Source organism: Scardinius erythrophthalmus (assembly GCF_964197995.2).
Source record: "Scardinius erythrophthalmus genome assembly, chromosome: 10".
In the NCBI taxonomy this organism is placed as follows: domain Eukaryota; kingdom Metazoa; phylum Chordata; class Actinopteri; order Cypriniformes; family Leuciscidae; genus Scardinius; species Scardinius erythrophthalmus.
The window spans coordinates 18,686,631-18,758,719 of record NC_138230.1 but is presented as its reverse complement, the minus strand read 5'-3'; the positions used below and the strand labels follow the sequence as shown (position 1 = coordinate 18,758,719).

At 38.5% G+C, this 72,089-nt stretch overlaps 1 protein-coding gene across 1 annotated transcript; it reads left to right on the top strand.

Annotated features, from left to right (window-relative positions):
• The first annotated feature begins 29,995 nt into the window (after positions 1–29,995).
• ctnnb2 (catenin, beta 2) lies at positions 29,996–65,709 on the top strand. Its single transcript, XM_081377370.1, has 16 exons — positions 29,996–30,167; positions 54,528–54,575; positions 58,787–59,011; positions 59,158–59,411; positions 59,900–60,138; positions 60,265–60,466; positions 62,439–62,583; positions 62,671–62,774; positions 62,872–63,210; positions 63,295–63,453; positions 63,551–63,670; positions 63,807–63,957; positions 64,162–64,283; positions 64,383–64,443; positions 64,568–64,792; positions 64,871–65,709. Exons 2-15 carry the CDS (start codon positions 54,563–54,565, stop codon positions 64,771–64,773), a joined length of 2,340 nt encoding a protein of 779 aa, XP_081233496.1. The 5' UTR covers positions 29,996–30,167; positions 54,528–54,562; the 3' UTR covers positions 64,774–64,792; positions 64,871–65,709.
• Positions 65,710–72,089: the final 6,380 nt, after the last annotated feature.

Genomic DNA, 72,089 nt, shown 5'->3' with positions numbered 1-72,089 from the left:
ACTTATTGGCTGCTTGATAATATAAATCCTCTGAGGGAGAGAGAGAGGGAGAGACGCAGGGCTGTCAGGCCCTTTGGAGTGGTGTGTGTGTGAAAACGTCGGTTGGGATTCAAATATTTTTAGAATGCCCAATGTAAAGTCAATGGGGACTTTTTTGGCCGCTTTTTCGTCCGCTGTGCGAACATCGTACACCCGATCGCTTAGAAAAGTCATAGCACACCTCTCCTCAATGAGCCGGTCGATTTGACACTTTACTCAGGGGTCTGTGACAAACGGTGCGGGGCGCATTACGCGCCAAACTTTGTCCAGAATAATAATAATAATAATAATAATAATAAGAATAATAAGTATGAGCAATAACAATAGTGATGCCTTGCTTTCAGCAAGCACCACTAACTAGAATGTACATTTCCTGAAGAAAATGTGAAGTGGTGCTTGCAGTGGCAAAACTCTCCACTTGGTTGCTAGGGTGTTGTACATGATTGCATTCGAGCCAACAACCATGTCTGTACAATGTTGTGGAGCTGAAATATGGCTTCTATATGTTGCAATATGGTTGCTAGGTGGCTCTAAACGGTTGCTAGGGTGTGAAATCAGTTACCATGGTGATAGTTACAGACAGTTTCCCAACCAAAACAAAAGAGCCAACCCCCATCTCTATGTGATGTTCTGATGCAGAGACATGGGTCATGATAAACGGTTGCTAGGGTCCTCTGTTTGGTTGCCAGGGAGTGACTTGGCAGGTGCCAATGATGAAACTCCAAAGGCTGATTGTCAGTATAAATGATTTAAACCAACTCCCATGCCTCTGTGACATTCAGAATGGAAGATATCCCTCTTTGGAATTTGGTTGCTAGGGTCCTCTGTTTGGTTGCAAGGGAGTGACTTGGCAGGTGCCAATCATAAAACTCCAAAGGCTGCTTGTCATTATGAATGATATAAACCAACTCCCATGCCTGTGTGACTTTCAGAATGGAAGATATCCCTCTTTGGATTTTGGTTACTAGGGTACTCTGTTTGGTTGCTATGGAGTTACTTGGCAGCTGCCAATGATGAAATTCCAAAGGTTTCTTGTCAGTATGAATGATATAAACCAACTCCCATGCCTCTGTGACATTCAGAATGGAAGAGATCCCTGTTTGGATTTTGGTTGCTAGGGTACTCTGTTTGGTTGTTATGGAGTTGCTTGGCAGCTGCCAATCATGAAACACCAAAGGCTTCTTGTCAGTATGAATGACATAAACCAACTCCCATGCCTCTGTGACATTCAGAATGGAAGATATCCCTCTTTGAATTTTGGTTGCTAGGGTAATCTGTTTGGTTGCTATGGAGTTGCTTGACAGCTGCCATTGATGAAACTGCAACGGCTTTTTGTTACTATGAATGATATAAACCAACTCCCATGCCTCTGTGACATTCAGACTGGAAGATATCCCTCTTTGGATTTTGGTTGCTAGGGTACTATGATTGGTTGCTAGGGAGTGGCTTGGCAGCTGCCAATCATGAAACTCCAAAGGCTTCTTGTCAATATTGAATTATATAAACCTTCCCCCATCTCTATACGATGCTCTGATACAGAGATATAGGTCTTGCTAAATAGTTGCTAGGGTACTCTGTTTGGTTGCTATGGAGTGGCTTGGCAGCTGCTAATGATGAACTCCAAAGGCTGCTTTTCAGTATGAATGACATAAACAAACTCCCATGCCTCTGTGACATTCAGAATGGAAGATATCCCTCTTTGAATTTTGGTTGCTAGGGTAATCTGTTTGGTTGCTATGGAGTTGCTTGACAGCTGCCATTGATGAAACTGCAAAGGCGTTTTGTTACTATGAATGATATAAACCAACTTCCATGCCTCTGTGACATTCAGAATAGAAGATATCCCTCTAGGATTTTGGTTGCTAAGGTGCTCGACAATGGTTGCTAGGGAGGGGCTAGGAAGTGTTGAGGTGATTCATGATTGGCCATTTGATGCCCTGAGTGAAACGAGACCACCTTGGTGTTTCTATGATCTACTAGAGCGTTTCTAGACGTTGCTAGGGTGTTCAGGATGGTTGCTAAGGTATTTTTGGTAGTTGCTATTTTGTTACTAGGTGGTTGGTAGTTGTCAAAGATGGTTACTATGGAGTTTTTATAGAGTTATTAAAATCTTTAATAACGAGTGCCTTCAGTACGGCACTCGGCCTGCGGCCTCGTGCCTATGGCTGAATAGGCACAAGCATGGAGCAATATCGCAAGGCCACGAGTGTAATATTGCGTTAAAAAATACAAAAAAATGTAAAAAAAAAATTTTTTTTTGGTTTAGGGTGGTTGCTAGGGAGCTCTTAGTGGTTGCTAGGGTGCTAAAACTGGTTGCTAGGGTGTGGCTATGAAGATTTAAGGAAATTACTTATTGGCTGCTTGATAATATAAATCCTCTGAGGGAGAGAGAGAGGGAGAGACGCAGGGCTGTCAGGCCCTTTGGAGTGGTGTGTGTGTGAAAACGTCGGTTGGGATTCAAATATTTTTAGAATGCCCAATGTAAAGTCAATGGGGACTTTTTTGGCCGCTTTTTCGTCCGCTGTGCGAACATCGTACACCCGATCGCTTAGAAAAGTCATAGCACACCTCTCCTCAATGAGCCGGTCGATTTGACACTTCACTCAGGGGTCTGTGACAAACGGTGCGGGGCGAGTTTCGCGCCAAACTTTGTCCAGAATAATAATAATAAGAACTAGAATGTACATTTCCTGAAGAAAATGTGAAATGGTGCTTGCAGTGGCAAAACTCTCCACTCGGTTGCTAGGGTGTTGTACATGATTGCATACGAGCCAACAACCATGTCTGTACGATGTTGTGGAGCTGAAATATAGCTTCTATATGTTGCAATATGGTTTATATGTGGCTCTAAATGGTTGCTAGGGCGTTGCTTGGCGGTTGCTAGGGTGTTCTGGGTGGTTGCTAGGCAGTTGCTAGGGTATTCTTGGTGGTTGCTATGGTGTTGCTAGGCGGTTGCTAGGGTATTCTGGGTGGTTGCTAGGCGGTTGCTAGGGTATTCTTGGTGGTTGCTAGGGCGTTGCTAGGTGGTTGCTAGGCTGTTCTGGGTGGTTGCTATGGTGTTGCTAGGCAGTTGCTAGGGTATTCTTGGTGGTTGCTATGGTGTTACTAGGCGGTTGCTAGGGTATTCTGGGTGGTTGCTAGGCGGTTGCTAGGGTATTCTGGGTGGTTGCTAGGGCGTTGCTAGGTGTTTGCTAGGCTGTTCTGGGTGGTTGCTATGGTGTTGCTAGGTGGTTGCTAGGGTGTTCTGGGTGGTTGCTATGGTGTTGCTAGGCGGTTGCTAGGGTATTCTGGGTGGTTGCTAGGCAGTTGCTAGGGTATTCTGGGTGGTTGCTATGGTGTTGCTAGGCGGTTGCTAGGGTATTCTGGGTGGTTGCTAGGGCGTTGCTAGGCAGTTGCAATGGTATTTTGGGTGGATGCTAGGGCGTTGCTAGGCAGTTGCTAGGGTGTTCTGGGTGGTTGCTAGGCAGTTGCTAGGTGTTCTGGGGGGTTGCAACGGTATTTTTGATGGTTACTAGAGCGTTTCTAGACGTTGCTAGGGTGTTCAGGATGGTTGCTAAGGTATTTGTTTTGTTGCTATGGTGTTACTAGGTGGTTGGTAGTTGTCAAAGATGGTTACTATGCAGTTTTTATAGAGTTATTAAAATCTTTAATAACGAGTGCCTTCAGTACGGCACTCGGCCTACGGCCTCGTGCCTATGGCCGAATAAGCACAAGCATGGAGCAATATCGCAAGGCCACAAGTGTAATATTGCGTTAAAAAATACAAAAAAATTAAAAAACTATTTTTTTTTGGTTTAGGGTGGTTGCTAGGGAGCTCTTAGTGGTTGCTAGGGTGCTGAAACTGGTTGCTAGGGTGTAGCTATGAAGATTTTAGGCCATTACTTATTGGCTGCTTGATAATATAAATCCTCTGAGGGAGAGAGAGAGGGAGAGATGCAGGGGTGTCAGGCCCTTTGGAGTCTGTGTGTGTGAAAACGGCAGTTGGGATTCAAATATTTTTAGAACTCCCAATGTAAAGTCAATGGGGACTTTTTTGGCCGCTTTTTCGTCCGCTGTGCGAACATCGTACACCCGATCGCTTAGAAAAGTCATAGCACACCTCTCCTCAATGAGCCGGTCGATTTGACACCTCACTCAAGAGCCTGTGACAAACGGTGCGGGGCGCATTACGCGCCAAACTTTTGTCCAGAATAATAATAATAAGAAGAATAATAAGTATGCAAGAGAACACTAATGATGCCTTGCTTTCAGCAAGCACCATTAATAAGAAGAATAATAAGTATGCAAGAGAACACTAATGATGCCTTGCTTTCAGCAAGCACCATTAATAATAAGAAGAATAATAAGTATGCAAGAGAACACTAATGATGCCTTGCTTTCAGCAAGCACCATTAATAATAAGAAGAATAATAAGTATGCAAGAGAACACTAATGATGCCTTGCTTTCAGCAAGCACCATTAATAAGTATGAGCAATAACAATAGTGATGCCTTGCTTTCAGCAAGCACCACTAATAATAATAAGAATAATAAGTATGAGCAATAACAATAGTGATGCCTTGCTTTCAGCAAGCACCACTAATAATAATAAGTTTAAATACAATATCAGTAAGTTGGCTCTCTCAAGCCAACTTAACTAGATGCAAAAGTTCGTCGAGACAAACTTTAAGTTGGCTTGAGAAAGTTTGGACCAGAAAGTTTGAAGAAGTTTAAAATAGTTTGGAGTTTAAATTAGTTTAAAGTTTAAAGTAGTTTAAAGTTTAAATTAGTTTGAAGTTTAAATTAGCTTAAAGTTTAAATTAGTTTAAAGTTTAAATTAGCTTAAAGTTTAATGTAGTTTAAAGTTTAAATTAGTTTAAAGTTTAATGTAGTTTAAAGTTTAAATTAGTTTGAAGTTTAAAGTAGTTTAAAGTTTAAATTAGTTTGAAGTTTAATTTAGCTTAAAGTTTAAATTAGTTTGAAGTTTAAAGTAGTTTAAAGTTAAAAAGTTGTTGGGGGTTTTCTAGTGGGTTGCTAAGGTATGTTAGGTGGTTGCTAGGCAGTTGCTAGGGTGTTCTGGGTGGTTGCTAGGGTGTTGCTAAGCGGTTGCTAGGGTATTTTTGGTGGTTGCTAGGGTGTTGCTAGGCAGTTGCTAAGGTATGTTGGTGGTTGCTAGGCGGTTGCTAAGGTATTTTGGGTGGTTGCTAGGGTGTTCTGGGTGTTGCTAGGCAGTTGCTAGGGTATTCTGGGTGGTTGCTAGGGTGTTCTGGGTGGTTGTTAGGCGGTTGCTAGGGTGTTTTGGGTGGTTGCTAGGCGGTTGCTAGGGTGTTCTGGGTGGTTGCTAGGCGGTTGCTAGGGTGTTCTGGGTGGTTGCTAGGGTGTTGCTAGGGTGTTCTGGGTGGTTGCTATGCTGTTGCTAGGTGGTTGCTAGGGTATTCTGGTTGGTTGCTAGGGTGTTCTGGGTGGTTGCTAGGCGGTTGCTAGGGTGTTCTGGGTGGTTGCTATGGTGTTGCTAGGGTATTCTGGGTGGTTGCTATGGTGTTGCTAGGCGGTTGCTAGGGTATTCTGGGTGGTTGCTAGGCGGTTGCTAGGGTGTTCTGGGTGGTTGCTAGGCGGTTGCTAGGGTGTTTTGGTGGTTGCTATGGTGATGCTAGGCGGTTACTAAGGTATTCTGGGTGGTTGCTAGGCGGTTTCTAGGGTTTTCTGGGTGGTTGCTATGGTGTTGCTAGGCGGTTACTAAGGTATTCTGGGTGGTTGCTAGGCGGTTGCTAGGGTGTTCTGGGCTGTTGCTATGGTGTTACTAGGTGGTTGGTATTTGTCACAGATGGTTACTATGGAGTCTTTACAGAGTTCTTAGCATGATCTTGGCATGATTTAGCACTTAACTAATCGCTATTAGCATGTAGCTATTCACTGCTAGCATGTGTAGCATGTTGGAAGTGCTGTTTGCTAGCATGAGTCAAAAGAGCCAAACCTCATCTCTATATGATGTTCTGATACAGAGATATAGGTCTTGCAAAATGGTTGCTAGGGTACTCAAGTTTGGTTGCTATGGAGTTGCTTGGGAGCTGGAAGCTTTAAACTTAAGAAGTTTAAAGTGGTTTGAAGTTTAAAGTAGTTTACGAGTTTGAGTTTTGAGTTTATAAGTTTAAATGAGTTTAGAGTTTGTGTGTGTGTGTGTGTGTGTGTGTGTGTGTGTGTGTGTGTGTGTGTGTGTCACACACACACACACACACTCAGAGTTTATGAGTTTAGAGTTTATAAGTGTATAAATGCATGAGTTTATAAGTGTACAAGTTTTTGAGTTTAGTTTATAAGTTTAATTGAGTTTTGAGTTAGAGGTCTGCACTCCCGCGGGAGTCCCGCGGGACCCGCGGGTTGCGACGCAAAACAGTGCGGCGCGGGACAAATTTTGAAAGGTCATTGCGGGCGCGGGCGGGATGATGGAGGTGCACTTGCGGGTGCGGGCGGGAGGGATGATACGCTGCACTCCCGCAAATTAAATATGAGTGTAAAGTAAAATATATAAATGATTAAAGTAGCGTACATAATTTGTAGTTTTGAGGGAGATTCTGTTTGGCAGCAATAAAAACGTTTTAAGCAGCCTAAACTTGTGGATGTTGTCCTTTGGAGTACGGGCGGGGCCTAATCTCACGCACACTTGTTTAGAGACAATTCCTTCCCGCTGCTCCGTGTTCGAACTCGAAAGCTCAAAATAGACAGCAATAACATTCTAACATTATCTAATATATAATTATATATATTAGATAGATAATAATATTAGCCTACCTAATCGAATAATTTTTTTTTTTTTTTTTTTTGGTTACTGTTAGCCTACTAGTGAATATTATGCTGTTCGTAGGCCTAATATGGGACTGTTTCGTGTTTTGGTGATCACATTTTAAATGTTTAAATGGCCTGTAGTCTAGGATAAAAATGATCCGTTTAACAAATGTTCCTATGTGTGTAGGCCATGCCTAAGGCTGTTTTTATGTTACATGATAATTAAGCCTATTGAAATTTGGGCCGATTAATGTTTATCTTTGTTGGCGTTAGTTACTGTAAGGAATTATGTGAGCACGCATTTTTTTTCCAAGACCTTTCGTGAGACAGAATGTGAACATCCATCCTGCTGCCTGCCGTCTTGCGGGCATTTGCGGGCGGGAGCGGGACATAATATCACAGATGCGGGCGGGAGCGGGACTAAAAATGACAAATCTTTGCGGGAGCGGGCGGGAGCGGGACTGAACACTGCGGGAGCGGGCGGGAGCGGGACTGAACATTGTGTCCCGCGCAGGTCTCTATTTTGAGTTTATAAGTTTAAATGAGTTTAGAGTTTATGTGTAAATGAGTTTAAAGAGTTCAGAGTTTATTAATTTATGAGTTTAAGAGTTCATAAGTCTATGAATTCATGAGTTTATAAGTTAATTAGTTTATAAGTGTACGAGTTTAGAGTTCCTTAGTTTAAATGAGTCTCAATGGCTCTTATAGTATATAGAATGGCAGTTTGGTTTAGTCTTTAAGGTGTTTAGATTTAAATTTTTGTCGGTTGGTGAGTTTGAATCTAAATTTGAATTTTTTAGAACTCCCCAATGCAAGTCAATGGGAGTTTTTCCGAGTTTTGATCGTCATTTTTAGGAAAACCGTCCGATCAGTCTGAAAAGATATAGCACACTAAGTCAGAACAGTTTGAGTGTCTGAGCCGAGTTTGGAGTATGTAGAGTTAAAGCTCTAGGAGGAGTTTGATATAGAAATTTTTAGTCTCAGAAGAAGAATAATAATAATAATAATAATAAGTTTAAATACAATATCAGTAAGTTGGCTCTCTCAAGCCAACTTAATAATAATAAGTTTAAATACAATATCAGTAAGTTGGCTCTCTCAAGCCAACTTAATAATAAGTTTAAATAGGATTTCAATATGTTGGCTCTCTCAAGCCAACTTAACTAGATGCAAAAGTTCGTCGAGACAAACTTTAAGTTGGCTTGAGAAAGTTTGGACCAGAACTTTTTTTGCTAGGCGGTTGCTAGGGTGTTCTGGGTGGTTGCTATGGTGTTGCTAGGCGGTTGCTAAGGTATTTTGGGTGGTTGCTAGGCGGTTGCTAGGGTGTTCTGGGTGGTTGCTATGGCGTTGCTAGGTGGTTGCTAGGGTGTTCTGGGTGGTTGCTATGGTGTTTTGAGTGGTTGCTAGGCGGTTGCTAGGGTATTCTGGTTGGTTGCTAGGGTGTTTTGGTTGGTTGCTAGGGTGTTTTGGGTGGTTGCTAGGGTGTTCTGGGTGGTTGCTAGGGTGTTCTGGGTGGTTGCTATGGTGTTACTAGGTGGTTGCTAGGGTATTCTGGTTGGTTGCTAGGGTGCTCTGGGTGGTTGCTAGGCGGTTGCTAGGGTGTTCTGGGTGGTTGCTATGGTGTTGCTAGGCGGTTGCTAGGGTGTTCTGGGTGGTTGCTATGGTGTTGTTATGTGGTTGCTAAGGTATTCTGGGTGGTTGCTAGGCAGTTGCTAGGGTGTTCTGAGTGGTTGCTATGCCGTTGCTAGGGTGTTCTGGGTGGTTGCTAGGCGGTTGCTAGGGTGTTCTGGGTGGTTGCTATGGTGTTGCTAGGCAGTTGCTAGGGTGTTCTGGGTGGTTGCTATGGTGTTGCTAGGCGGTTGCTAGGGTATTCTTGGTGGTTGCTAGGAGGTTGCTAGGGTGTTCTGGGTGGTTGCTATGGTGTTGTTAGGTGGTTGCTAAGGTATTCTGGGTGGTTGCTAGGCGGTTGCTAGGGTGTTCTGAGTGGTTGCTATGCTGTTGCTAGGGTGTTCTGGGTGGTTGCTAGGCGGTTGCTAGGGTGTTCTGGGTGGTTGCTATGGTGTTGCTAGGCGGTTGCTAGGGTATTCTGGGTGGTTGCTAGGCGGTTGCTAGGGTGTTCTGGGTGGTTGCTATGGTGTTGCTAGGCGGTTGCTAGGGTATTCTTAGTGGTTGCTAGGCGGTTGCTAGGGTGTTCTGGGTGGTTGCTAGGGTGTTGTTAGGCGGTTGCTAGGGTGTTCTGGGTGGTTGCTATGGTGTTGCTAAGGTCTTCTGGGTGGTTGCTAGGCGGTTGCTAGGGTATTCTGGGTGGTTGCTAGGCAGTTGCTAGGGTGTTCTGGGTCGTTGCTATGGTGTTGCTAGGCGGTTGCTAGGGTGTTCTGGGTGGTTGCTATGGTGTTGCTAGGTGGTTGCTAGGGTATTCTAGGTGGTTGCTAGGCAGTTGCTAGGGTGTTCTGGGTGGTTGCTATGGTGTTGCTAGGTGGTTGCTAGGGTGTTCTGGGTGGTTGCTATGGTGTTGCTAGGTGGTTGCTAGGGTGTTCTGGGTGGTTGCTAGGCGGTTGCTAGGGTGTTATGGGTGGTTGCTATGGTGTTGCTAAGGTATTCTGGGTGGTTGCTAGGCGGTTGCTAGGGTGTTCTGGGTGGTTACTATGGTGTTGCTAGGTGGTTGCTAGGGTGTTGCTAGGTGGTTGGTAGTTGTCACAGATGGTTACTATGTAGTTTTGATATAGTTGTTTGCATGATCTTGGTATGATTTAGCACTTAACTGATCGCTATTAGCATGTAGCTATTCACTGCTAGCATGTGTAGCATGTTGGAAGTGCTGTTTGCTAGCATGAGTCAAAAGAGCCAAACCTCATCTCTATACGATGTTCTGATACAGAGATATAGGTCTTGCAAAACGGTTGCTAGGGTACTCAAGTTTGGTTGCTATGGAGTTGCTTGGGAGCTGGGAGCTTTAAACGTAAGAAGTTTAAAGTGGTTTGAAGTTTAAAGTAGTTTGAAGTTCATGACAGATGGATAGATAAATAAGTTAGATACACACACACACACACACACACACACACTAACTCGCTCACACACTCAGTCAGACACACACACGCACACTCAAGAGTTTATGAGTTTAGAGTTTATAAGTGTATAAATTGATGAGTTTATAAGTGTATGAGTTTTTGAGTTTTGAGTTTATAAGTTTAAATGAGTTTAGAGTTTATAAGTTAAAAAGTTTAAGAGTTCAGAGTTTATTAATTTATGAGTTTAAGAGTTCATAAGTCTATGAATTCATGAGTTTATAAGTTAATTAGTTTATAAGTGTATGAGTTTTATAGTTTATTAGTTTAAATGAGTCTCAATGGCTCATATAGTATATAGAACGGCAGTTTGAATTAGTCTTCAAGGTGTTTAGATTTAAATTAAAATAATAAGTTTAAATAGGATTTCAGTAAGTTGGCTCTCTCAAGCCAACTTAATAATAATAAGTTTAAATAGGATTTCAATATGTTGGCTCTCTCAAGCCAACTTAATAATAAGTTTAAATAGGATTTCAATATGTTGGCTCTCTCTAGCCAACTTATTATTATTATTATTATTATTATTATTATTATTAAGTTTAAATAGGATTTCAATATGTTGGCTCTCTCAAGCCAACTTAATAATAATAATAATAAGTTTAAATAGGATTTCAATATGTTGGCTCTCTCAAGCCAACTTAATAATAATAATAATAAGTTTAAATAGGATTTCAATATGTTGGCTCTCTCAAGCCAACTTAATAAGTTTAAATAGGATTTCAATATGTTGGCTCTCTCAAGCCAACTTAATAATAAGTTTAAATAGGATTTCAATATGTTGGCTCTCTCAAGCCAACTTAATAATAATAAGTTTAAATAGGATTTCAATATGTTGGCTCTCTCAAGCCAACTTAATAATAAGTTTAAATAGGATTTCAGTAAGTTGGCTCTCTCAAGCCAACTTAATAAGTTTAAATAGGATTTCAGTAAGTTGGCTTTCTCAAGCCAACTTAATAATAAGTTTAAATAGGATTTCAGTAAGTTGGCTCTCTCAAGCCAACTTAATAAGTTTAAGTACAATATCAGTAAGTTGGCTCTCTCAAGCCAACTTAATAATGGTGAAGAATTTTAAATGATATTTCTTTTACTTTGTTTGTAATTAAAAATGTATGTGGGTTACTCCATGCTCTATTCCAATTAATATTTTCATACAAGGGGGACCATTTATATCTGGAGGCAGGGAAAGATTTTGCACATAAAAGATTTTTTATTACTTTGTTGTTAACTTTTCTGTCTAGAAAAGATAGACCATTTATTGAAACACTGCTGTAGAAAGACCAACAAGTTAGAGCCTGTTTATGGAATATTCGCTTCTTTTTTATTAAATCCATGTAATTGGTTGATGACAAATTGCTTAAAATTAAGATACAATTAAACAAAATTCACTTAAAGAAAGGCTTCCTGCAAAACAAAACTAACTTATTAAGTCAAAATCATGTCTCCCGATATAGCCTATTGCAAATCCAATCTTACTCATGCTATTCACTTTTCATTATCAACATGGGAAAAATAACGTTATAATATTGGGACGACGTGTCGTGTGTATCTGGCGTCTTATTAGGCGACGTACTGAGGGACGACGTGTGTATCAGGCGTCTTTTTAGGCGACGTACTGAGGGACGACGTGTGTATCAGGCGTCTTATTAGGCGACGTGCCTGGTTCAGACGTTATGATTTTTTATACATTTCTCATGTACGCCGTCGCCATAAGGTATACGTTACTACTGTGACGTCGCCGCCAATCTGACGTCTGACGTCTCTTTCAATCCCATTCAAAAATAGACACGGACTGACGGCGACGGAAGGGTAGACTGCTCCTTCGCCTTCTTCAGTGTAGTCTTAGAAAAGGCACTATCAACTCGTCATAACATAAAGAGACATGTCAGTTTTATTGACACAGGCCAACTGGCATGTACCAGTGGATATTGGCATGTGTCACCAAAACGTGAGATGTGCCAATGGATTGCGTCATATGCCACTTGCATAACAATTTGCTTTATGCTGTCAAAAAATGATTTATAACATCGCAAAGTTAATGTGTAGCCTACAACATACATAATTCGATACAATTATTTTTGAAATATTAAAGCCACAGATGAGAATCTTGCGCTGGCCAGTGTTACACTCACTTATACTGACACCTACTGGCGTGCGTCTGTGCAGCATCACGCAAAAATAAAGGTTTATGGACGCGACTGTTAATACGTTATTTGTAGTGACCCATGATGATAGATTTATTTCGCGTCTTTCCTAGAATGGGCATATTGTGACTCTGCGAGATAAACAACATAAAGTAGCACTGGTATTACAAAACATTTAGTGGCACATACCAATCAAATACAGACGTGACACAAATAACACGTTTGAAAAAATATTAATGCACTTTAATTTCGTTTAATTGATATTTTAAATATCACAAAATGAGGCTATTTATTTAGGATTTTGTGCCACAATTACGTCAGTACTAGGTGTTCGATTAATCTGTCAGTCACTACTGGAGGTGTCGCAACACGGTGACATGTTCCGCGACTCGGTGTCAGTCAGGTGTCATGTCAGTGTGTCGCGATGTCAGCAGTGACACATGCCACTATCCACTGGCACATGCCAATGAAGACCGGATGTGCCACCGGATGTGCCAATACGCATATAGTGACATGTGCCATTGGCTTCTGTGCGTCATATGCCATGTTACTTAATGTTAATAGTAATCCTATAGGAATACTATAGGAATACTAGTATTTTGGGACATAGGCTACTATAGAAGTACTATAGAGGTATTACAGAACATCACAGAAGTATTATACACTACTATAGAAATCTTATAGGATTACTATAGTTCTTTTTCGAAAGGGATGTAGACAAATCTGGCCCACTGCCTAATACGAGTTTAACTACTGTACCACTACTATATCACACTTATTGCTTCTTATTGCTTCTAGCCATTTTGTACTCCTTTCCGGTTCTGTGTGTTTAGGAAGGATGTAGAACTTCAATTCATAATTTGTTTGTTTATTGGCGGTACAGAAAACGACACAGCAACTCTTTGGCATGATTGTCCCGTGTATTTCAATTAGCTCCAAGGCAATGTTTTCCCCACGGGCTAAATTCACATCACGTGACGGGGCGTTCCCGGGGGCGTTCTAGATTATATATATAAAATAAAATAAAATAATTACAAATATTGTTCTAACTCAATGAAGAACAAAGAATGCAATTTGCTATTTGAATTTTTTATTTACCATATTATTATTATTATTATTATTATTATTATTATTATTTTACCATAAACTACGTTGCATCCGTTGTTTCCACCATGTTTGACACGCCCCAATTTAGAATCTCGGGGCTCGATGGAAATCAGACGATCCAATGTTTTTTTTTGCGACGAGATTTTTCTTTCGGTTCTACTATAGGCCTACCGATCAGGGTCAGGGTGGAGCAACAGTTTGAAGAAAATATTGTTGAGCAAGTTAAGTAAAGTATATATATATATATATATATATATATATATATATATATATATATATATATATATATATATATATTGATTGGTAGTGCAAGCGCTCACGTCTGTGCTCATGTATTTGCATTTGGACCAAATAATGAATTTTCTTATTTTGGGTGAACTAGCTCTTTTTACCCGATACGTGGGAATGTATGCGTGGGTGTTAGTGACAGCACTTGTGGGTTTACTCATACATTCTTTTATCCAAAGTCAAGAGGACATTCTCTCCCCTCCCTCACCTCCCGCATGACCTCACTCACTGTTATCTGCAGGTGAGTCACCTGCCAGCCTTTTTTGTGTAGCCTGTATCTAACAGTATACATATGGAAACACATTTCCGCCATATTAGAAAAAAAAAAAATCATGCTTTTGTAGGCCTAGATCATAATCATGACATAAAAAGTCGAAATTATGTCATACTAAATTATATTAATATGATGAAAAGTCGAAGTTATGACATGGCTTCTAAGTCAAAATATGACGTAATAATTATGACATAAAAAGTTAAAACTTAAAATTTTCAACTTTTATCTCAAAATGTAAACTTTCTAATCTCAATTATGATTTAGTCATAATCATATATTAGTCATAATTTATGATTGAGTATATCATATTTGTAACTGTTTATCTCATAATTATGAATTAGTATATCAAAATTATGACTTGAAATAATTGAAATAAAGTCAGTTAGGACATAAAATGTCAAAATGGTCATAGTATGTTATAATATAAACTTTTTAAAAACTTTTTTTAAATTTTGCCTTAATATTCTCATAATTATCATTTAGTATGTCATACACAAAAAATCAATTATGACAAAATGCAATCTTGTAATAATGATTTTTATCTCATAATTTAAACTTAAATGTCATCATTTCGACATGTGTCTTAATTGTGACTTTTTGTCATAAATCGGATTCACCAAAGCATGATTTTTTTTTTCTTGTATGTCTTACTTGAGATGTCTAATTTGCTGGGATTAAACAGCATTCATGAGGTTCCCAAAGAAAAATGAATTTCAATAAGAAAAGCAGTCTGAAGACATCTATACTCAAGTGAAAATCCAAGTTACACACTGAGTGATTTAAAATACTAGTTTTATAGCAAAGTTTGAGATATCTTTCAGGAAATGAAAATGTTTTGAAAGGAAATGTTTTGCAGACAGAACTAAGCTCTCGCTTAACAGTCCAGTCCAAATCACCTATAGCACATCTCTGTGAATAAATATGCAAATTATGTTATTGTGCGGCGAGTTTAATTTCCTCTTTGTCAAAAGTAATGGTTCTTACAGCTCCGCCCCCTGCTGTGAAACTTAATTAGTATTTGTACTGCTTGTGCCCACACTGTCACTCAAATTGCACACACAATTATTTATGAAAAAGACTTAAAAGTAGAATGTGAATGTATATGTGTGTGTGTGTGTGTGTGTGTGTGTGTGTGTGTGTGTGTGTGTGTGTGTGTGTGTGTGTGTGTGTGTGTGTGTGTGTGTGTGTGTGTGTGTGTGTGCTGGGAAAGAGGCTAGCCTGTGAAAAATTCATTCCCTTGTCTGCTTGCTCTAACTATGCACAGCAGGAATCGTGCTTTGATATGTCTCTTATTTGAAAAAAAAAAAGAACTAACAATTGTACGTGCAAAACATGCAATTGTCACAATGCGACAATCCATTGACAGTTCGCACTTGGACTATTTTAAGCCTTAATTCAGCACTCCCTATACAGTGCTGTCTGTCTGTCAGTGTACAAACGTCATGAAGCATCTGTGTATGTGCTCATATGAAGGTTTGGGCATAGATGAGGGCAAAGCAAGAGTCTAAGTATATATGTGCGTGTTTTGTGAGTTAGTCTGGGTAGCGCAGGGCATTGATGATGTGCTCTGCGGGGGGTAAGCCGTCTCATAAATCTCTGGATTTTTGCTCTTTCATGGAGGGTCTGCAACAGGAATGATAATGAAACATAAGAGATGGTGTCCCTGTCTATCATACGAACACATGCGCACACACATACTCAAATATCTAGTTTAGACATCTCTCGAACAGCCGAGTAGAAATTGTGTTGTGGATGTGCAGGCCAAGGTTGCTATGTGCAAATTTTGCAGTATGCAATAAGCATTTCAATTCAGATATCATGTTGTCTTTATGGCTTATCATATTCTGTTTGGGGTCTCGGACAGTTTATTTTAATAGCACAAAATATACATATTGAAATATCAGGTTGCTGATGCTTGAAGGGATGGTTCATTTTTTGTTGTCATTTTACTGACTTGTTTTTGTAGAGCACAAAATAATATATTTTAAAGACTATTTCAATTGTTTTTGTCCATATAATGACTAGAACATTAGACCCTATTTATATTAATTTTATGGACAAAATATCTTCATTTGTGTTCCACAAAATAAAGAAATGCTTATAGGTTTGGAACTTCATGAGGGTGATTAATGATAACATCATTGGCAAACATCCCTAATTAGTTTTGAAAACTGATTATAAGCAAAATTTCAACATTTATTTGCTTTTGTAATTCAGCGCTCTCCATGTTACATGTGTTTGGGATCTCAGACCCCATATTTTTGCACGGGTCATTGGTGACCGCTCACGTGGTGTTTGCATACTTTACCACAGCTGAAGTGAAATAAATGCAATATTTGCCAAATAATGTTTGAGATATTTTCATTCAATACTTTATGTACTGCTTCACACAGCGTCTGTTTGAACAAGAATAAAGTTCAACATAAGCTTGGCTACTATGAATGAAGTGGAGTCTACGTTTTTTAATCAGTTTTATTTTGATAAACATGACACAATATAACATCGCAACTACATGAAAAGAGTGTTTACTGTTATAAAAACTGATTTGTGAGCTTTAGAGGAACTAAAGGTGTTTGAATAAACACGCAACACATGTGATAATGTCATGCAATGGATCTGGCCAATCGTAGAACAGCTGTGTCGTCATCAGCCCTTGTGCAGCCACTCTTGAGAAGCTGCGCTGGCTGAGTTCTCCGGCTACTCTCGAATCGCTCTCGCGGTACTTTGATGGCATACGTCACAGTCACGTGGCGTCGGTGCTGGATCAAGTCGGACAAAGTTTCGAACCGGCATGCACTGCTTCAAGTCAGCCGCCGATCGGTCTGCGCAGAGCTACATGAAGTCGAACAAGCCTAAAGTCTATGGGTGACGTCACAGACGCTTTGTCCATATTTTTTACAGTCTATGGTGTAACGTCTCTTGCTTATTGCACTTGCTGAAGCGCAGACAGTGACACACGCAGGCATGTCACATCAAAAGTTAGGGCATCAAAAAAGGAAAGGAAAGAGAAGACAGAGAACGCCGAAGTCGACAGTATGTCACACAGTTTTTCAAAAAGAAAGGTAGCTTGCCCTATTCCTGTATTCCAAAACTTTCAGAGTTACTTATTTTTGTTGCTACATGCTACCTGCTTTTATCTAGCTAGCTTAGTAAAATAATTACTGAATTATGATTTACATCCAACAATAATAACATCTCTGGGTTATCATGTCTCTCTACACCATAGACTGTAAAAAATAGCTCTACACAGATTCAACGGCTGCTGCACACCCACATCCTCCTTCTCCCCCCGTGCGAAATTCGCTCGATATTTTAGCACGTTAAAAAATAAATACAACCTCACGTTTTGTCAATCACACTTGCACAAGGCCCTTTCACACCGGATGCGTAACGAAAAAGCGAATAGTTCGTGTGCGAATAGTTCGCGTCAAAACCCATCACATGAGCCGAGTAAACACGGTCTCTATCTCTATCTTTGACGATTAGCTTTCTATCCCAAATGTAGTTTAGCCTGCTAGCCTACACAGCACAGGACTATAACAACTAAAACTATCACACAACATACTCACAATCGTGATAACCGAGTTGGTTGGCAATGCTACGCCACACAATCATTGTCCTTGTAGTATATGATTGGCTGAAGTATTTTCTGTTGCTGCAAAAGGAAAAAAAAAATCGACATCGAAACGAAAAAAAAAAAAAGTCGTTTTTTCGCCGCAGCACATTCGCGTTCGGTGTGAAAGCACTCATTACACAAACAGCTGATCAAAAAATAAAACCATCGCGCGAATTATTCGTGTGTAAAATTCGCGTCCAGTGTGAAAAGGGCCTGTACCTCCGAAACTTTCGTCCGTCAAAAAAAAAAAAAAAAACGGATCGGGTTCGATTTTCTGCGTTTTTCGCATCCGTAACAAGGGTTTGAATGGTGTTTTGACAGTTTAGAGCCACAGAATGACGGATACGAAAAAACGCATGCAAAAATTTCGGATTCAGTGTGCAAGGACCTTAAACAAGCATTTGAATGGTGTTTTGACAGTTGAAAGAGCCACAGAATGACGGATACGAAAAAACGCATGCGAAAATTTCGGATTCAGTGTGCAAGGACCTTCAGCTGAACAAGGTGAGCCTAAGCGCGAAACTTCACGAAGATTGAAGCCTCTCAACACGTCTTATCTACTGTGTTCGCCACATGATGATAACTTTACAAAACAAAAAGTAATCTATACGCTTCAAAAAAAACAAAATCAGTTTGCCGTGTGTGTCGTGTGTTCTGTGAAGTGACAGTGCTGCTGCTACGATCGATGCTGTCAAACTTGACGTTCTTAATATGAATAAAATGCCCCAGAAAAAAATAATATAAAAAACTGAATAAAACATGTGTCTGTAGTAACCATTGGCTATAAGGAGTTTACAAAATAGATATTTAATATTTTATATTATGAAAACTAAATAGGCCAATATAAATAATATGGTTATTATTACGTGTGTGTTTGACTTATACAAATATTTTTTTTTTCTTGTTTTTGTAGGCTTTGTACTCATCTTTAGACATTTTAACTACGCAATGTGCTAAGTATCTTTTTTAAAGTATACAGGGCATGTTTATTGGGTTAAATTTTATCTGTAAAAAATGTAGGGGGCCCAGAAATTTTGGTTTCCATAGGGCCCAGAATTTCTGGCGGCACCCCTGCACACACGCAAGGTCCGCTCCCTCTCTCTGCCGTGCGCGCGCTACGCTTGCGCGCTCTTGGTTCCGGGAGATTTTAACTGATTTGCGGGCATCAGGGAGCCGCTATCAATATGCGGGAGACTCCCGGAACTTCCGGGAGACTTGGGATGTCTGGGTCAAACCAGAAACAACGCAACTGATTACCGTTCTCAAAAGTGTATACTTGCTTTTGCTTCAAACAGATGGTTAAAGCTTCAATAACATCTGTCTGATGGCTTTAGATTTAGGTTAGAAGAAAAATAAGTTTTAAAAAAATTCAATTGCGATTGGATTATTACCATAAAATTATACATTTTAATTTAAACTTGAACTGCCTTACAAGTAAACATCTGTCTGTTGAGCTGTTAAGTAATACAATGTGTTTGGTTTATTTTTGAATGAATATTTACTTGGCAGCATGTGTTCGATTATATTCTTTGTAAGTTAGTTTGTTGTCACATTAACATTAAACATAAGTATCCATACTTATGTGGAGAGTGATTACTTGTAGTTCAATATCCTGAGTGATCACTACACGGTTATCTGATCTCCATATAGATATCTTAAAACACAATCCAAATGTAAAACAGTAGGTCTTGAACCAGTAGAATAAGCTTTGAAGCTGTTTGAAATCATATGGAAGAGGTCACCAATGAGCCTGCTGCAGTATGTGCATTTAAAGGCCTTAGTAGGCCATACCTATATTACTTTGTACCTCATTTCAAGCTGTATTGCTCATTTAGGCCTTCTGTATAGTTTTGCAAATGACCAACAAATGAGATGTTTCTGGCCATGCTATTTTTGGAAAACAGCCTGTTATGTCAAAACATATGGCAAAACAGCAAGCCACGGAACTGTGTGCTGCAGTCCCTGTACCTCCTATTGCATCCCATTAGTAAATATGTATGTATATGTATTCTAGGCCAATAAATCCCTAAATAAGAATCTTTTTCCATTTATATATAAAATGAATGACATGAAACTAGCCAGTCAGCTTTATGGGTTGCAAAAAATAAATAAAAACAGAAATAACATGAATCCATGAGGGGTTAAGACTGGTGTATTTGTTCTGCACTCACATTTTAAAATGTAAACTCTCTCAAATATTATATAGTTCATTCAATATTTTCTTCAAACTGTTGCTCCACCCTGACCCTGATCGGTATAGTAGAACCGAAAGAAAAATCTCGTTGCAAAAAAAAAACATTGGATCGTCTTATATAGTTACTGTTGTATTTTGTAAGTTTAATTATATATTGTATGTTTTATTGTTTTATTTTTATTTTAATTTATGAATATATCCTTTGATTCTAATATGAATTACAAAATGTAATAATCTTTAAACAATCTTGCTTTAAGAATTTTAACAAAGTTTTTGGTAACATTGCAATGAATATCGTTACAGGCTACGATAAAGGACAAAACATCGATAAATGCAAAGCAAACAAGAAAGACTAAAAACAGAGATTCGATGACAAAAAAAAAAAGGAAGCTGGAGTGGACAAAGGCAGGAGCGTCCGGCTGCAGAGAGAAAGAAAACAAGAAAGACTCTTTTGTGAGGAGAGGGTGCGGAGCTTCGCAGAGGTGAGTCAAAGTGACAGCCGAATGAGAGAGTGTCAGTCTGGGCCTGTGTGTGCGGGGTAAACCCTTTAGTCCTGCGACCCCGCTCTGCACAGGGACCACAGCATTTCCCTAATCCACCCGCACTAAAGTGACCGACCAGCTACTCGCAAGCCCCATTATGCAAGGCAGCCTTTAGGCACAGGGTCATTAACATGATATTAGGTGCTAGACATAGACTAGAGAGTGTGTATTTGTGTGTTTGTGTTCATGTTGGTTTAGCCAGTGTGTAAGCTGCACTGGTCCTTTCATTGCCCTCTCAGTCTGAATAGACCGAATGTGACAGTCTGACTGCATGGGGATATACTTTGCTAATATATTGTGTGTTAGAGCAGTAAAGCAATACTGAGCATACATACATAAAAAAAAATTGTTTCTAGCCCTAACAACACATCTTAACTGTTACAATGATTTGTAAATATCAATTAAACAACAGAAAAAGCATAAAATACATCTAATGTTTAGGCTGATAAAAGTCAAATAGATTTTTTTAAACATTACAAACAAAATTAGGTGTTTGTGTTCTCATGCCTTTCGGTCATTTAATTCAATTATAAAGTAAAGTTATGTAAAATATAGTGTGTGAAATAGTATGCGTCTTTATCTTTTAGAATTGCTCAAGTGGATTCTCCAATAAGTCTAATAAATATTTCTATGATATTCTGATATAAATTTTCTCTTTACACAATATATCGTTCTCTGTGTTAAGTGGGTCTGTTTCTGGCTTTCCCAGCTCCAGGCCCATGCTGTGCACAGTTGGGGGGCCTGAAGCTCCAGCAGCCACTTCTTTAGGGAAAGAAAAGCGAAATCTTCAGTGTTCCAGCCTCACTTTCTTCTTACAAAGCCACAGAGGACTGAACACGGACTTGGTCTCCATATTAATTTACCTTAATTTTCTTTTTACACCATTTTATGTCTTTCTGGACCCAGACTTCAACCCTGGATCAGGAGATTCCAGTTTATCGAGTTAATCGACCTGCAAAAATTCCAGCCATTTGACAACTAGCTGGGAATAACACATAGTTCTAAGCAGAAGGTTCTCACAAAAGATCTGAGGTATGTAAAATTTGGGGTTATATTTGGTCATATGTTCTGTGTAATGGAACGCTATTCTAGCAAGACACTGAGTTGCTAATGCTTGAATAATATGTTATAATGATGGCAGGTTATGATTTAATGGGAGGTTTGAGGAGATGTGTCATAATTCGATCAATACTGTACCTGAGGTAGAATCCTACAACTTTTAGGAGCTGATCAATATTTGGCTCACCTCTCCAGGTGTGCAGTATAAGAGGAGATTTGTGGTCAAATATCATTTAAAGTCAGCATGTGTTCATATTTTCAGATTCTGCTCTGTGATAGTATTGGCTTGACTTCAAATTCTTGCCATAGCGGAGAGTCTAGGATGTTTGGTTTGGTGGGAAGCCAATGCTGAAAACGTCATAATAGTTACTGCGGGCCTAGCAGCAACTAAACTTATGACCTATTCGAAATTTTACATTTTTCTAGTCTAAATCTGTGATTAAAAAACAGCTCTGAAAAACAGCACACTTTCCTCAGGTGGATGAACTGTATAAAATGGAAACATGAAAAAGAACTGATTGTTACTGCATGTCACCCTCCTGTTTGCAATATACTCAAATATACATGTAAGTCATTTCAGTATCTTTGTGCTGTTAGATTTAACTCAAGCGAGGGCTTAAAATGGGCTGTTTTGCATAGGATGATTTCAAGGCTTTAGTAGATGAGGTGAGAAGTGCAAACTGTTATTAGATGAAAGACAATTTATAATCCCTTGTATCCATCCAGAAGGAACGTAAGAACACTGGTATTAGATAGATTTACATGAAACGCATGCCTAAAATGGAGCTCTACGGGTATTAAACTGTAAATTGTCGCATATCCCTTTCAGAACAATATGTCTTTATTTTGTATAATGTAAACAATTTTAACATAACTGATTACCATCTTGATGTAATCTGCTTGTTAACTAATCAAATCAGAATGCATTGTTCTATGGAAGAAAATGCCTTAAAACATGTTTAAAACCTCTTTACCCTTTAGGGTTTTATAATAATATTTTGTATTAATTTTACACTGTTTACATTCTAAATAGAAAATTTACAGCAATATATCTTGATTTTTTTTTTTTTTTTTAATTCCTATTACATCCATCACCTGTAATCCCTTATGAGATTACCGTGGTCTGTTATTATAAATGTAAAAAGCAGTTTGAGAGATAACTCTGCATTATACTGTGTATTTGGTGTTTGAAATATACAACAATTTGTCATATATATTTTTCTGGTTCATTTTATTTGCCTGTTTAAAACTGTGCATTGTTCTATATCTAAGACCTAGTTGCTATAAAACTATTTATGAGACAAAACCTGAACATTGTTTAGGCATGTACAGAAGTGTGTAATACTACTTAAATAATTTTAGATTTTTAATGGAATAAATTGCTATTTCTGTGTGACAAAGAGCACATTTCTGGAATAATTTGAATGTTCATGCACACTGAAATTGTCTTCATAATTTATTTAGGTTTTTTTTTTCCCCCTAATGCAAAACTCAAACACAGCCAGAGCATTGACTGAATTACTACTAATAAAAATAAATTCAATTACATTGCTGCATATGAAAATAGACATCATTATACTGGGAGTCTACATACTGTGATTTTAAATTTAAAAAGATCACAACTTTGATCTCTGCAATTTTCTCATTTTAAAGCACACGGTGTACTTTGCCTTCAGCTCTGAATCATGTATTCGTTTCTCAAACCAATGTTGTAGCGAATCAGAAATGGTTATTTTGTGTTCATGTGATGTACCACCCAATCACAGATGAGGAAGGGTGACTGAAACTGTGCTGGCTTGTAAGAGGTGCAATTTGAAATATAATCACCAGCAGAGTAATTAAAACAAATTAGCTTGTTTTGTACCACAGGTTATGCAACCCATTTGAAACATACAATTTAAGATGAAGAAAAACATAGCTCTAATTGAATAATACCAGTCTAAACAGCATATTTATTCTAAAAGTAGAGTCCTGCTGTACAGGGGAAACTATCCATCCAAACTGATCCTCACTGTACCTTGCTATTGTCCTGTACATTTTCTCACAGAATAAAATGTTTATCGATATATAAAGTCTGGCAGCAAAATGGAATTTATGTCTCCTTTGACATAAAATGAGGCCTCCATCTCAAAGGCAGTTGTGTCCAAGGGCATCTTGAAGTGATGGGCTATTTGTGATATTCTTGTAGGGTATAATACAATCTGAAAAGGTATAGACATAAATTTTCACATATTTTCCACCTCTTTTTTTCTGAGCATGTTGACGCTAGATGAAGGTCATCATTCCAGCAGCGGCTGAGAATGCTCATGTATGTTGAAGATGTGTATCGGGTTTTATAGGCATGTCTTGATGTCAAGGTTCTGCTGACAGCATATATAAGTGTGTGAGTGAGGAGTGTATGTGTTCGTGTTTTTAGCTTCACCTTGTACGTCTTTAATCAATACTCACATTAGAGAAGGTTAATTTCCAATATAATCTGTTTAGCATTCCATGGAAGCTTATGATGCCTTCAGATACTCACATTTATAGTGTGTGTGTGTGTGTGTGTGTGTGTGTGTGTGTGTGTGTGTGTGTGTGTGTGTGTGTGTGTGTGTGTGTGTGTGTGTGTGTGTGTGTGTGTGTGTGTGTGTGTGTGTGTGTGTGTGTGTGTGTGTGTTAAAATTGCAAATTATGCAGCTTAGCTCAAGAATATACCGTATTTTCACATTTTATTTGCCTTAACTATAAAAATGCATCTGTCCTTTATTAGAGTCTATAAATAATGCAAAGTGCAGCATCTGTCACAGGATGATGCCCTATTTCTTGACGCACAGTCACACATATACAAGTATTGAGAAAACCGACAGTGATGGTGTGAATGATGCTGATCGGAGGGAGAAAATCTATGCTGTAGTGAAGCAAAATGGACATTACAAACATTATCTTCACTTGTATTGTATCACTCTCTCAGACACATACATATGCACATTTTAGATCTAATTGTGGATATGATTATAGTTGGGGATGAGGAGGAAGATGTGAAATGAAGAGAAATTAGACTCCCAAAAATGTATTGCTATGGTTTCAGCAATGTGTTGTTGGAAACGCGTAGCTTTCACAATGCACATTCACCCTCTCTCACTCTCAAACACATAAAGTCTATTCCAGGAAATGAATTAGTGCCACTGTATGCTTTTAATTACCTGTTTATGGCTTATTGCAGGGAAATTAAAATAAGCAAATGTGTCAAATTCATAACTATACTGACACTGCTAAAAATATATTTCATAAAACCGCAGTACATGACGATACAGTTTACTGTAAGTTGCATAAAGCCAACACACCTAATTATGCGTCATTTCTAAGATATTTACACACAGTGTGTCAGAAATATTGGCCCATATCTGGTTTCTCTGAAAATCTGTGCTTTCTGTTGTTCATACCTGTTTTTATTTCTATTCTTCTTAACTCTTTACTATGAAGTCTACCATAATTGGGTTTTAGTGATCTATTAAAAAAGAAAAAGGGTACCGAATTTAATACTTTTTTGTTTTGTTTTTGTTTTGATTAAGGGTTAGTTCACCCAAAAATAAAAATTCTGCCAGTAATTACTCACCCTCATTTTGTTCCAACGCCATAAGACTTTCGTTCATCTTCTGAACACAAATTAAGATATTTTTGATGAAATCTGAGAGCTGTCTCACTCCTTCATAGGCTACTAGGTAATTGTATCTGCCAGCCCAGAAAAGTTAGTAAAGACATCGTTAAAATAGTCCAAGTGACTACAGTGGCTCAACCTTAAGGTTATCAAGCGACGAGAATACTTTTTGTGCGCAAAAAAAAACTAAAATTACGACTTCATTCAACTATTCATTTTCTTCTGTGTGGGCCTCTGACATGAGTTCACGAGATTGCATGTGCAAGAACTGATAAGATATTCATAGAAGAAATTCATAAAAGAAAGAAGGGCAGATGGCATTAGAACAACACCAGGGTGAGTAAATGATGGATTAACTTTCATTTTAGGGTGAATTATCCCTTTAAATGAAGTTCAAATTTTAAAAACATGCCATTTATCAATGCTGCGGTTCTGTAGTTGAATACTATTGTGTGGCATGGTGCATTTTTAAAACAACAAAAAATGGCTCCAAACAGGCGTTTTTGCGTTTTTTTATGTAAACATCCACTGGATGACATTTTAACCATTGCTCCGCTTTCTCAGCGTCAGACGCATGAGCACCAATGTGAACACGTTTCAGAATTGTTACCTCTTTTACGTTTTTAAGTGCAAGAACACTCTCTGTGTGAACAAACCCCTAAGAGGCCTATAATATGAATCCAGTCTAGGAAAGAGTGCACATTTGTTTGTAGGCAAAATATGGATAGAGGATAATAGATAAACATAATGGAAAGAGACTGCTGAATGGAAGTATTGTAGCACCAGGCTCCTTATCCAAGCAAAATCCTGCATCCTTTTCTGGCCAAATATCCCGCTGTTCATTTGAAGAGCTGAGATGCCAACTCACTTCTCATCTCACACATTACCAAAACTCCAGGGTTGTGTCATTTGCTGAAAAGCACAAGTAAAAAAAAAAAGAATTATATATATATATATATATATATATATATATATATATATATATATATATATATATATCCCCGAAGCCCTCTTTTTTAATAATAATAATAAAAATAAAAAAAACGTTTTTTTCTTTTGTGCCAAGTCCTCGTACTCTTTTCATGCTGGCCACCAAACCATGCCTAATGGCTCCTGGGGAGAGGAGGCCCAGATTGCAGCGTCTTTTCCCTACAAAAAGAGCTTAGAAAACTAGGCTTAAAATTTCAGGGTGCCACCCCCGCGAACCCACCCCTCCTGGAGCGCGCATATGCCCCTTCTATTCCAGGAGAAACGAGAGATGTACTCAGAAATGGAGATTGCAGAAAAGCAATCTCAGTCACTCTCAGATTCTCTCTTTTTTTGGCCATATACTGGAAAGTAAATTGAAATAGAAACTTGCTTTTTTATACCGCAGGTGAATATCTGGGTTAATATGCAAATCTGCCCCTTCAGGAGTGGAGGAAGTTGCATTTTATATAAGGTATAAGGTAAGATTTAGCTTGAATTCATTTGACTATGCTAATGTTTTCCTATTGTGGGTTTGGAGTAGAAATTAATGATGAAGACATTATTCAGGCTCATTACAGTGTTCAAGAGATGACAGTGAAAGGAGTGCAGGATACACTGTCGAAACCAACAAGGCGAAATAGTTGTACTATGATGATAATGGATACGGTATGTATGTGTATATAATGTAATGAAATGGATTATAGAGAGAGCAATTTGGTTGATTATTTTGAGTGTTTATGCAGTTTTACTATTACTGTTTTTGAATGAATATTTTCAGATGGGTCAGATGCTCAAATGGAACCGGTGGCAGTAAAACCTGAAATTACTTACATTGTGTTAATTTTGTACTTGTGTTTCCCACGAGAAAAACAGCTTAATAAACAAACGAATGCATGTTTTAATTAAAATATACAAAATGTAATAAGGTTAATGCAAGGATTTGATTTTGTTAAAGAGGTAACAATGGTAAATGTGTTGATATAGTGCACTTCCATCAGGAATCCTTAGTGGGAGAATACATGACAAAAAAGGAGAGATAATACGAGAGATTTTTAATCCAAGCTGCATTTTTTTGTTCATTTAAATACCCTATGTTATGTTAACAAGTGTGACACAATATTACATGAATAATATTTGAAGCAACCGTACATGAGAGTTTATTTGCAGAGTATTGTCAAAGCTGTATTACGAGGCAGCCGATTCCTTATCTGTTCGGCTATTTAAACACACACACACACACACACACACACACACACATACACACATGCACACTTTTAAGGCAAGGAGATGAGAGTTGATTGATTTTCTGCTTGGTTTAAGGTGTGCTCTGGTTTTTAAGAAGATCCCTCAAAAAAGGTGAAAGACAAACACAGTTCTGTGAAAGCAGAATAAGATATGGAGTCTGCATTAAGATGACTCAAGAACCCTTCCCCAGGTTTTTGTGGCATTTACAATGTAAATGAAAATGAAAAATGGGATATAAGGAGAAACTAACATGGGCATCAATATGAATCATTTCTCTCCCTTTATTCTATACCATCTGCAATCGATCTGTACTTGCTAATCTTCAGTACAAAGGCCTCAGTCTCACTGATTTCCTCAGGATACACATGTCAATGTGGGACTGTGTCATTTGTATTAAATAGAAAAAAGAATGTGATGAGTATAAAGATAAGAAAACATTTTGTGCAATATTTCTTTAACGAACCAAATCGAGAACATTTTAAATGTATTTTTTAATTCTTTAATTAAAGACAAACAAAGTGTTTTTTATTGTTTTATTGTCACCTTATTAGTTATAGAAAATAAATATGTTTCTAGCAATCATAATTTTTTACTTAAAAATGAAAAGGGTTATTATTTGTCATATCATTTTATGATGGTTATTTGGTTTAGATTTACATTTCACATTTAAATGTATATGTTTGATTAGGTTTTTAAAATCTTTTTCAGAGTCCAAGATTAATTTTCTAATTGTCCTTTAATGCTGAAATTTTTAATGCTAAAGAAGGCAACAGATCCACTCCAATATAAAACCAAAAACAATATAATTCCCCCTAAAACGCTCAAAGCAGAATTGTAAGATGTAACAAAATCAATATTTTTAAGGTATTGTTTTAAATCTGCCTGTGAAAGTAGGATGAAGACAGATATGACAGACAGATTCTGCAGGCCGTGGTAAATGTGGCGAGGAATAAAATAAGGAACAGGAGGAGGTTATTAAAATATGACTGTTTGAGTTTTGGTTGACTACCTCACACCTGGTAGCTCTCAGCATGAACTCAAAGGGAGGTGTACCTCTTGCCAAAAGACAAAACGGGTTAGATAAAAGACAAATTGGTAGATTTCTGTTTATTCTTTTTTATTATTATAAAACTGCATGGATTTTTAAAATATAATTTACATTCTATTATATAACAGAATCATAACAAATATTAATAAATAAAAATGGGTGGTAATGATTTCATTTTCAAAGTGAAAATCTTTTTCTTTTTTTTTCTTTTTTTTTCAATAACATCTTATTTTTATTTAAGATGAACAGGCCCATAATATAAGAGATCCTATCTCTTATGATGTGGGTCATGGGGGTTGGCCTGATGAAAGGCATAAAGCACTTAAATTTGTTAAGGACACTCCCACCATTCAGAAACTTTGTGGCCACTGCCCAAAATGTGCATGCACAATTACCATTGGAGTGTGATACGGAAACACACACACAAGCACTTATAAACACCAATTTGGGATGTCAAATGGCTTTAATAATAAACTGATGATGTTTTGTTACAACATTTCAACATGTTTTGTTACACCTAATCCAAGAATAATATTGTGCTAACACAAATTAAGTGCATGCATCTAAAACTGTGTGATCTGGTAAATTGCATCATTCCTGAATCATGTTTGTAAACAGTGGTTAATGCTTTTTTAAAAGTTTGTATCGTCAAATTAAAATGATGAATAACGTGTTTACATTTTTTTTTTTGTTCTTGATTTCACCTGTAGATAATGTTTAACATTTATATTGAGAGAAATTGATGCTCACTTGTCCGAAGTGCTTATGAAATTATTGCTTATTTTTCCCTTTTTTAAAAAAACCTCTGCATACTGACTGTTGAATTTATAGTGACATGAATGAGGATCATACACACACACACACACACACACACGACCCTAATATCTGCAGAATACTTACTGACGAAAACCTGCTCCCCTCATCACTGTTCTCATTGACAACTGCTGTATATGTGTCAATTATTATCTGAATTAATGTGTATGTCTCATCTGGAATCTACTGCTGTATGTCTTCCTTATTGTACACCAATCATATTCAAATCATAAGACATATTTTAATTTATCAATTTTTAAACATGATACATGCATTTTAGACAGACTTGAATTTTATTTTTTATCTTTGATCGTTACAATAAAAAATGTATTTGTAATATTTACAGCATTTGTGCTTGCTTTCTTTTTGTCTTTATTTGTGTTGTGCTATTTGGATATGAAAATATGTTGTGCTATTTTGATATGAAGTGTTAAATGCATTTGTAAACAGTAAATCACATTATTTTGATTATTATTTTTAAGCAAACCCACAAAAGGAAAAAATAAGTGTCAAAACAAACATCAAATTTTGCAAAAGTAAAAAGACTAGGGTTTTTTCTTCCAGAATTTATGATTATTCCAGTAAAATTAAAAAAAATGTAACCACAAAAAATAATAATAATAATAATAATAATAATACAGTGACAAGACCTGAAGGGCTAGAAGATGAAGGTCCATTGCATGAGCAAAATTAGTAGCCTTCAGTGTTCAGTGCTGGTTAGGTCCTATGATTTAAGACATTATAGCCTAAAAGATAAACCCAGTATACAAAAAAGTTACAAACTATTCAGTAATAATACAAAAAAAAAAAAAAACTGTGTAACTTAAGTTAACCATCCTGCAGCAGCAGTGTTTCCTGTATCCCTAATACAAATGTTACCTTTGTATAGCTGCTCCCAACATCCCATTCAAAACACCCACATTCCAACCTAATGGACGCACCTCGCCCTTCCTGTAGCTGCTATATTACTCCGCGCATACCACATTCCTGGTGTCGACTTAAAAACATCCAGACCTCAGACAAGGTACTCTGAATATGATACAGTATTTATTGATTATCACCTGTCAACGTATACATACAATATTAACGCTTAGTTTCATACTGGACGAGTCGCTGCTGCGCCCTAGTTTTTCACGTGCGGTAGGATACATGAACTGCATTCCTTGTATAAGAGCTGCGTCTTAGCGACGCCATTTTAAGGTCTAGATTTACATCAGCGCGGAAGGTTTGCAGCACCTCTAACGCAGGAGAACAGCTACCCGTCCGGGAATTTCACCGGCTGGCTTGGCTGTTTCGTTTCCTATTTGAATAACAACGCGTTGGTCATCCTTCGTCGGCCAAAAAAAGGGGTTCGTCGTTTTAATTTAAGGTAAGCTTTTTAAATGAGAATTGATTAAACTCCAAGTAGTTTGATTGGAGGAGCGGGAGGATCTTCCCAGGTTTTTCCATGCGAGACTTGGGGTTGGATTTACCTTCCGCGACCTGGGCATTTAAAAACGCTTGGTTTAGATTTTTACTTTTTGTTTTATACTGGTTTTAGCAGGAATTTGCAGGTTTATACTCGACGCACATTTACTCTTGTTTTTGTTTACGGTAGCTTCGCAAACACTGGCTAACGTTAGCTTCATTCAGTTCTATTGCCCGAGCAGCGAGCTAACAGCAAACCAGCAGATCTCAATCGATAAACTAGAATTAATAATAAATACGCGATTTCATTTCACCAGGGACTCCACATGTTGTTTTTCTATGCACATAATCTACCCATTTTTTTCTTAACCACATCATGATTTTAGTGTCCTCTGCTTCAACGGTTTAACCCATGTTGTCAGGCATACCGGGGAGTTTTTAACTTAACGTTAACGTTACTTGTTTTGTCTTTTGCGAATATTTTCAAATTAGTAAAAACTTAGCCGATCCGTTATGTTGTAGTTTGTAAGATTAAGGTAAGTCAGTCGGATAAAATTATGTCAGCTAGAAATGCGCTTGTTTTATCAGGTGAGAATGAACACACCCCCCCCCCCCCCCCTCCTATTTTTTTTTTTTTTTTTTTATAGTCTTTTTTTTTTTTTTTTTTTTTTTTGCTTTATCGCATACCTGAATTTACGTGTATTCAGTTTGAAGAAGTGCAGTGTAAAACTTCTGAATCTCTCTAAAACTGAGATTGCTGGGCATTTTATTCAAAAGTGGATTGTTGGGTTGAATTTAGTTATGTTCATTAAAATTGCTGTCTTGACAACCCATCCAGCAATACGTACGTATGTGTAACTTACGTGGATATCCACGATGGACTTGTCGGGGGGAAAAGGGAGTTATGGCTACAAGAACTATCGTGGTTCTTCAAGGTGTTGTGATGTTATAGTTGGTCACATTTCGGTGTCATCCGATAGGCAAGTTTGCGAATGGGAAACTGAGTCAAAACATCTCAGGGTTCATTGCTATTTCTCAAACAAAGGCACCGATGGCCGAATTCCTTCGTGCTTTTAGGAGGGGCTCGGGTTTCTGGGCTCCCAGAGCCCGGAACAGCTGTTTCACACACTTTAGTTAGACGTACCCACCTTGAGAGGCTCAGCAGAACTGACCTTAGATCAGCCCGTCCGTGCGCGTCTCCGCTGGAGGAAGTGTGGGCGGGGCTAAAGTCTATCGGCAACGTGCGCTGTGGAAACTGAAGAGGTCGAAACTTTTCCACGATTGCGCGTGTGTGGTCGCTTTGTCTAGCGGAGAACGAATCTCGGGTTTCGTACCTGTGCGGGAAATACCCGCAGTAGTCTGTTTAAAAACAACCTCTGTTTCCCATAACACGCAGACAATGGTGGTTTTATGGAAGAACCTGTGGAAATGGTCTTTGAAAATAATTGACTGTGGATGTAGTCTTTTTAATGTTGCAAAAATATAGTTCTAATAGTTTTTATTTTATTTTTTTGACTCGTTTACTTATAATCACTTTCCTCAACAAAACATAATTTAAGAAGATAGTTTAACCAAAAATCTAAATGGTCACTTCTCACCTTCATGTTGCAAATGTGTATGATGTTGACAAAAGTAGGATGATCAGTTTAATTTTATTGAAAAGATTCAGTGAAGCTGAATGTTGGCAAAAGGTTCTGTTTAAGCGTGCGCTGCTATGTTGTTTGCCTGATTTAAAGGGTTAGTTCACCCAAAAAAATGTCCCATAAATTACTCTCCCTCAAGCTATTGTAGTAGGCATGGCTTTCTTCTTTCAGACAGCCAAACACAATTGGAGTTATATTCAAATATCCTTGCTCTTCCAAGCTTTATAATGTCTATGTACTATTGTCTTGACCAGGTCTCCCTAGAAGAAGAGATAGGAGTAATATCACAATGGAATCTTCCTGGTTAAAGGATAGGCTAAATAAAATAATGGCAGTGTATAGTACCTGAGATTGAGCTGTATTACTTATGATGGATGGATGTGCTTTTTTGGGGCTGCTCGATTAATTGAAATTAAACCAATATCGTGGTAAAGTGTGATTTATAAAATCCCAAAGGCTGCGTGCGTTTCTGCGCCAGGGCGACCTCTGGGCGTCCAGTGTGAATTTGGGCTGAAAAAAAAAAATTATTTTTTTTTATTCTAAAATCTTTTTTTATTATTCCAGAATCAATATTAATTCAAATTCATTTGCTTTATTTTTGTCCTTGCTTGTAGATGAGGTTGACAGAAGTTAGCCACTTTCATTCCAACAGAGGATGAAATGTCATCTATGAGTGTTGAGTGATGTAATTTCCCAAGTGGACGAATGGAAGAGACGTGAGACTGAAAGCACTGAAAAGCCCTCGCGCCGTCGCTTCTCATATGCTGAGTGAGAGATAAGACAATAGAGCTGCACGATTCATCTATAATAGACTGTGATCTCGTTTCAAACACCCACACGATCTTTCAATTCGTCTGTCTATTAAACTTTGACAAAATCATATCGCAACATTCAAAGCTGTGTTGCCGCTGACCCGGATAGTTGTCAACGGCTTCACAAACTTTTTAACCTCATAGTATCATTTCTGTGATGCAATTGTTAATTATCATAGAAGTACTTGAATAAAAGTTTAAAGTTCAAATATGAACACTGATGTCTACGATAGCGATCAAAATCAGCTTTTGATAGAAACTTGGTGCTTAAAATAACGTATTTATCGATTACATTGTTTGGCCACTAAGTGACTGTTAAATTTATTTGTTATTGAATTATTTATTCAAGAGAATGTAGTATTGTATGATGCTTCTGAAATAAAATTCAGAAAGATGTGGTGTTTTTTTGTAAATATGACTCCGCTTACAGGGTTTTTCCTGGCTCAAAATGAGGCGGAGGTGGTAAAATCGTAACACTAGGGGGGTCCGGGGGCATGCCCCCCCGGGAGAAAATTTTGTACATTTTAAAGATAAATTCCTTAATCTGGTGCACTTTGAGTCACTCGAATCTGTTGTTAAAAATGAATAATAATCCACCCGCCAACCACCCATATTCTTTGATTTAGATATCTGCATCTGATCATCACATTACAATTATTCAATTAAGCATGATAATATGGTAACATATCACACTGAAGTAGGCTGATTTAAAATTAACATTTATTTAAATTAAAAGTTCTTTTGGCAAAATTACATTTCCTTTATAGCCTAAACAGAGGCTTTACTCCCTTTAAACTTAAATTGTCAATGTTTCATTTTTGAAAACACTCTTATCGGAATAATTTTTGTACCTTTTATAAAGAGCATTTTCCCCTAATTTTATTTAATATATGCTCTAAATTTCATTTCAAATTCTTACATTTTATCAATACATTCAATTAAAATAATAAGACACTAGGCTGTTACCAATCAAATTAAATAATTTACATTGAAAAATTATAACTGTATTAAATGAGATTATGAGATTGTTTTAAATATTTTTTAAGGAATGTTGAAAAGAATGCTACTTTATGAAACTAAACCGCCAGTAGGAGGCGGCAGGCGGCCGTCTTAATGAGCGAGTCATTGAGTCATTCATTTAAACGATTCGTTCAAACGGCTGATTTATTCAGAATGAGGCGGTTTAATAATGGGTAATTGAATCTTTGACTCGAGTGATTAGTTCAAAACGCTGAATCATTCAGTAATGAATCATAGATGCGTGTTGCTGTGAGATGCTCTATGTTTCTATTGTTTGGAACTATTTTCGCTGCTGAAACAGAACAAAAACAGTCATTGCGTCTAAAAATGTAAGTAACTTAATTTTAACTATTTGTTTAACTGTTATGAAATCAATATCTCGGTTTCAATCGTGATGGCATTCAGGAAAACGGAACTCTGGTCGTGTGTAGCCTATATAACTAATATATTATAATTAATATGTTATAAATAACGGCGCGAACCTCAACAGCGCTGTTAACGTCCGTACATTAGGTAAGTTACCATGATGGGAGTTCCGTGTCTTTATTACACTCAACACATTATAATGATTTATCTGTCTTCCACCTTTGATTGAATGGAATGTTGTTATTACTTGGCCCGCTCGACCGGCGGATTATGATCCGTGCAGCACTATGGACACAAGCAGGAACCGCAACAGAACCGTCACGGTGGAAAAAGTGTATGAGCACGTGACTGTCTGTCCGAGTTTTGTCGAGAGGCGGAGGCGGCACGAAATTTGACGGAGGCGGCCGCCTCATAATTGTCTATGCAGGAAAAACCCTGGCTTATACATGTACAGTCTGTATAAAGCCGCTTTTCCACCGAAATTACCCGGAACAATTTGTCCCAGGAACTTTTTTCCCAGGAACCTTTTTTGCCCCAGACCGGTTGCTTTCTGCGTTTACACCGCGGTCTAAAGTACCGGGAAGGTAAACTGCGCGCAACTGCTCCTCCCAGTCTGCGACGGACAGTAATCAGTTTTGAGCGCCACATTTATAAGTATGGAGGAGATTCAAACTGTGCTGCAGTTATTGGTTTACTAACGAGGTAATTAACATAACAAAATAGACGAGCACTGATACTAAAGCGTGTTCAGAAAGCTCGTATGCGTATAAAATTAGACAAGGTATGTTGTGAGATGACTGGGACGAACGCGCAGAAATTTCCTTTTGCGCAAATACGCTTAAAAAAAAGCCTGAACCCCGTCTATCAATCATAAATAGTGACAGTCTTGTAAATAGTTGTTTGTTACCAACCTCAAAGCGCTATTTCAATCCTGTTATAGTAAATTTGAAACATGGTTTGCCTTGCAATAGATGACAATGTGTAAACATAATGACTAATATTAAAAGCTGTGGCAGAAAAGAGACGAGCACTGATAAAGCGTGTTCAGAGCTCGTAATGCTAACGTTAGATATAAAATTGTATGTTATCAGCTATTGCGGACATTGGCCGTGAGATGGCTGTGACGAACGCGCAGAAAGTTTCCTCTTCCACAAATACCCAAATAATAAAGCCTGAAACTCGTCGCCAGTCCCCCAGTTTTTTTTTATTAAATTCCATATTTGCAGACAGACAACTTTACTGCATGAAGCCACTTTTTAAAAGGGAGGTTAAAAATAAAGAATGCTGCGTGGAGTCATCCAACCAAAATGCGGCGTGAACACAACCAATCAGCTTGTGCAGCGCACAAGTCCCACCCCTGAAAGTTCCTGAACTTTGAAAAAGTACTACCTCATGAGCAGGGACTATCGGAGGGGGAAATATGTACCCGGAACTTCATTTAGACCCTGGTTCCTGCGGTGTAAACACATCGAGTACCAGCCCAAAGTTCCTAGTTCCTGGGGAAAGTTCCTGCGGTGGAAACGCGGCTTAAGTATATCATTTAACTTTTCCCCATGGTCTAATGTTAAAAATTGCAATATCGAATCGCAATACTTTTAGAATAGCAATTCTTAAAAAAAAATAAAAATTGCAATACATATAGTATCGGCACCCAAGTATCGTGATAGTATCGAATCGGGAGATGGGTGTATCGTCCCAGCCCGAGTATGAATCAAACAGACTTGTTTGATGCTCAGTTAATGCTTACTTCATCCTATTTTGGGTAAAAAATATATATTATTTTTCTGGTTAATTGCGATTTCCAACTGAATTTGAAGTTAACCAGGGTGTGGAAACCCTGCCCCCCACCCATCCCCCAAACAAATCGTGCAGCTGTAGTATGGATTTGCCTATTCTCTCAATTAGAAATGAGTATTAAAACTTAATAGTTATAGTCTTTGAGGCTGTCAGTTTGGCCTAAAATCACCTATTTCCTGTCATCAAATAATAGGCTACATAGCCTAACTGTGCGTTCACACCGCCGGCGGCGAGAGCGTCAAAGTGGCCAGAAGCCATTCATTTTCAATGAGAGCCGGCGGCGAGGGCGGCGCGGCGCGTCTTGGACGGCGAGAGCGGCGAGAGGAGTTGAAAACAAGTCAACTTTATGGTAATAAGCTATGACGCGGTTCGGCGGCAACCAGCGGCAACCAATCGGAATGTAGAAGTCCTCCGCCTGGGAGGAAAAAAATCGCACATTCTAATCTACGTCAGAGCGTCCCCTCATCTTTCTACGGCGTCGGTGGCAGGGCGGCGAGAGCGAATTTTGCCGCTCTCGCCGGCGGCGGTGTGAACGTACAGTAAGTGTTTGGAGCAACTTGAAAGTCCAATTTATTCATAGTATAGCTTTTTGACTAGCTAACCTAAACTTGCTTTGTTTGCACTGGCCCTGTGCAGCAGCAACATCTCTGCTTGTGTTAACAGGATACAGTGAATAAACTTTAAACAAGCCCATTAAAAGTGCTAATCAGGCAGCCTTCCGTTACTTTGAAGGTTCGGTTTCCAAATCCGTCCCATAATAACACAGTGATTCGTCTGCACGTCCGCCTCCCGTGCGTCTGTGTGGAATGCTGACTGGTGCCGCAAGGAAAACCCTGTGAGTTTGCATCTGACTTCCTTCTGTGTTTATTGTCTGGTAAATTAATTCCAGGTCTGTCTCACCACTGTGGATGATGATGCATTTTGCATAAACTAATACAGCTACCTCTATTTGCTCTTGATTCAAACCATCTCCCTTCACACGCACCCTTAAAAAGCCTAATTTATTAACATTGGCACGGCTTCATAGCACTGTTTTTCCCGCTAGCAGGGTCTTTCAGTGCATGCCTGTATTTGAAATGCTGTATCTTGTGTCATGCAGACATACACAGACAGGAGAGGAATGTCCAGTGCTGACTCCAGGATGTTGTCATAAGGTTTCCCATTAATGCCTGTATGTGAAAGCAGCTCTTGTGTTGATGTTATATTTTGGAGGTCATTCAAATTCTGCTACACTAGTGCTATAGATTGGTGTATGTACCATGTTGTTTTCTTCTTTTTTCTTTTTTCTTTTGTGGCTGGGTGAAGAATAACATTGTGATTCAACAGCTTCCCCATCATTAAGAGCTGTTCTCACTCAGCTTTATGTTCTCAGACAGCCTGGATACTCACCCAGCTGAGAACCAGCACTTAACCTAGTTGCACAGGTTTGCAATTTAGCTGAAGAGCTCTGGAGTGCATGTGACTTGAGCAGTGTTCTCATTCAGTCTCTCTTCACCCATGACCATGGAACAGCTGTAGAAGTTCAGTTCTTTTGACTGTGTTCATTTGGGATACCTGCAACCAGTGTTGTTTTCATCAACGATGACGATAACGAAATGATTTCGTTGACGCACCTTTTTTTTATGATAACGCGACGATGACTGGCTAAAAATGGCTCTAAGGTGACTAAAACATGACGAGACGTTTTCGAGTTTTCGTTGACGAGACGAGAAGGAACGAATATTATTACAAGTCTGACGGTTGCCAACCGTTCCGTATAATACGGAATCGTCCCGTATTTGACAAGTCTTGTTCAGTTCCGTATTTTTGAGAATCAATTCAGTGCAAATCCAGGACAGACACATAGCCGCCTTCTAATATGTCAGACTATGAACGAAGACATTTGTAGGCTATGAGAAAAAAAACCCGACGGTGCGGTAGATAGGCCTACTAATTTCTCCCCCTGTTTGTCTATGATCAGCATAGCGTTTTTAACATCTTGGAACATCATCAGAGAATGCCCTTTTAATTGGTCGTTTCAGTCATTGTGAGTCACGTATCGTAGCAACGATGACGACAAGTGACAACAGCGGGAAATGTAAAAATGACTACCTCCGAGCAGCCGGCGAAAAAGAAAAGAGCACAGAAATGTAAAATTGAATGGGATTAAAATACCCGTGGCTGGAATGCATGAGGGACAATGAATACAAGGCCAATTGTACCATATGCCGTCGCGTTTTTTTTTTTTCGTTTGTCACGGCGGAGTGTGTGATATTAAGCAGCATGCATCAGGAGATAATCTAATAATTCTATTGAATAAGTTTGCACACAAGGCTACAGAAAACTGTTGTTTATTTTTCTTCAAATGCAGTCTAAGCCAGTGAGTTTTTAATGTTATATGTTGTATTTGTTTAAGTTAAAAATAAAACGTATTATAAACTAAACAAATCCATGGTTCATTGTTGGCAAAATGATCATGATAGCCTTTATATTTCACATCTATGTGGTTCAGTCTTGTATATTGATTAGGCTTGTATATTGTATTGGCTATTGTATATGAATTCAGTCTTGTATATTGACTACTTTGCTATTCTATAAATATATAGGCCTAATAAGTTGTATTATAATATGCTATAAGGTATGAAATATATTTATGTAAATGTATCAATTAGTTTCCACAATATTCACCAGAAGTCATAATTTCAGGGGTTATTTTAAAAAAAAATAATGAATTGCAACACTTGCTACAACCTGTCAAACCTAAGCCCATTTCCAATACCTTTTAACCTAAATTAAAAAAAACTAAATTAAATTAACCTAAAACCTTTCTTTTTTTACTAAAATTGACAAACTTTTTTGCGTTTTCGTCGACTAAAACTTGACTAAAACTATCAAGTTTATAAGTGACTAAAATGTGACTAAAACTAAAAAGCATTTTCATCCATAAGACTAAAACTAAAAGGGCTGCCAAAAACAACACTGCCTGCAACGTCATCAAATGTCATATTTTTACATTATACATAACGGTATAGGCTATTGGTATGCAGATATATCACCAACAAATGGTTTCAAGATTGTAATAAAGCATTTGTTCAACAAAAAACAGGTTTTCATTCATTTAACGGTCATTTTAACTGATAATAATAGATTGTTTAATACTGAGAAACCGTGATATTTTCGGAGACTGTTATCATACCGTGAAAATCTCATACTGTTAACAACCCTAGGTTAGGAATGGGCTTTTTTTTTTTTTTTACATTTGATTTCATGTACTGATAGGTCTCAAAAACAAGTAGGCCTACTTGGGGGCAGGATGGGGTGTGTCCAATAATGTTGATATTTTAAAGGTGCTGTATGTAGGATCCAGCGGCCTCTAGCGGTGATGTTTCAGATTGCAACAACAGTGCTCGTGCGCATGCTCAAACTCAAGAGCGCGAACTCACTACCGGCGGCCACACTGAGACTTTCAACACAACGGAGAAAGCATCACACAACATGCTGGAAACTCATGTAAACTCCCTCTGCAACATTACCATAATAGGCTACTTTTATCAGCTTGACGTAGAACTAATGCTCCATGCTCGTACCATGATAACGTTACATTGACTGTATTTTGCCGACATGTGGTGTTATCTAGCATTATTTTACTAACTATTTGTGTATCTTTCACAATCAGCAATGTCAACATAGGTCAATGAATGAAAACGGTTAGTCAACTAGACTGGACAATTTCAGTGGAACAATAAGACAGTAGGAAGTAATATTACTGTACTGAACATGTCTGGAAATGTGTATTATAAACAATATGATAGTAGTGGGATGAGTGACGTTAGACAGTAGATCTAGTACATAAAATAAAAGTTACATCCTAAAGCACCTGCTTTTTGTTATCATGGAACAGTCTTTTGTATTCATTTCATGTCTTATGTATGTTATATTTTACCTTGCTATTTCAAAACGGAGGTCTCTCCATAATTCAAACGCTCTGCCGATGTTGATCCGTGTTTTCGTCCTGAGTCGATCCGATTGACGTTTGGCCTGACGAGCTTCAGCATATATATATATATATATATATATATATATAGGAGTTTGTGTTGGAGTCTGTGTTGTGCTGGAGGCAGGTCGTTTTTTGGTGTTATCAGACTCCATGTCGTTAGCTGCAGTGCAGTTGCAATAGACTGTAGGCTCGGGAGCGCGCATGCACGTCACATCCGATGGATTTCGCAGAAAATCCGACCCGGAGACTTCACATAAAAATAGGAATACTGGCCTTCAGAGGTAATAGCAAAACACGAAAAGTGGATCAATGTAATGTGTGATTACAACCCCTTCACAGACTGGCAATAAAAAAAAGATTCATTTTATAAAGTTACATACAGCACCTTTAAGTAAAACTGTTACGAAACTTAATGTTGACAATGTCTATCAAAATATGAAAATGACTAGAAAAATAACACTGCTGCTAGATTACCAAAAATGCATCAATGTTTTTGAAAAAGAAACCTCTCTAAAAGGAATAGCTGCATCAGGTGAAGTTGAAGAGTGAATGAACGCCAGTAAACTGAGACCCGTTCTATAAGATCCGTTCTATAAGATACATTCTACATGATGTTAATCAGATTTCCTATAGACAACATATACTAAACGTTACTTTACCACCGTCTTCACTAGGCTTGGGTATCGAGTATCGATTGGAACCGGGACTAGCTTTTCGATTTTCCCGGAATCGTTCAAAAGTTTAAATTTCGATTCCTAGTTTCGATTCACAGTCCGCCGACCGGAAGAAGAAACCACGGTCTAAGTTACCAATTTGATCATTTCTAGCCCTATTCTGAACTTAAGTAACTACCTAATCGATTTCAAACTGCCAAGTTAACTCGCTGAACACTGACAGACAGCTATAGCCTTCCCCACATTAGTTAAACATTTGTAAACTGTAACGTATACGGCATGGTAAATTCACTAGCACAGGTGTAAGTGTATATGGATTATGCTAAACTGCAAACCGATACATTTTATGAGACACTGTGTGAGTTGCCTTAACTCACACAGCGTCTCATAAAATTTATTCAGAGCAAACAACCCTGACGTTAAACCTTAAAAACGTACTTGGGTGATTCTTAGACTATGGCCACTTTTATGTACTTTGGTCATATTTTTAAAAATACATATAATTTTGGACAAAATCCTCTTTCTTTTTCAAACTAACAATAAAACCTCCTTAACTTTTTACTACCTTTCTATTATGATTTTTTTCATACTTTTCAACTTCCTTATAGGTGTCAAAATCACTGTTTTATCCTTGTCGCACACCCAGACTTTTTAACTTCAAAAATGAAAATAGTTTAAAAGTATGACTTATCTGGTAACTATTAATATACCTAAATTAAGCACTAGTAAAATAATTAAAATACATTATAGTATTTAATGTGAGACCACCATCAATATTACTTTTTATACAAAATATAGCTGTCGCACAGTATTGGTGTCATTTCCACCACAACACTGTAATGTCCCTTTAAACAGTTTGTGTGAAAGATTGTTTAGGTGGTTTCAATGGAAATGTTCAGAGACATCAGAGCACATGTTGGACATGGAGGAAATTTTACATTTTCATCAAGAACAAAATAAGAAAAATCAAGGTAAATATTGCTTGATCAGTTAATATATTTATTCTACATCATTTCCAAACAAATGCTGTACCTTCAAGGGTGTTTTTAAAAAGTTAAAAATTTTAAGTTAAATAAGAGTATTTTGCATACATGAAATGCTAAGTATTAATTCAAAGCTAATCAGTGAAGCTATCTTCCATTTTTCACAAAAAAACTACAGAAATGTCATTTCCACCACAGTCATTTCCACCACACTGCCCTCTGTGGTGGAAATGACAGCATGTAGTGGAAACATGCTGTACCTTCAAGGGTGTTTTTAAAAAGTAAAAAAAATTAAGTTAAATAAGAGTATTTTGCATTCATGAAATGCTGAGTATCAATTCAAAGCTGATCAGTGAAGCTATCTTCCATTTTTTCACAAAAAAACTACAGAAATGTCATTTCCACCACACTGCCCTCTGAGGTGGAAATGACAGCATGTGGTGGAAATGACATTTATGATTACAAAGTACAATTGATATGGATTGCAAGAGTAGATTGACTTTGTGAATTGAGTTTACTGAGTGTGAGTTTAAGAGTTTTTCAAATAAATATTTCTCTTAAAGTAACCACATGTAACTTTTCAACCTTCATAATATATTTCCAAGACCCTTGTGATAGTACATCGACTTACAATAGGTTGAATGAGACGTCTGCCAGAGCCTGACGGGGTCTGTATCGTTTTTACTGGCACTATGTAACTTCGGGGTGCGGGTAGTAACCAGCGCTCAAAAAGAACTACAAAATTCGACTGCTTTATGGCATACGTCACTTTGCCCACCACTTCCTCAAATGTGGCCAACCAGCGCGTTTGTTTTCGTATGTCTGTTTTCGTCATGGCTGAAGCAGCAGCGAAACGTAAGAAGTCCAAGGTTTTGTCGGAGTAGAGTCGAAAGAGGAAAAGGGAGAGTGATAAACTGAAAGGCAGGACGAGGATCAATATGGGTCGAGTGTTTGCTCGCTGGCGTTAGCTTATGGAGGAGGAGAGTTACCAGACCGATGCTGACTTGGCCGTCATGCTGTTGAACTAGTAAGTAACTGTAAATTGCTTGCATACCATCTTTAGTTTTTCTAATCTGTTGTCTGCCTGGCTACGTTATGGAAACTATCTGATCCTCCATTTATTTATCTTCATGAATCAGCTGGTAGATGAGCGAATTATCAATCTGGTAGCTAGTAAACACTAACATGGTAGTTTTAGATGGTTAGGATGCTATCGCTATCATTCTCGTTCAGATTTGAGCATTGTAATCGACATGCAAATCGCAAATGTTTGAGTTAAAATGTTTAGTCTACTAAACATGTATAAATTATGAAAGGGGGAAGATTAATAATATTATCATTGCCCATATGAAAAAAAACCTGCATGCTTCATATTAGGGTTGTGCCGATGGACGATATCATCGTCCATCGTGATGGCTGACCGACATCACGATGGAGAGCCACCATCGTGATGCCACGCCCCCCACCCTGTCAGACCAGCCCAGTCTCACGGAAGTTCGTTTTCGTGTGTACACCAGTGGTTACCTATGGCTCGTGTGGCTCGCAATGTCTCTCACCCTTTACCAACAAACGATAAAAAAAATGAAGACGTATGTGTTCAGTGCTGTTCGCGAGTGTCACGAGTCACCACAGCAATCAACCAAACGCTTACGTTTCTGTGGTAACCTAACAGTTACAGCTCCTGCACTGGGATTCAAGCAGAACAGCTTGTTTAAGGTGATGGCGAAATTCATTTTAAAACAGCAATGAAAATGTAAAAGTAGGCTTTATAAACTTTAATATATCCTTTTATTGAAACGGGTGCTTTGCTGTGCAAAGAGAAACATTTCACCCTGTTGGCCGCTGCCTGGTACTTTCACTTTTGCCGCAGAGACCCTTTATGTCCTATAAATGTATCGTATTGTTGATAATCCGCACAGATTTCAGTTGACGATTATGTAAAGTTCATAACAAAACATGAATGAGAAAGAAAAGAGCAGGATGTGCTATTGAAAAGCAATATTAAAAGCACGATAAGTCGCGAAAGAGAACTGAATTCTACTGACAGGATGGTGCGCGAGCGCAACATGGTCAAGTAGTCTTTGTCTTCGGTTGCGCGCCTGAACGGCCAAATAAACAGAAATATTTCAAAATGCCAAACTGAGTATTCCCGTGGCGTAAACACAGTAGATGTAAGTAGCTACAATGTGCACTCTCCCTGTCTCTTCGTGATCGTCAGCAACCCCCCCCCCCCCCCCCCCCGACGATATCATCGTCCATCGCGATGTTATACTGTAAACATCGTCAACTGCCAATTTAGGGGACATCGCCCAACCCTACTTCATATACAGTAACCGTAAATCATTTTACGACAGCGGTAATGGACAATTCCGCTTCCAACCGGTAGGGCGACCGCAGAGAAAAGTTCCATGTTGTTGCTTTAATATTACTGTTTCTCTACATTCACGTTAATTCATTGTCATTTTCACCACCACCCTGTCATTTCCATCACCACACACATTTTTTAAAAACATTTAAAAATGACATTTGTTCATTGCAGGTCGGAAAAAATGTAAAATATTAACAATTTCTCTTGTAATCTAAGTTTGTCCTCTTACAGACCTTAAAACTAGACAAATTATTTAACCTTATGAGACTGTTACGTGACTTTTGAACAAGTTTTTTTTATTCAACTTCACAAGCCTAAAAGTGCCCCTAGTTGAAGAAACGCCCACTTATGATGTTTTCTTTTTCTTCGGTATCTTGCAAGTTGCAACCATATTCTATCGTCCTCTGCTCGTCCGTTTGAAAACTGCGCGCGATGCCGGCGAATGGAAAAAAAAAAAAATCATGAAAACACATTTACACATGCAGAGCTGCCAACTCTCACGCATTCACTGTGGGAAACACGCAATTGACACTTTTCACACGCTCTCACGCCACATCCATTTTCTCACGCACAATAAAATCGCGTAGCAAAGAGGACACGGAGACCGACAGACAAGACAGAGCAGTTACTTTATGATATACAAAAAAATCTCAGCTCTCAGATTCTGTCAATTTTATTACGAGATTAAAACAATAAATACCGTTTTGGCACTTGTAAATGTGACATGACAGATCCCTAGCGCACGTGAACCGATCATCTCTACTAGCTAATAGTAAAAAAAAACACTGTTGAAAGATACAGTACAACTTACCGAAATGTATATTCCTCATACATAATATCATCAATCAGTGTTTTTTATCAGCGTGAAGAGGTCAATAACGTAGCTGGAGAACAATTGTCATATTTACCTCAGGAAAGTCATTTAATGAACATATAGGCTATAGCACGTAGTTGGCAAGAAAAAAAGAGCTATAGAGTATTTTGCTAAACGTGTACTGTATTACATATTTATTATATTTTTACTTGTATCATTAAATAAAGTTGTTATTATAATAAAAAACGCATTATATTTAATTTGAGTTATTTTTTAACCTTAAATACTGCCAGCTGATAGGGCTCTCTGTATGTTTACAGCATTAGGTGAGTTGTTTTTTTTTCTTGAGAAAAATGAACGCCCATCTTGAGTAGCCAACCTAATATTTATCCAAATTAGTCAATATTAAATGAAATCACAAAAATTGAAATAATAAAAAAGCGTAGCTTACCAGAAATTGTACAATGTAAACATTGTAACATGTTGTCACTAAACCTAATAACATTTAGTTTAGTTACTAAAATGTTAGTGACAATCACAATACACTTATTGTGATGCAATTTTTTTTATATTTCAGTTGATGGAGAAGGTCAGACTATTTCCTTCAGAAAGACCGTTGGTTAGCTAGCTCATTTAAAATGTCCTAAAAAAAATTGTTTAAATAGATTTGATATTTATGTTGTAGTTGAAAACAGCCCTGTGGGAAATTCATAGTAAAGTTCATAAAAAGTAAAAAGTTCATAGAATTAAAATTGATTGAAACTTTTTTGACCCTGCCTCTTAAAAGAATTGGAATCGAGAATCGTTAGGAACCGGAATCGAAACAAGGAATTGGAATCGGAATCGGAATCGTTCAAATTCAAATGATACCCAACCCTAGTCTTCACAAAAGGACGCAAGATATGCAAGTGAACTTGACCCAAGTTACGTGCTAGCCAGAAAGTGTTACTCTTCCTGTAACACCGTTCTGAAATTCACATTCTATAGAGTTCTCATTATAATGGTATGTAGCCAAAATGGCAGATTGGCGCTGCACATCTTGCACATAACTATTTTCATCTACTTTAAAAAGTGATTCTAGACATCCCTGCACATTTTCGAAGCCATGATAAACTATTTTAATTAAAATACTATATAAAAATGGCATCACGGTGTTATGGATTATTAATATTAATGTTTTGAAAGAAGTATCTGAAAAGAATGACTCTTCAATGGTCAATGTTGGGCATTTGCTGTTTGAGCTGATGCTGAAGAATGAATGAACAACGGTAAACTGAAATGCTTTGATAGCGGTAATATTACACCTTACACAAATCACCCTGCACAAATGTACATGAATGCTTTCTGAATTCTCAGATCAAAGTTATACACATTTGCACAGGGATCCACCAAAATTTGAACTTTAGAATATCTTATTTTAAATTCGTTTATTTTTGTATAATTATATTAATATTAGACTTTTTTTTTTTTAATGATTCAATGTTAATGATACTGAATTCCAAACATGCAAGCATATATGCACTTTTTTTTTGCATTCCTCCTGAGAAACATTGTCACAGATTTTTATCATATTTTAAAATAAATCCTTAGACCATTAATGATTTAGTCATAGTCTGCCTGCATGTAAACTGGTAACCATGCAGGTTTTTAGTAAAATAATTTCTGTAAAGTATTTAAGAATAAATACAAGAGAATACCTATATTAAAGTGTTATTCCAATAGTAAATATTTTGTTTAATGTTTTTATTTAGTATTATTATTATTATTATTATTATTATTATTATTATTATTAGGCCTAGTCATATTTTAAAAGCGCAATTTTAACCAGAAAAATCACAATTAGACTTTCCCCAAAGTGTGCAGTCCTAAGTTCTTCTCTCTGCTGCAGCTGTCTGTCGTTCTTCATTTAAATGGTGCCTCACATTCGGTTACAAAAGTCAGCACAGTAAGACGTTCTCCAAGATCATTCAATATTCCCATCATTATACACTTGATTTGTAAATAAAGGTCTTTTTTTTTTTTTTATCTTGCTGGAGTTTATTGCCGTTTCTAAATCATGTTCCTTGCGTCGGGCTGTCTGTTAAGCCTGGAACACACCAAGCCGACGCCGACAAACTAGCGCTGACGAAAGCCGACTCTGTTGTCGCCTGCGTTGGGGGAAAAAAGCTGCACTTGAACACACCGAGAGAAATACAGGCGACTGTCAGCTAGAATGCGTGTTCTGCACCTGCATGTAAATAGGACAACTGTCTAACATTGATGACGTAACATTAGAACAGCCTTCTATCTGTACTACTTTGCTTGCTGTTTTGCTATTCTCATGCACTGACTTGTTCACTAAGCTGAACAGCCAATCAGAGTTCTCTCTCACCAACGGCCCGACGCCGATTCAACATGTCGAATTGGTGCTGAACACACTGAGAAAACGTAGTCGGCCGACGCACAAACTGCCTGACGGCCGACCGTCGGCTTGGTGTGTTCCAGGCTTTAGATCACAACACTGGACTATGAATTGTTCTACGCGCACACAGTAACTGAAATTTCAAAACTTAAAATAAAAGGCTCAAACTGTTGCATAAATATAAAACGCTACGCATCAATATCTCTTCTGTGTTCTTTGAACTTTAATGCGAAGAGCTCTTCATATTGTATGCAGTCTTTCACTGATCTCCCCTGCCACATGATGCTCTTCCTTTCCATGGCACCAAATCAGTGCTTAGATGACGCTTGCTTGCGGTTGGATTAACCACATTGATTGTTGCTGAATGTCTAGTTAGGTTGGAAATGAAGCTGTCGGTTTCTTGCCATGTTGTAGCCTACTTTTGCATTTAACCCCGATATCATGACGCATATCAGATATTTTTAAAGCCTGCAAGATGTGAGAGCTGATGTTGTTCTTCAGTGCAGCAGGAAGCCAGATTGTCAACGTGTCAGTTTCAAATGCTTGTCCGCTTCCTTGATGCTATGTGAAAATGTCTGCTATTAACTATTAAGGCTATTCACTGACCTGTTTATACAGAAGTTTAATCTGACGCGGATTTATACTTAAGGATGTTTTAGACATATTTTATTAGTTTCTTTTCTTTGAGCTGAGGAGGGATGTTAGACTCATTTTCATTCAGTTTAATTGCTGCTTGGCGCGTTGAAGACTCGTGCAGGAAGGAAGACTGGCCCTGAAGCAGACGTGAGCAGTTTCCTATGGAAATATAACTCGCTCTCTGGTTTGAGGCCAGTGTGAGAATTTTTCACATTCTGAATGCTTGACAGCTTTCCTTTCGTTGCAGCATCTTTTCATGCTAAATATGGCCTTCCCCATGAACTGGCATCACTAGCCTGAGGCTCTGCGCAAGACTAAGGTTTACAGAGGTCATTACAGCACTGTGACTTAACTTCAAACACTTATATCAACTGTAGTAAATGCATAACCTACTGATGGTAAATGATTTAAACACTACCATTTAAAAGTTTGTGGTCAGTAAGATATTTTATACATATGGTTTTTGAAAGGTTTTTACGTTATATAATGTTGCTGTTATTTGCACGCTTGAGTATCTTGCAAATAAGGTTGCATTTTTTGACTGTTTCCCTGTCCCAAATGGCACTTCATATGCACTTTTGGTCTTGTGGACTACAATAGCTGTCGCGTGCACGTCTGCTAAGTCCAGGAGACCATAGAGCTGGTAAATCCCGCACATCCGTAAAACCCCACTGGACCTCTAGGTTGAAAAATCGTCAATGCAAGTGAATGTGAGAAAATAATTATTTTCTGGTCCCGTTTGAATTGTGCCATGAATGTGAACATATGTTGTCTATGAATTTTTTATATAATGTTTCATGTTACGAGTTTGACAGTATAATGTACGATTCTTTGGCTAGCAGTTGTGGAAAAGACAACGAGAAAGACTACATGTCGCCTATGTGTCGTCACCCCATAACACATTTTCCCTCCACTTGTCAAATCACGTAGCTAATGCTGCGATAATCTATGGAGACAGATCGAGATAGCTGTGTGTTTTGTACCCAAATGTCACCATTCAAACCAAATGGGCTGTTCTTTAGATTCCCGTCGAAAGCAGCGAAGAGTTGTAGTCCACAAAGTGCTCTCACACAAAGTCTAACCATATCAAACTTCTACCCGCTAAATTGTAGCATTCTTCACACGAAAAATTATATTAAAAATTCACAGACAACATATGTTCACATTCATGGCAAAATTCAAACGGGACCAGAAAATAATTATTTTCTCACATTCACTTGCATTGACGATTTTTCAACCTAGAGGTCCAGTGGGGTTAGCGGAAGGGGCGGGACTTACCAGCTCTATAGGGTGTCCCATTTGTCATTTTAGGTCACTTTGCTGTCAAAATGTGCCCTTGATGCACCATTTTGCCGAGCCGCACTGAAGCGAGCTCCTCTGAGCAGACTTCTTCCTGACAGTTAAAGCTGCATTACGTCGCGAAAGTGCAGACTCGTAGGAAGAACGCAAGTGTTTAGGGTGCCATTTGGGACAGGGACAGTTTTTACAGTTAAAAATAGTCCTACTTTTCTTTAATAACCTGTCTTGAGTTCCCTGCATTGTTCCATTCTGTTGCGCTCCATCCAGCTGCTTTTAACTTTTGAACAAGAATGTGTCTTGTGTGAGTACCCATTAAAAGTGTACTTGGAGATTAGTGTTAATTTTGTCAGCTTTTTTTAAATATAGGCTTAGTTCTGTGTGAAATGTACCTTTTTAGTTTTTATCATATTTAGTAATAAATCAGAGAATGTCAACCCATACACATGGTTCTCGCTTAGTTTCCTGATTTACTGTAGGCTGTTTATCATATAGGCCTACTGCAGGGTTCCGGCCTACTGCAGGGTTCCAGACTGCGACCAAAATGGTCGCATATGCGACCATTTTTTGAGAATGTGCGAGTTAAAATTTGATGTCGCATTTGTGCGAGTGCATGGTCATGTACTACTCAGTTAAATTCACGCATGAATTTTCCTGCATTGAACTTGTTTTAGCGCCCGCCAAAGTCTTATTTGATCGGTGAGTAATGTAGATGAACTGCTGCGCATGTTTAACTGAAAGAACGAGCAGAGAGAGAGAGCCCCGGTCGCGCGCGCGCGCTCTCTCTCTCTCTTCGGAGTCAGGCGAGAGTGTAAACAAGACTTCACCGTCTCCAAACTAGGCGCTGTCTTGCTCTCTCTCCCGCGCGCATATTAATCAATATAAATCGACACGGTGGTAAAAGGTCGGAAGAGTTTCCGTGGAGCATTCGGATATTTTTTTTTTTTTTTTTTTCTGAATTACCGCTGGGTGTGAATTGTGCTAAATAAGTTGCCTTATCTTCTCTGAAAAGCGTTCTGGGCATTAAGCTGACATAAAAACAAAACAAAAAAAACACTTTAATTAAACGAAAAAAACTATCCAGTGATGAAATGTTTTCTGTGTTGACACAAATCTTGGATGTCCATGTCCTAACTGCTGGGATAATCACACAACGCGCATGACACGTCCAATTCGCGAACTAATGACTCCTTTGAACCGATTCATTTTAATGAATGGTTAAAACAACTGATCTTTCCAACAGTGAACTCAGGAGACGTCTGAATCGGTGTACTAATCAGTAACACTTTACAATAAGGTTCTATTTATTACATAAATTACATAAAAAGTACAGTTTGCTTACTAGGGGTGTAACGATACACTCAACTCACGATTCGATACGTATCACGATACTGGGTTCACGATACGATATGCATCACGATATTTTGAACAAAATAAAAAAAATTCAACTGAAAATCAAATAACAGATTTATTTAACATTAACAGTGTTCAATAACGGTCTTGTTATACATGCAACTTAAAGAATATACAATACTTAAATATAAATTAAGATTTAGTTTACCTTCACTACGTAAATAAATTAACAATGACTACTAGGTGTCACTGACCAATAAAACTGAATTGTATTATGAAATTAAAATTAGGATAGCCCAAGAGAGAACTTCTTTAAGCAGTACAAGTGCAACAAAAAACACATCACGTAGTGTCCTGTTCAAGTAATTTCAACACAAACAGCTTTGGTTTTTTTTTAGGTTACTTACAGGTTTTTTTGCAAGAAAACCAGCATATCTACATTTTCTGGCAGTAGCTGCGATCTTTGCGCATTAACAATATCCCCTGCTGTCGAAAAAACACGTTCACTAGGAACAGAAGTTGCTGGAACTGTGAGGTAAGCCTTTGCAAGAGGTGAAAGAAGTGGGTACATTTGAGCATTTTCTTTCCACCATTTCAGTGGACAGCTAGTGAGGGGAATAGAAGTGTCCTTTTTGTACATGTCAATCTCTACTTCTATCCTACTTTTGGACTGGGTGACTGGTGGTTCAGAAAAAGTTGCACCAAAGAGCTCTTCCAGTGCTGTCTTTTTACTAGGTGGCTGTTCTGGCTCAACTCTGTGTGCTGCATCTCTTTGATCTGCTGCATCAGTGGGATCTCCATCACTGGCACCTCCCTCCTTCGTTTGCTTCCCAGTGACAGCCTTAAAATAAAATAAAATAAATAAAATAATTAAGGTATACTAGTAAGTAAGTGTAGTTTCAAGTACATACACAAAAGGTGTGCACAAAGTAGGTTACACAAACATGCAATTAGAGTGACAAACACACACAAGTGCAAATACATAGATTCTCAGACAATTTGTAATGCAGACATACCTGCTGTAACTGGTTTGATTTGTTTTTCAACCGGTGGAAAACCTCTTCACGTTGTTCAGGGAGTAAGTGGGGCAATGACCGAAATCTGGGGTCCAAGGCAGTACCCTCTAGTAGATAATCCTGTTCCTCTGTGAATCTGCTTGAGAGGTTTTGCAGAATGGCTGTCTTCATGTTAGCAATAGTTGTGGAGTCTTTCTCGTCCGGTGTCATACTCTGTTCGATCATGGCTTTCAAGGGCAATATGAGTGACAGCGTGGGGCTCTTTTCATCAGACAGGACAGTGGTGGCTTTTTTTAGCGGTTTAAGAAGGTTTACGATTTCTTCGGCGTCACTGATGTCAGCGCTATCCATAGTATCGAGTTGACGTGCATTTTTGCGCACCTCAGTGCTCAAGAGGGCTGCCGTTATCGCAGCTTGTTGCTCGAGATAGCGTTCCAGCATCTCCATTGAGCTGTTCCAGCGTGTAACAACATCCATGATAAGCTTGTGTGATGCGATCTCAAGCATATTTTGCTTGGCCGCGAGCACAGCTGTTGCTGTGGTACTGCGGTGAAAGAAAGCCACGACTTTCCTCACGCGACCCAGCAAGCGACTGACGCGGGGAACATTCAATCCTGCTTGCGAAGCAAGATTCAAAGTGTGTGCAAAACACTTAATATGCGGTGACATCCCTGCTTCCCGCACTGCCACAACCATGTTGCGTGCGTTGTCTGTAACGACAGCAATGCTATGAGCAGATCTTTCAAGCTCCCACTCTTGTATGGTTGCTTTTAAGACATCAGCTATGTTTGTACCAGTGTGCGACTCGAAAAGCGGGCGAGTCTGAAGCACAAAACTTTTCATTTCCCACTCTGTGGTAATAACATGCGCTGTGACTGTGATGTAACTCTGAACAGCCCGCGAAGTCCATCCGTCAGTTGTTATCGCCACACTCTCAGCATTTTTCAAAACATCCGTCACTTTTGCTTTAACTTCGTTGTACAGGGCTGGAATCACCTGCTGACTGAAGTGCGGGCGTGACGGAATATGATACCTGGGCTCCAGTACCCTCACCAATTCGCAAAATCCAACATTTTCGACGACCGAGAATGGCCTCATGTCTTTTGCGATAAAAACTCCGATGCACCTAGTTATTTCTTGAGCTTTTGCACTTGACTGAGACCATGTTGAAGCAAAACTACGTTCTAAAGATATTTGGCCTTCTTTCACTCTCTTTTTCGCACCCGGTTGCAGGAGTTTCTCTTTGTGGTACCGTTTTAAATGACACATCATATTTGTAGTGTTCGACGTCGTGTATAACAGTGTTTGTTTACAGTGTTTGCACACAGTTCGTGTTTTGTCTGTTTTTTTACCGTCCTCCTGTCGAGTAACTGGAAAACCAAAATGCTGCCAGACGTCAGACTTGTAAGTGGACGGAGCATCTTCTATTTCAATTACAGTTTCAGATGAAGTCGAACTCATTTTGCCCTGCTACTGCTCACAGTTCAAGCGATTCTTCATTTGAGCCTGAATGCAAGCGTGACGTATGACGCGGGTGCGGTAGCTCAACCAATAGGATAAAACGGACGTCAAATCGTAAAAAAAAAAAAATAATAATTTTTTGTTGAATATCGTCATAACTCTACGATACATATCGTGACATTTTTGCATCGCGATAAATCGTACCACGATATATCGTTACACCCCTACTGCTTACTCAAGCTTAAGCTTTAAAATAAATAAAACCTTGTTTTTTTGAAAAGCATTTGACTACATTTTTCCACACAGTGCTATCAAGAATCGATAAGAGAATCGTTAAAGAATCGGATCAATAATCAGAATCGTCAGTGGCATTATTATTGATAAAATCTTATCAATTCCCATCCCTATGTGAATACAGTAAAATTATAATCAAACATTAAAGAACATAAGTTTTTTTTTATTAGTTTTTTTTTAGAGTTAAAAGATTATTTTTTTGCTAACATGAGGTCTTGTGTCACTGTCAGTCTTATTACATCAGTGCAAAACTAGGGTATGCAGATTAAGACCACTATTCATCAGCATGCATTGATTAATCCCATGGCATGTAGCAAAAAAAAAAAGTGCGACCAAATCATATGCTGGTGCGACCAACTGAGAAAGTTGGTAGCACCAGTGCAACCAGTGGAAAAGTTAGTCTGGAGCCCTGTACTGGTAAAACAAGAAACTTAAAAGTTTAAAATGGTGAAATTCCTAGTAATCCAATAATTCCAAATTACTTTAACGTTTTAAAACAACAGCGAAAGACTTTAGTCACACAGAGCGTAAGTGCATTTATTCAGCATCCACCATTTTTTTTTATTTTTTTTTTTTTTTTTTTCATGATTTAGGTGATTTGTCAAGTTTTTAACTACATTTGTCTCGTCTTTTTCATTAACTATATTGCATGTTGATGATCACATTTATTTAATGACATTGTCATCACTTCATCATAACCACATTAAGGACACAGTCTCTTGCTAGTTAAAGTATCTGTTTCTGTAGTGATCTAAACCAGGTTGAAGATTTTTAGCTTGTCAACTATAAATGAATGGCTGACTATTTATAACCTAAAAATTTCAACCATAAAATGTAACAAAATTGTCAAAGAAAACATTTAGGCCTAATGCTTGTTTTCTTGTTAGTTGGGTAACTATCGGCTAACTATCCTAGAATAATAGTCTGCAAACCTATATTCAAATTTGCCACCCTTGCAGGGTAACAAGTAAATTTGATTTCATTAGGTTAAGATCCTAATAAGCAGTAGTGTTTATTTCATGTCCTCTGGCTCTTTATAATCACATAATTTGTGATGCTTTATGCTGTATTGTTCTCATCAGCTTTGGATGAATGAAGCTGACTAACCCTCTCAGCGTGTTTTTACTGGTATTGCCAGGATGACTCACCGTCCCGTCTCCTACTCTCGACTTCTCGCGTGACACCCTACAGTCTAAATGAGGGGAGTTTCCCCACCATTTACACTACCTTTAGGGTCTGTAATGTAGATTGAAGCCTCTTTCTCGCTTGTAAAAAAGCAGCTGGTGTCTGAGGGGAATAGCCAAATGTTACTGCTAGTTTGTAAAATGGAGCATTTTCTTGACCTTTTATATGCTTTACCTGTTCTGTAGTTTTATTCCTATCCTAATTGGCTTTTCTTTTTTTGTCTACAGGTTTGGAAGTCGCTCAGGCTGAGGGATTGACAACGATGGCTACCCAGTGTGAGTAGTTTTCCAAAGTAACCAGTCAGTTTCAGCATGCTTGCCTGATGACTGTTTCTTGACGCAGACACACAAACACAGATAAGCTGATAAAGAACTGGTTTATTTACTTAATGATTTCAGTTAGCCTAACCCTCAGAGAGCCAATATATTAAACACAAAGTAAATGCCCCTTTTTATTAAATGTACTAATTGTATCAAATTTAGTGATAGTATTCAAATGCAAAATTCTAAACTTTATTTTTTTTAAACTTCAGTCATAGGACAACTATGCAAATATAACATACAGCAAATAACATTTTCTAACTTGAAGGTTATATGTAGTTACTGTTATGTTGCAAGTTTTTTCCCCCTACACGAATGTAGGCTTTGCAGATATGGCTAAGTAGCAGAAAAATGCAATTTCACATACTCCACTCACTGCCAGTTCAGTGAGATGTAAGACTATTGTGTGCTCCTGAATCTTGAGTGTACTAAGGCTGTCAAAATGGCTGAAACTAAATTCGAATTTGTGCTTTAAATATTACTAATAGACATGTGCCGGTACTTGGTAATGCGATAAATCGCGGTAATGAATATGCACGATATTGTTATCGCGGGCACTTCAAAATACCGTGAAAAATAATAGATCCGAATTTATATCGCGCATTAGCTTATTTTCCATCAACCGCTTCAACAAACACTGCGTATATTAGGGATGCAACGGTACACGGTAAAATCCCGGACCGTTCGGTCAGCCCTGCACGGTACAATCTACCCTCGTGGACTTCGGTTTTGCCATTGAGTTCGCGCTGATCCTTTTAGTTTTTGCTTTAGCTTATCTTGTTCACATATCGCGTGATTCGCGCCTAAAAACGCGTAGAAAACGCTAGGCGCGCCGCGTTCTCCTTTTTCCAAAGCGCTAGGGCGGTTGCGCTCCGGAGGCGTCTGTCGTTGCTAAAGCAACCATCAGCTGCGCTCTGGTTGGTTCTTGTCACGTGACCTACGGTGCGCTTGCGGCATTCTGAAAAGTTGAGAATTTGGGGACATCGTTAGTGCCAACCGGTCTCGCCTTACACCAGACAGTGTTGATAGACTCATCTTTTTGCACAAGAATCTCTCAATAGTGTGGATGAGTAAATAACATTGCACTTTGTATCCTGAATGCAGTATATATTTTTTTATATTATTTTGCTCTGCTTTTTTTTTTTATTCAAAGCACAAGCTAATTTATGTTTGTTAAAGGTAAAAGTGCACTTTTTCTTTCACATTGATCACTTCTTATACCAGTTATCAAGGTTTGGAATTGGGATCCACTTGAATATTTTGAAGTGTGTTTGTTTACATTTTGTATTTCATATAAGTGATAGTTGAAGAGGTTGTATTACTTAGTGTTGTTCAGTACAGACTAGAGTGTTAAATTATTCCATACATTGATGTTCTTCCTACTGTGACATTTTGTTTATGCTCATAAGAAAAATAAAACATATTTTTGGGATGAAATAGCAGTCTCTTTCTGCACAAAACATGTACCGAAACCGAACCGAGACCGTGGCCCAAAAACCGAGGTACGGACCGTACCGTGGGCTATCTGTACCGTTGCACCCCTAGCGTATATGCTGCGCAAAACACGTGCTCAGTCTGATGTAAACAATCCCCACATGTAGAAGCACTGTGTGCATGCGGCGCAGTGTGCACTCTAGTCTAATGTAAACAATCCTCACAAGGAAAAGCATGGCGGAAGGAGGAACGCTGCCGACGATTTATCCATAGACAGTAAAATAAAAGATTTATCCCCCTTCTAAAAGCAGGACTGCCAACTCTACGCATTTAGCGTGAGACTCACGCAATTTACACTTTTCACACGCTCTCGCGCCACACATCCATTTTCTCACACAGAGAAAAATCATGGAGCAAAGAGGACACTGACACCTGACAGATTAGACAGAGCAGGCTACTTATGATATGAAAAAAATTCTCAGCTATCAGGTTCTGTCCATTTTATTACGAAATTCAGACAATAAATACCGTTTTGGCGCTTGTAAATGTGACGTGACCGATCGCTGTAGCACCTCAGTTCAAGCAAACTGGTCATCTGAGACTGTTACTTTTTATTTAAAGATACAGTACAACTTACCAAAAGGTATTTATGCCTCATACATAATATCGATCAATCAGTGTTTTTCAACCACGAAAAGAGGTCAATAAAACTGCAGCTGAACAATTGTCACAGAACGTTACATTTACCTCAGGAAAGCCATTTAATGACCACGTTAGTTGACTAGAAAAAAATAGCTACAGAGAGGAGTATTTTGCTAAATATGTGCACTATATTACATTTGTATTATATTTTTACTTGTGTCATAATTATCATAATGAAAACCAAATTATATTTATTTTTGTTAATTTTTAACTTTTAATAATACCAGCTGACAGGGCTCTCTGTATGTTTACAGCATTATGTGAGATATATTTTTTTCTTGAGAAAAATTAACATGTAGGCTATCTACTGTAGCCTACCTAATATTTATCCAAAGAGTCATTATTGAATCAAGATTGAAATCAAATCCCACGAATTGAATTGAAATCGTGAAAATTGTGTAAAATTATGTTTAGTTACAAAATGTTTTGACAATCACAATTACACCTATTGTGATGCTAGTTGTTTTTTTCTACATCCCCTCCCAATCCATTTGTTTCTTTTGAGCAATTAAAATATCGTGATAATACCGTATACCGTGATAAAAGCTCAATCAATTAATCGCAGCATGAAAATTTGATACCGGCACATGCCTAATTACTAATATTTGAATTATATTAAAATTCAAAAGGCATAATTTCAGGTGGGGGAAAAAAGCTTTTGGCTTGTCTCCTGAAGCTACAAGAAGGCACAATGAGCAAAATATGAATGCACTGCAAAGCAAGGAAAAAACATAAGGAAAATGCAGTCAAAACAAAGACTGTCTGTAAAAAGTGATTTTTATAGCATTTATAAGTCAGATATAATTTCATAAATTGCATAAAAACAATTATGAACTAACAGCATGTATGCATAGTTTAATACAAAGCCGAAGTGCCGATCTTTTTTTTTTTTTTTTTCTTAGACATTTTTAAGTTAACTTTAAAGCATAATACCAGTATTTAGCACTTTGAGTCTCTTTTCTGGTTTGTTTTGGATGAACTAGTGTGGTGGACAGAAATTTTGACGATGGGTCCTGTCTCGACTTTTTGACTCGTTTAGAATCGCCTTTGACTGCTTCAGAGTGGCTGTCTGCGGCATGCACGAACCTGTCCTTAAAACAACCCTTAACTTTCGTTTTCAAAACTGTGCAACTCACCGAGTGGTTAGTGATGTTCGTATCGGCGCAATGTATGATTTCAATCTGTTATTTGCTTATAGTGGAACTATTTTTTCAGATACCTCACAACCGCGTATAAACTTCCGCTCGATATTTGAGTCTGAAGCGCAGTAATCTCAACCCGCAATGAGTCCTCACACAGAAATCAATGGGATTTTACAAAATGCCAAATAAAGCACGACAGAAACTGTATTTCACCACGCTACTTGTTTTGGAACATCAACAAACACCACTAATCACTCGGTGAGTTGCACAGTTTTGAAAACGAAAGTTAAGGGTTGTTTTAAGGACCTGTTCGTGCATGCCGTAGCCAGCCACTCTGGAGCAGTCAAAGGCGATTCTAAATGAGTCAAAAAGTCGAGAACGGACCCATCGTCAATTTTTGTCCACCACTCTAGTTCATCCAAAACAAACCAGAAAAGAGACTCAAAGTGCTAAATACTGGAATTATCCTTTAACTTTACATGGCTTTCTAAATATGTGGCTGTCGTGTGAAACGAGTGCAACGGTCAGATGTCCGTCTTGTGCATGCTTGAATGGAAAAGCACCACTCTGTGAATGGCTTGGTTGTGGTTTTGACGTAACCAGTATCTTAGCTGCATGGAGCTTCTCTATTTCTGCAATATTTTGAATGAACAATGCAGTTCATTCTAGTCTAGTCTAACAAAAATATTAAAATGCAACAATGACTCTTACATCGTTGTGCATGATGCTCACCTACATAATTTTTTGTGGATTTTATTTTAAATTTGACATTCTAAATTTGTTTTTTAATTTGACAGACCTATAGTGTAGCAGAGGACTGCTGAGGAGAACCCATCTATAAATGTATGTGGAACATTAAATTTATGTCTGTGTATTGATCTCCTGTAGCTGACCTTATGGAGCTTGATATGGCCATGGAGCAGGATCGTAAAGTTGCTGTGAGTCACTGGCAACAGCAGTCCTACCTGGATTCAGGTATTCACTCTGGGGCCACCACCACAGCACCATCTCTCTCAGGCAAAGGCAACCCTGAAGAGGAGGATCTGGACAACCAGGTGCTCTATGAGTGGGAGCAGGGCTTCAACCAGCCCTTTACACCTGAGCAGGTGACGGGTATGTGGCTGTATTTGCTTCCAACACCCTTTGATTCCTGTATTAGTCTAAAAATAAATATGGAAGCCCTTCTGCCTGGATATTTTCAGTCTTTCCATTTTCCTACCTGCCTCCTGTCTGGCTAAATCACAAACTTCCTCTCTTAGACCTGGATGGGCAGTATGCCATGACCCGTGCACAGCGTGTCCGTGCAGCCATGTTTCCTGAGACTCTTGATGAGGGCATGCAGATCGCTTCTACCCAGTTTAACTCTGCCCACCCTACCAACGTGCAGCGGCTGGCTGAGCCTTCCCAAATGCTTAAACATGCTGTTGTCAATCTCATTAACTACCAGGATGATGCTGAGCTGGCCACCAGAGCCATTCCTGAGCTCACCAAACTTCTCAATGATGAGGACCAGGTTAGGAATGTTCCAATACTTAATGTTTGTTTCCTAAGGTGTTAAGCCATCAGAATTGCAATTTCCTTTGACAAGACATTTCTGCTCCTGGGAATGTTTATTTGCAGCTGAAGCTAAAAATGGAAGCTCTTTTAGCAAGAGCCTTCATTAAGATTATTTTTAGCCATGTAGTGCAAATTTGAAGCAGTGACAATGCTTTCTGAATCACCTGAAGTTTTGCTTTTGGATGTTGTCGTTGTCAATTTCATAAGGTAATGTTTTCCTATTTGTGGATGTGAGGTTGGAAGAGCGAGTCAATAGTTTGAGGTGACCCTTGAAAGTTTTGCATTTGACAAGCAAATTAGTCACTTCAATCCAGGTTTCTCTGGTTGATCGGTGTCTGCAGTTGTTCTATTAAAGCTCACTGATAAATGACAAGTTGCCAGATTCCAGTAGTTTCAAATTCACTCCATCTCGATTACCCTTAAACACTCACACTTGCTGTCCAGGTGGTGGTGAACAAAGCCGCAGTGATGGTGCACCAGCTCTCCAAGAAAGAGGCCTCTCGCCACGCCATTATGCGCTCCCCCCAGATGGTGTCGGCCATCGTGAGGACCATGCAGAACACCAATGATGTGGAGACTGCCCGTTGCACTGCCGGCACCTTGCACAACCTGTCCCACCATAGAGAGGGTCTTCTCGCCATCTTTAAGTCAGGAGGAATCCCTGCACTCGTCAAAATGCTGGGGTAAGAGCAAAGGCGGCAGGTTTTAGAGAGCCTTGAGTAGAGCTCCATGGAAACTTCTGAGACTCTGAAGATCCTAAACAAAGGCACTTAAGTCTTGAGATTTTGATTACATGATTGTGTTTCCAGGTCCCCCGTGGACAGTGTGCTGTTCTATGCCATCACAACCTTGCACAACCTCCTACTCCATCAGGAAGGTGCTAAAATGGCTGTCCGTCTAGCTGGAGGACTTCAGAAGATGGTGGCCCTACTCAACAAAACTAACGTCAAATTCCTCGCCATCACCACAGACTGCTTACAGATCCTGGCATATGGCAACCAGGAGAGCAAGGCAAGTACTCAGGGTTTTTCCTACATTGAAAATTTTTTGGCGGCCGCCAAAACGATTTTTTGTCCCGCCAAAGCTTTATTTGATCTGTAATTGGGTTTTGTGAGTGAAGCAGGCTACTGACGGAGTGACGGAGAGAACGATCACAGCGCTCCACCCTCGCGCAGGCACTCTCCGTCTTCAGTTCTGTCTTTGCTCTCTCCCTCGCATCAAAATCAACTGATCCTAAAGGTCGGAAGACCGAATCCATGTTTCACGTGTTGCATTCGGAGAATATTTTTGCTGAATTAGTGCTGGGTGTGAATTGCAGTCAAAAAAAAGTTGCCTTATCTTCTCTTACAACTTGTGACAAGCATTCCGCACATGCAGCTGACATAACTTTAAATAAATGCAAAAAAGTGTTGAGTTTGAAGTAGGTTTTTTTTGTGTGTGTGTTGACAAATCTTTCGTGATGTCCTAACAGCCAGGATTCCCACACAACACGTCCGCTAAAGTCAGATTCGCGACCTAATGACTCCTAATTTGAGCCGATTCATTATAATGAATAGTTAAAGCAATTGGTCTGCCCGTCAGTGTCTGAATCGGTGTATAACAAATCATTACTGAGAAGAACATACACATCTGAAATAGGGGTGGGAGAAAAAATCGATTCTTAGATGTATCGCGATGCGGACGTGGACGATTCTGAATCGATTCACAAATGTCAAAAAATCGATTCTCTAAAAAAAAATTTTTTTTTTCTAATAACGTAATATTGACGGAACGCAAAAGGCGGAACATAACAGACTCTCGCACTTAACAGACGCATGATGGCTGAGCGCCAAATTCGAACGGCACCCTCTTCGTTAAAAGCTAGCGTATGGAAAATTGGCAATTTCATTGTTACCTATTTAGTATTTTTTGTATGAAAGCTGCTTTCAGCAGCCTATTTAGTTTTCACATCAATATACTGTAAACCGATCTGTTATACGTACGTTGTACTGCCCTGCAATATGTGCAATGCCAGTCACAAAAAGTTACATTATGACTGTGCTCTCTGCAGATGTTCATTCACTTTTTTTTGTATAAGCTGTTTTTGATTGTGGTATACAGCAAACATTTCAAGTCATAACTCTTTATTTAGTTGTGAATAAGAGAGGCTTTGTATGTTACTAATTATGCAGAATATGCAAGTCCACAAGCATTATATGAGAGCTGCTGGTACATAATCTATATTTTTGAACAAAAACTGTTTGCGATTTTTGCTACAGCAAAATGTTTTTTTGTCTGAAGGATTATATTGCTCATTGGAAATAACAAGAGGATGTTGGTTGGAAATCTATTATTAAATGCTAGAGATTCAGAATATGCTGAAGTTTGTATTAATTTACTACAAGTACGCTGCTAGTACAGGCACACATTTATTTTCCTGTTGGTTCTTTGCAATGTTCAAATCACTTCCATTTGTTTTATTAATAAAATTAATATAGGAAGATGGAAGTAAGTTCGTTATGGGTCATCACAAATACTTTGCTTTAAAAGTACCAAGTAAGTAAAAAAAAAAAAAAAAAATCGTTAATAATCGATAATCGTTACCCTCTGAATCGTAATCGAATCGTGAGGTGCCTAGAGATTCCCACCCCTAATCTGAAATGAGAAAGTAAGTGTGCTTACCTCATTTAGCAAGAGTGTTTAGTAAAATTTAGCCTTAATAATCCACAGTATGTATAGGCCTATGACAATGTGTAGTAAATTACCTAAAAAATTGTTCCTTATTTATTTTACATTTAACATTTACTGTCAATATTGGGCTTGCGGATCATGTGGGTACTAGGGTACTCTTTGCTGTGTGTGGATGACCATGTCGGTCAGCCACCACCAAAGATCAATTTTGACCCAGGAAAAACCCTGGTACTGCATTGGTCTTGCTAAATGGGGAATAAAAATACACAGATGTTATTTATTTATGCTCTTATCTAAATTCTTACTGCCACAGTTGATCATCCTGGCCAGTGGAGGACCTCAGGCTCTGGTCAACATCATGAGAACATACACGTATGAGAAACTTCTCTGGACCACAAGTCGTGTGCTCAAAGTGTTGTCCGTCTGCTCCAGCAACAAACCTGCCATTGTCGAGGCTGGTACGTACTTGCCTGGTTGTGCCAGTAAAGTGTTCATTCATGCATGTGATGTCAGTGTCTCATCTTTTGCTTCCTTGTGTGGTTCAGGTGGTATGCAGGCTCTCGGCCTTCACTTGACAGATCCCAGTCAGCGTCTGGTTCAAAACTGCCTCTGGACCCTCAGAAACTTGTCAGATGCTGCCACAAAGCAGGTACATGCTTGGACTGAAGCGCTAACAAAATGTGTAGACAAGTTTATGGAACTGCTGGCACCTATTTTTAAATTTCCCATTTTTTCATGGATTATAGGAAGGGATGGAAGGACTTCTTGGCACTCTAGTTCAGCTTCTTGCTTCTGATGACATCAATGTGGTCACCTGTGCTGCCGGCATACTATCCAACCTCACATGTAACAACTACAAGAATAAGATGATGGTTTGCCAAGTTGGTGGAATCGAGGCCCTGGTCCGCACTGTTCTCAGGGCTGGTGACAGAGAGGACATCACTGAACCTGCCGTATGTGCACTACGTCATCTTACCTCCAGACACCAAGATGCTGAGATGGCCCAGAATGCTGTGCGTCTTCACTATGGCCTACCTGTAGTGGTCAAACTGCTGCACCCACCCTCACACTGGCCGTTAATTAAGGTGAATGTGCTAGATAGCGTCTAGTTTTTCTACAATTTTCTGAAATGATTGCACATTCTAACAAGACTTTCCACATCCTCGTAGGCCACGGTCGGTCTGATCCGTAATCTGGCACTATGCCCAGCCAATCATGCACCACTCCGTGAGCAGGGTGCAATTCCTCGATTGGTCCAACTGCTGGTGAGGGCACACCAGGACACCCAGAGACGCACTTCAATGGGTGGCACACAACAACAGTTTGTGGTGAGGGTTTTTTTTTTTTTTTTTTTTTTTTTTTTTATAGTGGGAAGGCATTTGGAAAAACATGTTTTATACTAATTGTCTGATTTGTAATATTCAGGAGGGAGTTCGTATGGAGGAGATTGTGGAAGGCTGCACTGGAGCACTTCACATCCTGGCCAGAGATGTGCACAACAGAATCGTCATCAGGGGGCTCAACACAATCCCCTTATTTGTACAAGTATGACTTGACTTGCTCATTGTCTTCATGTGCACACATTCACCACCTAATTACTTCCCTACAAAATCAACATGCAAGATGGCTGCCATCTTTAATCTAGTAAACCCTGTGATTTTTTGTTTCTCTTGCTCTGTAGCTGCTGTATTCGCCCATTGAGAATATTCAGCGGGTAGCAGCAGGAGTGTTGTGTGAGCTGGCTCAGGATAAGGAGGCGGCAGAGGCCATTGAAGCAGAAGGAGCCACTGCTCCTCTCACAGAGCTGTTGCACTCCAGAAATGAGGGAGTGGGTGAGTGACTGCCCCCTATTGACTGTCAAATACTGTACATTACAGCAAATAATTAAAAAAAAAAAAACGCTTTTTATATCTGTGGGCACATTTTACAATTTCTTTCTTTGTTGTGGATTGTGCTACCAGCTAAAGGGTGGAAGGGGACTAAGACACAAAAGCTTTCCATTTAATCTAGACTGTCATGTACTTTTCTCTATATAGCCACATATGCCGCAGCAGTGCTGTTCCGCATGTCTGAGGATAAGCCTCAGGACTACAAGAAACGTCTTTCTGTGGAACTTACCAGCTCTCTTTTCAGAACGGAGCCCATGTCCTGGAATGAGGTATGAACTTTCATCTGCACACTGATGGAGAAATGGTCTCAATCACTCTATAAATCCATGTTTATGGACTTTTTTCTTTTTTTTTTTATGTTGTCTTAGACTGGTGACCTAGGTCTTGATATTGGTGCTCAGGGAGAGCCTCTTGGATACAGACCGGATGGTAAGACACTTTTCATGGCACTTTATTTAAAGATATATTTTTATTTAATAAAAATCTGAAGATGTAATTGTAATTTGATCTGAACACGTTTACACTACTCATGGTTTTTTCGTATCCCTTTTAGACCCCAGCTATCGTTCTTTCCACTCTGGCTATGGTCAGGATGGTCTCGGTATGGATGGCATGCTGGAGCATGAGATGGGAGGCCACCATCCTGGAGCAGAGTACCCAGTAGAGGGACTGCCTGACTTGGGCCATGCTCAGGACCTGATGGATGGCCTTCCCCCTACAGACTCCAATCAGCTGGCGTGGTTTGACACGGACCTCTAATGGTCTAAAAGTATTGAAGGTAAGATGACTTTCAAAAACTCATTGCATTCTGCTTACATTTTAATATAAATGTTAATGTACTTCTGTTTTTCCACAGATGTATGTTGAATGAATCTGCATTGTGATTTGAAGAGTCGTGGAAGGTTTGCAAGAGGGTGGGCCAGTGTTTCAGAAAGTGCCTGACGCACAACACGCTTGTCACAGACGAAAGGGAGATGTCTAACAGGAAATTTTGGATGTCGGTCTCCTTAATTGCTATGACCCCTTTTTTATTTTTGCCCTGGATGGAAAAGTGCAAGTACAAGAGGGATTGTGATGTGGATACTGACGAGTGCACATGAAAAGGATCTTTTATGATGGAACTCTTTTTATCTTTGTTTTTTTTTTCTTTTTCCTTAAATCAACCTTTTCATGGTACTGACCCCTAGCTTTGTTTTAAACCTGGCTATTTTTTTTCTACCATACATTTGTATTCAATATTTTTCTTTTTCTTTTTTTTTTTTATGTCTTCTATAGTGTTAAGTTGTAGTGGACTTGCCTCATTGGTTTCTGGATCTTTATCACATGCTAGTAAACAACACTAATCTCAGTTTCTATGTAATCTGACTGAAAGTGTAACAATGTGTAGCTTTTTATATGATCAATTAAAATGGTGGTTGTTGGGAGTTCAAAAAAATTATATGCATTCTTACAAAATGCTTAATGTTAAGCAAGGAGAAGCAGTTTTCAATGTCATGATTGTTCCAAAAAGGGTGTGGGTGCAGTGTGGGTGGGGGGTTGTAGATTGGGTTTATGAGGTATACACAGAGACAGAAATCTTTTTCTATGCTATCTGGAGGTAGTCTCTATTGAAGCAATGTCATTGTTAGCCTGTGCGGCTCTTTTTTTGGGATCGTGGATAATGACATGGCTAATCAATAAAAGACTTTTATTCCATTTGTGTTTGTGTGATTACATAAATGTAGAAGGCACTTATTTTGAATTGTAAAACCTGTTTAGGTCACATTACTACACATAATTCAATGTTAATTCTAATGCACCTTCCTTGCCCTCAAAGTGCTACAAGCAATGCATTATTTAGCACTTTTCACTCTTCCCCTGTTTATTGATGTTTAGTCAGTTGTTTTCTTTTTTTCATAATGCAAGAACATTTTAATGGCCCTAAAAATACATGAGTGTGTATATATAAATAAAATGTTTTGTGCCATGTCTTGTTTTTAAAGGCAGGCTTTTTTAGTTTTTGTTATTCTGGTTGAAACTCTTCACATCCTGATACCAATCAATAATAGAAGTGGCCGATCCGAATGCAATGATAGAATGTCTTATCTGACCGTCAACCTGTGTATTTGCATACCTCTGTGCACACATCAGCTTGTTCCATAAGGCCATGCAGAGTTATAGGCTGTGTCCCAATTCAAAGATTGCATCCTTCAAAGGACTCAGACTTCAAAGAGCATGCCTTTTGAAGGACTTTTTTTGAAAGTTATATTAGTGTCTGAAAACAAAACAGGGATTTCAAACTGTCTAAATATGTTCAGTGGTCCATTTCTGTATAATAAATAGTATAAACTATATATAATATCTTGGTAAGATGTCAGCATTTGAACTGCTTTAAAGAGGTGTTTTTTTTTTGGTTTTTTTTTTTACATTTGTATCATTAGATATTTAAGTGGAAACCCAATACTTGTTTAAAAGTTAAATTTGGCAATTTCTCTCAAAATATCGTGTCATCACTGATGCGCAATGAATTCGGGGGTAGTCAAGGCCACAAAGGAACCATCTGTTTTATCCATTTCACGAGAAACAAAGGACGCATTTGGAGGCCACATTTGAAGGAGCCTTCGAATTGGGACAGCTTTCGTCGCACTGCGTGAAGCAATAGCGTACCGCACGATATACGTCACCTTTTCTCATTAATATTCATTAAGCTAGCGACGGTTGCTAGGGGGGTCAAACTCGCTCGTGTCACTCATGCTAGACGCATGTAAACAGTTCACGGACGAGATGTCTACTGAGCTAAACCTGCTAACTCTGTCCGAGAATGATGTCCCCGGTGCCAAATTCACTGGTATAGAAGTAGAAGAACATACAAATATTCAATTGAAGAGATGGCTTGAGTGTAGAGGGCTGAAAAAGACGGGAAAAAGAGCCGACCTGATCCAGAGGTAGATTGTTATCGACAGAATTTCTCCCCCAAAAAACATCGCCGTACGCCACTGACAGTGACATTTTGCAGTTTCAACAAGCTATCTTTTACCACCCTATGTCCTGTCTGTCATATATACTATGTCCTCTGGTTGCAGTGTTGCCAGATTGGAAATGTCCAAGTATCGTACCAGAAGCTCAAAATTATCGTATTTGGAAGAAAATTATCGTACACGAGTCAACGACATATGAAATGACAGACATCCCAACCTGCACAACGTCATTTCTGGGAGTCAAGAAATCTTGAATTCGGGAGTATAGATAAAAGCCCGCCCGCACTTACAATTGATTAGTTGGGTCCGTACATGCGTTGTGAGGCACACTAGCGCACACACGCAAGGTCTCACGCTCCCTCTCTCTACACGTTCTTCCCCCGGTAGACGTAGAATCCACAGCTAGATCAATGAGAAGTCCTATTACAACGACCATCATTTGAAGTGTCACACAGTTCTGAAATTATCGTACATTATAGGATTTTTTCCATTATTGATCGTACATCGTACAGAGGTCAAAATTATCGTACAAATACGATAATTATCGTACATCTGGCAACACTGTCTGGTTGTCTTACGTCTGACAGTTGTTGGGGGTAATTTATATTATTATTATTAATGTATTTATTTTTTGTTTAGCGATCGCTAATGCTACTTGGTCACAACCAACAACACTTAATTTTTAATTAATATCAAATCTAAATTCTCTCAATTATTTTACCCTCCCCCCTAAGGCTGTTTCCTTACTACAGAAAAAGTAAATCTGTCAGATCTAGGGCCTACCTGTAGCATGACCAGGCTTGCTAGAAAAAGGCAGAGGCTGAACATGTCTTACATATTTAAATAAGAGTATTTTAAGAAAGTAGGCCTACATATGACTTTTATGATAAATGTCATTCAAGGCAGTAGTAGCACCTACAAGTAACTATATATATATATATATATATATATATATATATATATATATATATATATATATATATACATACATACATACATACATACATATACATATACATATATATATATATAGAGAGAGAGAGAGAGAGTCATTCATTCAAAATAATGTCTAGGGCGTAGACCCATCGTTCACATTTATCCCTCTAGGTTTTTGGCTTTGGGAAACGAATAAAGAATACATCCTTCATATGTGGACGGTCATAGTGTCTGGAGTCGTTTCTGCAAGTTCCATAGCAGCAGTGTTTACTCGGCATGTTCTTATTTGAGGGATAACCGGCAGAAAACAAGCAGTACTAGCATGAATCATAAGCGAGCGCGCTTCTATGTTGACCCCCTTCCGGTTTACGTTGCTGACGTCACGCGGCCTTGCGGTCTAAAAATAGCACTCGTGCGGCACGCTATTGGCCTTCGAAGGATCCAGCCTCTGAATTGGGAGGCAGCATTCATCAGACTGTCACCAAGCACTGCAAACTTTTACAGTTCTTCCTGAATCAAAACAACAAACATGCTGCGTTCTTGCCATGATTTGCATTTCGCTGGCAACATTATCAACGCTGAAATTAATCTGCAGGTGGTACAAGTCTGAGCTCTAAGTCACGTTCATTGTTGTTATTGTTATGTGCTTCGGGAATTTAACGTCGTCTCTCGTGACGCTTTGCAGAATCTGCTCTGGGGGTTATTTCAGAAAGCAGCTTATGTGTTAAGGGTAAGCAAGCGGATAACCTCAACACTCGGTTCCAAAAACGGAGGTAACTTTAGGGGAAGTAGCCATAGCACAAGATATATGTCTATATTCTATGCTAATGTATTTCTATAATTAAAAAAAGCATACCTTTAAAGTAGTGGTGGGCCGTTAACGCAGCGAGACTCTTATCGCGCGATAAAAAAAATATCGCCGTTAATCTATTCTCCAAGTTGGGTTGGGAGCTGGCTCAAGCTACACAAGCTATGATGATGCAATCTACCCGCGGCCGCGAGGTACACCCGGCTGCAACGCATCATATTCGTCGTCATCTTAAGTAAACGCGGCTGAAAGTTAAAGCTGGTGTAAAAGATCGGTGCAACATCCATTATTTGGACTTGGTTCGGATTTAAGCCGTCCGACGTAGACTGTGTGGTGTAACAGTTCGGTAAATTAACACACGACTAATCCGTTCTACCACCTCAAATTCAAAACGAAACATATCACTGAATACCAGCGCGCGCGTATTATTCCCAATATAGCCTATCTGAGTGGTGTAGAACATAATCTCTGTCTGCGCCCGATTTAAAGAATCGTTGTTGTGTTTCTTTTTGGAAGCTTGTTTCCGCCACAGAATAAAAAAAAATAAAAGATAATTGCGACTTTTTATCTCACAATTGCGAGTTTGCATCTCGCAATTCTGACTTTATTTCTCAGAATTGCGAGATATAAAGTCAGAATTGCGTGAAATAAAGTCAGAATTCTGAGATATAAAGTCAGAATTGCGTGATATAAAGTCAGAATTCTGAGATATAAAGTCGCAATTGCGTCTTATAAAGTCAGAATTCTGACTTTTTTTCTCGCAATTGCGACTTTATAACACATAATTGCGAGTTTATATCACGCAATTCTGACTTTATATCTCAGAATTCTGACTTTATATCACGCAATTCTGACTTTATAACACATAATTGCGAGTTTATATCTCGCAATTCTGACATCTTTTCTCAGAATTGTGAGATATAAAGTCCAATTCTAAGGGGGAAAAAAGACGGACTGGTTTTTTTTTTTTTACCTCAGAATAGTTTATATCTCACAATTCTGACTTTATAACACGCAATTGTGTGATATAAAGTCAGAATTCTGAGATATAAAGTCAGAATTCTGAGATATAAAGTCAGAATTGCGTGATATAAAGTCGCAATTGCGAGAAAAAAAGTCAGAATTCTGACTTTATAACACGCAATTGTGACTTTATTTCACGCAATTCTGACTTTATATCTCGCAATTCTGACTTTATATCTCAGAATTCTGACTTTATAATACGCAATTGCGACTTTAAAACACGCAATTCTGACTTTATATCTCGCAATTCTGAGAAATAAAGTCAGAATTGCGAGATGTAAACTCGCAATTGTGAGATAAAAAGTCGCAATTATCTTTTATTTTATTTTATTTTGTGGCGGAAACAAGCTTCCATAGTAAAGACATCAGTTAGAATATTCTAATTTTAAATTTGGGGTTTCATAAGCTCCAAGCCATAATAAACATTAGACCTACTTAAGTCTCTGCAGCTAGTGTACTTAAATTTTATTTATCTGCAAAATGAAGTTGTATACTTACAGTTTTGCACAATATATATGTTCTCAAAACTACATGCACCCTTAAAAAAAAAAAAACATTTAGCAGTTGTTTAGCAGGGTCTGTGTAACCTGTTCTGAAATGGTTTTATTATAATATCGTTATCGCAAGAGGCTGCAATGTATATCACAATATGGATTTTAGGCCATATCGCCCATCCCTAATTGATAGTAGTTGATAATAACATAGGCCTACCTAATGTTGCCTACGGACGGTAACAGTACTCTATGAGTAGAACAGCTTTCTCAAGCAGTTTGTGATGCATTTTGGAAACAGGAGATGAGCCCCTGGTCTAATGCGCCACCTGGCTTGAGAAACCCGTTCTCAAAGACTTACTTTTATAGTCATTATCTAGGTAGCACACACAGGGCCGGTTCTAGACATTAGGAGGCCCTAGGCAAAATTCATGTTGGAGGCCCCCCACCCCCAATAAAAAAACACTTGAAACAAATATGATTCCTAACCTTTTTATTTATACAACATTTAATTTTAAAAGCAGTATATTTTTACTTACACAGTACATAAGTTTGGACACATTACTATTTTTAATGTTTTTGAAAGAAGTCTCTTATGCTCATCAAGCCTGGATTTATTTGATCAAAAATACAGAAAAATAATATAGTGAAAATAGTTAAAATTTAAAATAATGGTTTTCTATTTTACTATACTTTATATTTCTGTGATGCAAAGCTGAATTTAGTGCCACGTGATCATTCTGATTTATTATGTTAGAAATGGTGCTTAATATTTATTTTATAACCTGTGATACTTTTTTTCAGGATCTTTGATTATTAAAAAGTTGTTTTAAAAAAGTCTTCACTGTCACTTTTTATATATTTAACACATCCTTGCTGAATATTCCTGTTTTTTTTTCTCTGTATTTTTGATCAAATAAATGCAGGCTTGTAGAGCATAATAATAAACTTCTTTCAAAAACATTAAAAATAGTAATGGGTCCAGACTTTTACCGGTACTGTATGTACATATTAATCAAACTTTATCTAAGGTAATCTCTTTTTTGTTTAATGAAGATGTTATTGTTGTTGTTGTTATTTTGCTGTTTTATTCAATTTATTCACAGTTCCAGAATCCCACTTCAGTAGATGAGCATAAGTGATTTTATATTGCATTGCTACCTTAAATATGCTATACACAAATCAAGTGGAAGAGAAAGACACGATCGCTACTGAGCAGAAAAAAATATATAAAGTGATATTATTGGCGTAATGTCAGGAATCTAATCATCAGCAGAATTTAGAAGATAGACCCATAGATATGAGATCCTTTATTTGAAACATTTAAAAATGTTGTAGTGTGTTGGCTTTTTAACTTAGAATACAGACGTCTTGTCTTTTAATTGTGTAGCTTTTTTACTAGTCAGCTCCCGACGCGATGTTATTCATTGTACGCGCAAATTCAAAGCGTCGCGTCTTGGGCACGTTACGCTCGCGCTCTTTTAAAGGTCCCGTTCTATGCCCCTTTTCACAAGATGTAAAATAAGTCTCTGATGTCCCCAGAGTGTGTATGTGAAGTTTGAGCTCAAAATACCCAACAGATCATTTTTTACAGCATGTTTAAATTGACATTTTTTGGGGCTCAGAAAAACGAGCCGTTTCAGTATGTCCCCTTTAAATGCAAATGAGGTGCTGCTGGACGACACAGGGGGCGGAGCTTCATGAGCTCGCGCTCAGTCTGTCAGGACAAATTCATCTCACGGAATGATGATAATATCAGAAACTCTCAGTAACGGCGTTCATTTCGAGTCGGACAATAATGCCTACAGAGTCAGATTGCTGTGTAGAGATGAAACAGGTATGGTTTAGTAGTTTAATTAC

Coding starts and splice junctions, on each gene's coding strand:
- ctnnb2 (XM_081377370.1), top strand. Junction 60,467..62,438: donor ATGGCAACCAGGAGAGCAAG/GCAAGTACTCAG, acceptor TTACTGCCACAG/TTGATCATCCTGGCCAGTGG. Junction 63,211..63,294: donor CACACTGGCCGTTAATTAAG/GTGAATGTGCTA, acceptor ACATCCTCGTAG/GCCACGGTCGGTCTGATCCG.